The following is a 72,089-nucleotide window of genomic DNA, read 5'->3' as shown; positions in this document are numbered from 1 at the left end:
GTAGCAAGGTGTCTCTCCTTCCCAAGCAGCTGCATTTTCCTTTTATAACCAGTGTACAACCTCTCAATATCGTGAATGAGCATTCATCATATCACATAATTGGTTATATACTTAATATACATACAATCATATAAACAGAACTGACATCTAATAATATAAAAATAATTTGTGTAGGGAGCTCGTATGAAGACCATCTTGTGGATTGCACATATAGTAACACGGGTAACAATTAATTTATTATGGTTTTGTAGCTTTCTCATTTTTCTTGTATCTAATTATTGCACTCGTGGTGTCAAATTGTTTAAATGGTAAAATTAATTTAATTATAAATTGCGCTCTTGGGAAATACATATTATAGTTAGAAGCAACTAACCAGCAGCTTAAAGGGACTGTCAACCACAAATGACGAAAAAAGAAAAGTTCTAAAATACCGTATGTTTTACCATTATTAGTTTAAATTGATTAAAATATTACGACTGTTATATTACATTACTTGAAAAAAGTTCATATTTTCAGTTTCTTATGTAATAAAATTTCGCGATGTGAAATCGAATGTACATCGCGAAAATAGGTAACATAACGATATACACACTATAAATAACGCAAGTAGATTGATCATTTTATATATCAAATATATACAATTCACTAAGCATGCACAATTTGCATTCCTGGGTTTACCACGTGGCGATGACGATCAATCTACTTGCGTTATTTATAGTTAACTGGTAGTTACGTGGTAGACATACCCATTAAAATGTATTACTAAATATACTGCATATATAAAAAAACTTAACAACTTTGTTCAAGTAATGTTATATACCAGTCGTGATATTTTAATCAATATAAACTAAAAATTGTAAAATGATACGGTATTTTACAACTTTTATATTCTTTGTCGTCATGGTTGACAGTCCCTTTAAGATTCATTTATTAACCAATATCAAGTGAATGTGTGTTAAGCTTGAACCAATGTCAAGTGAATGTGTGTTACGTTTGGTAGTGATTTGTTGGTTGTTTCTGATACACATCGATATTGAACATTTGTTACTTAAAAGCAGTGTCATAGAGGGTACCTGTTACGAATTGATTTACAGGCATCAAATGATCAACATGGCGTGTTAAATATATATCTCTAGCTCAAAAGTATATTTCATGCTTTAAGGATTATAGGTCAGAGTTATGTATTTGTAATAATATAAGCAGGAAATAAATGAAAGAAGAACCTAGGGGATCTTTACAATTTGTGCTTGGTACCAAGATTTTCTAAGACATTCATTGGTCCATTTATCAAGAATTACATTATAATTGTGTTTGGCAAATGTGCCACGTCCAGTTAAAAGCCAATTGTAGTGGTTCATATGTATAGCAGGTAACTAAATTCATTTAACTTCTACAGGTATAGGGTGGTCTCAATGACCAATGCAAAGATACAGTTGCACTCCTTGATAGCAGCCTTCCAGATTATCAGAGATGTGATTGTTGCAAAAGCAAAGTGATTGGGCAACATACTTGAAGTTGCTATAGTGATTGTGCAAAACACTTATGATTGCAGTAGTAATTGTGCTACAGACTCGTGTTTGATAATAACAACAATTGCATGCCGTACGGTCTGTACTTACAACAATTTATTATGAAGGCCTTTTAAAATTGTCAGGACAAAATAAACTGAAATGCTATTCGTCGACACATTATTTTGATTGTGCGGTGGAACGAGATAAGTTTAACTGATTAACTGTTTAATATTGAAACACAAAATCCACAAATATTGACTGTAAAACTGTATAAATTGTAATTGTGTGTGTTCTTGTTACCACCAGCTGGTGCAGTCATAAGTTTGAACAAAATGTGTATATACGTATTGAACATATTATTATGCATTGTAGGCTTTTCCTTTCTATATTGTGATTTTAGAATATGTTAATTTATTCTTCAGCTATCATTGATTTTTGTCTGTCATATATTGCTTTTGATAATACCTTGATTTTGTTATTCTATACACACTTTTTATTTACATAGAAGACATTTGATTTTGATCATCAATAGTAGACAAAAAAACACAAAAACGATCTATATAATCCAGAATCTTTGCTGAACAACAATAAACTTACTGACTGTTGACATTTGGTCAGAAGATTCGTCTCAATGATATCTAAGATGAGTTTGAAAATGTTAACATTTGGTAGAAAAACATGGCCGCCACGGGGCGGGGCATTTTTTTTCTAATATGGCTATAAATTGCTATATTAAAGCCTTATTAATACTCTAGAGGCTACATTTATTTCAGACCTTCAAACTTTTTCAGAAGATTTGTCCTAATGATTTCTTTGACGAATTCAAAAATGATTCCGGTTGGTTGAAAAACATGGCCGTCACGGGGCGGGTTATATTTCCTTATATGGCTATACTAAAATATTGTGAAAACTCTAGAGGCCACTTTTTTTGTACGATCTTCATGGAACTTGGTCAGAAGATTTGTCCCAATCATATCGTGAACGAGTTTGAAAATGGTTCCGGCTGGTTGAAAAATATGGTAACCAGAGGGCGGGGCATTTTCCGTATATGGCTATTTATGGCTGTATTAAACGTTGTTAACACTCTAGAGGTCACATTGATTGTCCCATCTTCATGATAATTGTTCAAAATATTTTTCCCAATGATATCTTGGGCGAGATCGAAAATGGTCTGGGTTGTTTGAAAAACTTTGCCGCCAGGGGCTGGACATTTTTCCTCATATGGCTATAGTAAAACCTTGTTTACAACCTAGAGGCCAAATTTATGTTCTGACCATTATGGAACTTGGTCAGAGCATACGTCCAAATGGCATATTGGATGAGTTTGAAAAACGGTTTGACTTCTTTATATCGGTTGGTTAAAAAACATGGCCACTAGGGGGCAAGGCATTTTTTTCTTATATGGCTATAATAAAACCTCGTTAAGACTCTAGAGGCCACATTTATTGTCCCATCTTCATGAATCCTTTTTTTTTTTTAATGTAACTAAAAAAAGCAAACATTATACAAAATGTACATGTACATACATTGCAAACATTTTTTCCTTCAAGAAGTTAACAATACAGTTATGGGTGCATATGCACGTACAATAGAATGTTGTTTTTTTTAAATATTTTTTCTTCAAAATATACCCACTCCGCATGGAAAAATAGTGATAATTGGTGTTTAACCATAGGTTATTATTTATGTATTTTTACAATATGAAGAGTAAACAAAATAAAGTAAAAAGTAAGAAAGAAATATAAAAAAAGGAGAAGCTGGAAGCTCAAAACTGACCGTCAAGTAATCTCTGATAAATTGTATTACATTGTTCAAGATTATCGTTTTTTAGGGCTATTTCTTGTTCTATATCATAGCGTAATTTTAGGAATGTAAGGAAATTGTTGAAATCATATGGTTGGTGTATTGTTTTCAATTTAAATATATAATATTTCATTAAATAAATGATGAAATTAATTGTTTGCATGTTTTTATTATATTCCATCTGTCCAAAACAAATTAATTCGTAGTTAAAATATAATAAAATGCCTTTATCATACATGTTGTCCGCTAATCTGTTCCATAAATGTTGTGCTAACCGGCATTTCCAAAACAAGTGTTCAATATCTTCATCGTATTCAGTGCACAGATCACATAAGTTAGAGTTCGTTAGTCTGCACCGAAAGAGGTATGTATTTGTAGCTGTTAAACGCATAATATATTTATATTGGAAGCATCTTAAATTTGTGTCCGTACAAGTTTTGAACACTAGCGTGTATATCTTTGCCCAATTTAACTCTTTATTTTGAATAATATTTTGCCATCTATTTTCCGCATTCGAATTTGTATTTTTTATTTCAGATAGCTGAAGATTGTATAAAAATTTATTTGGTAGGTACGAAGTTTTGATTATATCTAGTAATGATTTTTTCCTTTATCCTGTTAGAAAACGCTCGTCTACAAGTTCCAATATGTCTTTTTGGTATGTTATTTATAAGACTATTGTATTTAAGAAAGTCATTGTCTGATGCATCATCCTGTTCTAAAGATATGTCCCAATGATATCTTGGACGAGTTCGAAAATGGTTTCGGTTGGTTGAAAAACTTTGCCGCCGGGGCACTAAGCATTTTTCCTTACATGGCTTAAGCAAAACATTGGTAACAACCTAGAGACCTAATTGATGGTATAATCTATGAAACTTGGTCAGAACATATACCCCAAATACATCTTGGTTGAGTTTGAAAATGCTTCTTGTCTGTTGAAAAACATGGCCATCAGAGGGTGGGGCATTTTTCCTTTAAGGTCTATATATGGCTTTAGTAAAACCCTATTAACACTCTAGATGTCAAATTTATTGTTCCATCTCCATCGAACTTGGTCAGAGGATTTGTTCAAATGATATCTTGGACGAATTCGAAAATGGTTAGTGTTTGTTGAAAAACTTTGCCGCCAGCGGGATTGGCATTTTCCTTATATGGCTATAGTTAAGCCTTGTTAACATCCTAGAGGCCAAATGTTTGGTCTGATCTTTGGTCACAATATACGTCCCAATGACATCTTGGATGAGTTGGAAAGTAGTTCTGGTCTGCTTAAAAACATTGCCACTAGGGGGTGGGACATTTTTCCTTAAATGGGTATAGTAAAACCTTGTTAACACTTTAGATGTCACATTTAGTGTCCCATCTTCAGGAAACTTAGTCAGAAGATTTATCCAAATTATACCTTTGAGGAATTAGACAATGGTTTTGGATGTTTGAAAAAAATAAAGCCACATGGAGGTGGGGCATTTGTCCTTATATTGCTTTTGTAAAAACTTGTTTGGACTATAATGAGTTGTTTTGAACACAGCCGATATAACATAAGAGACAAATGTTATGATCGAGTTCCATGTTGATCGTGAAATATATGTGATATACAAGGTGTTCACCAAGTAGAAGTGGACGATTGACAATAGACAATCCAAGATGCTCAAAAGCTACCGACTGAAGCATGGATGCGTTAGTTAATACTAATCTTAGGATTCCATATTATGATACCAATGTAAGATACTCTCACATCGGAGTTGCTAGCGGAGCAATTAAAATCGATTGTTCTCTTTTAATTAACAATTATGGTACAACAAAACTCCATTCGTACACGGAAAAGGCACCATTAAAATGGCCTGTTGAGGTTTCATATGAGCCGTGTTCTGTGAAAAAGATGTTAAATGCATGTGCGTTAAGTGTCGTTCACGGGGCGATACTTACCCCTTTTATGGTATCTTGTGTTTACTGAAAGTCTCTTCTTAGCAAAAATCAAGTTTTGCGAAAAGTGTCGTCCCTGATTAGCCTTTGCGGACTGCAAAGGCTAATATGGGACGACATTTTACGCACAAACATTAAACCCCTTTTTCACAGAGAACGGCTCATATATGTGTTTTTTTTTAAACACACATACGATTCAGAAAAAACAACAGACTATTATATCATTTAAGACTGTACTTTCTAAATTTTCGAAAATATCTCATTTGCATTATCCGAAACAAACACATGTTTATATAAGCGATGTTTCTTGGCATATCAGATGAATACTAATACAAAGTCGAACATGCTTTTGAAAGGTGGCCTTTTATTAATAACACCAAAACTCTTAAGTATAAACATTCATGTTTTAATACAAGTACAATAACGTCGTATGCACTAATTTGAATATACACACATATGTAACAGAAGGAAAACAATATACTCAAAATGTAGTTTCACGGACTTCAAAATGCCCCTTCATTTAACACACTTCATGGCTAAACATTCAATATTCTCTATAGCATTTCAAAATTTACCTGACCTTCATGTTTATGTGTACGAGCCGCGCTCTGGGAAAACTGGGCTTAATTCATGTGCGTAAGTTTCGTCCCAGATTAACCTGTGCAGCCGGCACATGCTAATCAAGGACGACTCTTTCCGCTTCAAATGAATTTTCTGTTTAAGGACGTCTCTTCTTAACGAAAATACAGTCTCAGTGGCAATTTAAGTATAAAAGTACGGTTAAAATAACAACATAACATTGACTTACTTACTGTAAGGTGTCATTTATCACTTGAAACATGAGCGCGAACAGAGCCAAATCTGACAATTTGACAAAAGTAAAGCGTGCAAATTATACAAACAGTTTTACCAGGTTAAATATAATGAAGCCGTGTTAATGTTGGCGAGTTGTACAAGACGGCAAGTACATGTCTGGAGCAAAAGAGATCTTTTTTTACTTTTACTTTTAATGCACTTCTGTTTAGCAAATATATGAAATGGCTAAGCTAATTATATGTATAGAACGAATACAAATGAGCCGTGCTCTATAAAAAAGGGTTAAATGTGTGTGCGTAAAATGTCGTTTCAGATTAGCCTGTGTAGACCGCACAGGCTAATCAGGGATGACATTTTCCGCTCTTATGATATTTTTCGCTTCAAGAAAGTTTCTTCTTAGCAAAAATCCAGTTAAGGCGGAAAGTGTCGTCCGCACAGGCTTATCAGGTACGACACTTTACGCACATACATTAAACCCATTTATGCCTAGTGGACTCTTCCATCCTTCTAAATTGGATCAATTTATTATCAAAATTAGGGAGGTCTAGTATATTTATTTCTATATTTAGAATATTTCTTACAGAAATTTCTTTAAGCAAACAACGCAGACCCTGATGAGACACCGATTCATGCGGCGTCTCATCATGGTCTACGCTGTTTGCCAAGGCCTTTTTTCTAGACGCTAGGCATAAATGGGTTAAACCCATTTTTCACAGAGCACGGCCCAAATATATTTTATAGAATCGTTCATATTTCAAATAACATCTATCAAATAAGCTTTATGAAATCGTGGTCGTTATTTAGATAGAACAAAATTCACACACTTTTTACAAAGATCAATGTGTTTCAAAATGTCGTTACACGGATGTTAAAATTGAAATTAATAATAGTCAATACATATATACTTCACTTTGATTGAGACGGAGTTAACAGCGCTTAAAAACTGAAAAATATACTTGTAACTTAAATATTATTCTGAATGCATTAACTATTAAATAGAACATACACAATTAACTTGAATTAAGCAATCTTTTCTTTTGTTATTATAGTACGACAAAACTAGTCATTTGTGAACATACAATTTTGCATGGACGATATGCTCTATGAACATTAAATAATGAACAGACCAGTATCAAAAAACGCACAGGAAAATACTGCTATTTTATTCAAACAAAAAAATATAACACTCATGAGACTGCCCTTTGAGCTTCGATGAATTTGTTTGTGCAATACTTTTTTGTAACATACAAATCATTGTTTCCAATTAAAAACAAGCGATGTGTTTGTGAAACACTATGTCCCCATATATTTGACTTTTGACCTTAAATGATGAACTTGACCTTGATCTTCCACCACTCAAAATATGCAGCTTCATGAGATACACATGCATGCCAAATATGAGGTTGCTATCTTCTATATTGCAAAAGTTATGGCAAAATGTTAAAGTTGGGGCAAACAAAGCAACATACAAACAAACTAACAGACAGGGCAAAAACAATATGTTCCCCACTTTAGTGGTGGGGACATAAAAACACAAATAATCCCGTAAGACAAATAAACATTTGTAAACGGTAAAAGTTAAAATGAGATTACCCCAGACTAATATACCGATAATTACAATGGACGCATCTTGACCACTCGTATTAACAGTCCAACATATAAGATAGATATATTAAGGACGCCTCCGTTACGTAAATGACAGAGTTTTCAGTGAACACCAGGCTTCTGAATAAACTTCATTTCCTCTTCGTGCTCTCCACTCGCGCTGTCACTGTCCGATTTCTTCTGTCCGAACAACTCTTCCCGGATATGCTTCTGGAAACTGAATAAACACCTGCTGTCAATGTGTTTCGGTGGCTCCGTGAGCCGACTGGCGATCATACCCACAATCATCGAGATAATGAATCCTGTCATGGAGAACCAACAGTATGAGACGCTGTATATCTCCTGCAAGACCGTCTTTTCTGGAACAACGGTTGTAGTTAACGCCGTTGCCGTCGTCGTGTTGACAAGATAGTATACAGCGTTTGTAGAGTTTGAGTACATTTGAGCGGCGACGGATGAAGTTACGTTGATGTTGCGGTAAATATCACAGTTGTGCGTCGGTCCCGCCGGCTTGGTCGGATCTGGCGGCAGCCCGCTGAAAAGTTTACCCATGTTCAGCCACATGACCACCACCATACCGGAAGCGGCACCGATGAGGAGCCCCTTTGTTGTCGCGCGCCGGTACATGGGCGCCAGGATGAAGATCATACACATTGGTCCGTCCATGCAGGCGAATATACTTTGTGAGATGGCCTGAATTGAGCCCGGAAGAATTGAAATCAGGAAGGAGATCCCCATTGCCACAGCTCCGAATACAAGCGTCACAATCTTCGACAGCTTCGTCGCGTACGCTGGCTCGATGTTTGGGTTTCGAACCTTGATAACGTCTTCGTATGTTATAGCGGAAAGGCTGCTTAAACAAGAAGAGAGTGTGCTGAATGCGGCGCTTGAGAGAGCGGCTATGAACAAGCCAGGGAGCCCCGGATGGTTGTTAAAGAGTTCCATAATTGTGAACGGAACGATTGCATTTACGTTATCAATGATGCCACCGGCGTAGATGTCACATCCCTTAGCCAAGTAGTACGCAAATATTACGCCGCCCTCCAATACCGCCATGATGACGATCATGTTGTACAGGGGGTTGCAGATGAGGTAAAGGTTTCGCGCCGCTTTTACAGTAGGGACTGAAAATACCCGCTGCATGGCGGCTTGGCTATAACTGTAGTACAACCAAAAAATAATGCTTCCGATGGAGAGGTTCCAGAATGTGTAGCGGATCCGGGGATCTAACCGGAACTCGTTGACGTCAAAACGGTTCGTTCTCACGACAGCGCCCGGGCCGCCGGCGTCTATGGTTCCCTTCGCAACGATGGCGATGAATCCCGTAGTCATGATGCAGAACTGAAACACGTCCGTCCATATGACGGCTTTAATCCCGCCGATAGACGTATAGATGGTCGTTATGACCACGTATCCGATGATCGTAGCGTAGTAGGGGATACCCATGACGACCTCGAGGGCAACACTTGTGCCGTAAGTGACGGTACCCATGTAGAACAGGTAATACACAACGCCGATAACCATACACACGTAGCGCAAAACGTTGTCACCGAAACGCAGATTCAGGTATTGGTAGATACTGGTCAGCTTTAGAGGATGAAAGACCGGAACAACAAAATAAGCGGAGAAAACGTACGCTATGCTGCCGCTTAGCGCCATAAACAAATATATCATGCCGTACACGTAGCCTTCGGCTGGAAACGCGAGAACCATAATAGACGACTGAAACGTGACGACGAACGAGATCGTAACCGGGATCGTTTTCGTACGACGACCGGCCAGAAAATAGTCGTCTGGCGTGTCGTGTTTGTTTCGTTTTTCCCAGAAACCGAAGAAAACTCCGATTAGGAAGGAAGCAACGACAGTGCTTATGAACACCACATAATCCGGTATTGAGAACGTGAACGCCATAGTTGTGCTTTACTTGCGTGCTCACAATTTGCCGCCTTGACTGAGACTAGCGCTCTCTTCGCTGATGCGCATAGTACACTGTATGTGCTTGTAATGCAATTCGAGGGTCGTTCCAAACGCAAGGTAATAGCTGTTCGTGAAGTAAAAATAGGCGGTAAATTTGTTTATTTCTATTGATATGACTACAAATTATGATTGGTAAACACGTATTATTTATTTTTATGATAAGGGATGAAAGTGCTACCCCTGTATGTATTTGTTTATGCTGGCGCGAGTGCGTGTGCGGGTGTGCGTGCGTGCTTGCGTGCGCGCTTGCGTGTGTGTTTACATGCGTATTTATGTGCGACCGCGTGTGTGTGTTCCTGCGTGGATTCGTGCGTGTGTTTGTGTGTGGATGTCATAGCGGCTTATAACTTGTCCATTGTTTTCACTCTAGATGCTGCAATATTGACCAAACGTAAAAAAGTGGTCTTAACAATTTACATGCAATTGTGTACACATGATTTCTCAGCTTTGTTCTAAGCTCGGTCATATGGTGTCAAAAACTAGGTCTGTATGTCAATGTAAAATGTATGAATACTATTTTTGAAGTCAGATTGTTTGCGAATCAGCATACAAACTTGCAAAGTTTATTATTTTGTACTTTTAATATGCAAGCCAAATTTTAAAATGGTTCCAGTGCATTTAAAACACTATAGATTTTATTGTGATGATTTATTGCAAAAATTGTTAACAAGAAAGTAACAACATTTTAACCAATCATCATGCAACTTGCTTAGAACGAAATTTAGGCACACGTGAATATCGTATTTACACCACATGTCGCATGTTACAACCATGTCGATTGCTAAAAGTCAAGGTCACAGTGGTTTTGTATATCCCTTATGCAGACGAAACCTGATGGCTCACATTCGCGGGAACCAACAAGAATAGTTAGAGCCAAATGGTCTCTATAACTATGTGTTGTATTACATTAGTCAGCAACAGGGAGCCGTTTCATCAACGATTTACGACTAGTTGTAAATTACGATTTACATAAATTACGATGTTTCAATGAAATCGCGTTTCATCAAGCAAATCTACATTAATCTCGATACATAATTTACGATCGTATAAAAATACGTAATTGTTGATGAAACGGCCCCCAGATTTGCATCTTCAGTGGAATGTTATTCAAACTGCCTCAACCCTATCCTGTTTTCTGCCTTTAAATGAATAAGAACCAATATTTACTTTTATTTTATTTTATTTATGTCATAAATAAGTATTTAAAAGCAGTTACACATACATCAAACAAATATCATTGTTATTAAATTTTTTATTAAATTATTAAAATTGTATATCAGGTTGCAGGGTCATAGGGGTTCACAGGAGTTTACAAACGGCATGGCCAGACTGTAAGCACACCGTTTAAATTATTTTTTTGCAAATATCTCAAGTTATTGAAATGCATTTACAAACATTGTTTGAGTGTAAAAGACAGTTATTCTTGCTGTTTGTGTCGATATCTTAAGATTTAAAAGCCCAAAATCAACGAATAGTTCATACACTTTTTCCAAAAATGAAGTTAACACATAAAACAATTTTTTTATGGGTTAACTTTATTTTACGATATTTTTTGCGAAATATTCGTTAATTTGAGAATGTATTTTACTTTAAGAATAAATCCTTGTATAAGTCTGTTATCGTTGCAACAATTTCACCATAACCGTTTACGTTTACATGAATGCTGTACATATTGAATGTTTTTGCAAAGAACACAGGCTTATTAAATAAAGTAATTCGGAAGTATTCAGAATTCATAAGCAGCATCATAAACTGTCTTTTATTCATCAGTTCAAATTCTTAAGAAAAATCGTTTTAAAAAGTTATATGAAGAGAAAAAAAAACACTAACCAGTATGTTAACATCCATTAACTTGTAATTGTGAACCCCACTAAGTCACGTGATCCTGAACCCTGATCTCGTTTATGCTCGTTTTTACGAAGCACATTTACGGGTACATATAAGAAACAGCAATACGATACAAAACATAAATAGGAATAATATACACATCACAGAAATAGTACACAATACTTGTTATTTATTCGTTAGTTGTTGCTTTTTAAGAATGGCATGATGTCATTTTGTGTAGTATTGATTAATTGGTTAATTGGTACGAGTTTTTCGATTGCATCCATTGGCTATATAAATGTTGTGAGTGTGCGCACTCTTGCAGAACTTTCCGGCTTACATGTATCACTCACACGGACGTCTTCTGTGTTGGTTTTAATGCGGTGGTGTCTTCTTTATGCGACGAAGCGGCAATATCTTACCCTTTTGTTTCGACTCTTTTAACGTTTGAGTCGATTACATATGTTACTCAAATAATCTAACGATTGGATGAATTGAATCGATCATAAGTTTGCAACATTATGTTATCCAACCAAAGAATGTACCTCAAGCAGTAAATCGTTCATTTCTTATTATAGTACTAAAATTATCATTGGCGAAGAGCGATTATTTTATTTTATTACTCTTCAATCTGTCTAAGGACATATACTGTACCCACTGTCCCTGTATTTGTGTATGTAATTGTACATTTGTGTGTACGTCCGTGCGTTCATGTTCGTGTGCGTGTGCATGTGTGTTTTTACGTGCATTCTTAATAAACTTTGCCCAGCAAATAACTTTGTCGTGCACAATTATTTCTAAAAAATAGCACAAAGTATAACCATATCAAGACCACGTAACGTGTGCTACAGCAATGTTGCTCGCTACAAGATCAAGTTCACAGAGGGCACTTGAAGGTTCTGCATTTGTCTTATATGGATAAAGTGAAGGAACATGTTTGTGTCCGGTTTATGGGTTGGAATCATAAATGCCTCAGTTTTATTTCACTAGTGCTCACAACATATTAATAGTTTAACGAGATGCGTTGTAAATTCTGACTGCTTTCACTTTATTATTTTCTAGATTTTTAACTGTAAACAGTTATAAATTTAGACATAGATTGCTTATCCACTTTGACTATATTTGCTTAAAACGTATTAAGGTCGCCGTGGCGTTGCGGATATGGTGTCCGCCTAGCGATCGGTAGGTCCCGGGTTCGATTCCCACTGTAGGAGCTTTCTTTAGATCTCCCCCATAGAAACCAAGAAAACGGACTCGAGAGCGTTTCAGATAAGCCTTAGGCTTGTTATGCAATCTAGCTTGAGTAAATAGGTTTAAAAACAAACAAAAAACAAAAAAACAACAACGTACAACTAAATTAAAAAAAAAAGTGTAGTGTCGGCCAAACTTCTAGCAGCTACAACCATACAGTTTACACTGTGCTGTATTTGTATGCATACGTTTTATTTCTTATAGCCAGCAACTATCAAATCTTGCATAAAAATTATGTTGTTGTGCGTTTTACTAAACCTTGTCATATAACTTATTATTGTATATTTTTGCCTATCTGCCATCATTGGCTTTGGGACGCTGCACACATTTTTTGAAAACGTTTACCGCCATACATTTTAATTCATAATCTGCTGATCTCGTTTTACTACACACATTTTAATACAAATACATGCGGTAATATATTATTTTAATACGACTTTTGTCGGCGGAATATCTTCTATATATGGCTTTATTGATATCACAGCTGTTAAATGCCCGACTTGAAACGATTCCAATCAGTCGTTTCATGTGTTTGTAGAATTGTTATCTGCTTTTGAAGTACTGAATGAAAGTTGTGTTTGTCGCATTCGGGCTTCACTTTATAATAAAGCTATAATTAAAAGATACTCCCTGATTTGGATCACCTTCACAATTTTCTGTTCAATTATTCAGCATTATATCATATAAGATAATGTCATAATTCTACCATTCGCAGTTGAAGCAATTCTCTTGAATAAATAACAACATTAAACCAATCGAAAACGAGGTAACCACAAAAGTCAAATATATTTTGCCTTGGCTATAACTCAAAAGAAAGGTATTAAAGGCATAATATTTGCACAAAACAAATAAGGAATACGAAACAATCACAATAACCGTTCCAAAAGAAGACATGTTGATTCGGACAAATGTCGTAACTGCTGGTGTCAGTGTTATTTTAAATATTTCGCTTAAAACAGTATTTGAAAAAAATCTGATTGAAAGGTCAATTATCACCATTTAACCTGATGGTTTATGGTCCGCTTCGGCGTTTGCCTTAAAGGGACCGTCAACCACGAATGACGAAAAAATAAAAGTTCTAAAAAACCGTATTTTTTTACAATTACATGTATAACTTTATATTGATTAAAAAATCACGACTGGTATATTACATTGCTTGATAAAATTTGTAAAGTTTTCATATTTTCAGTATATTCGGTAATAACATTTTACTGGGTATGTCTACCAGTTAAATATAAATAACGCAAGGAGATTGATCATCATCGTTAAGTGGTAAACCCAGGAATGCAAATTGTGCATGCGTAGTGAATTATATATATTTTATATATAAAATGATAGATCTACTTTCGTTATTTATAGTGTGTATATCGTTATGTCACCTATTTTTGCGATGTATTTTCGATTGCACATCGTGTTATTAACTTATTATGTGTTAAAGGAAAAGTCTATAAAAGCTCAGGGGAATAATTAAATAATACAAACTATCGTTTAAATAGTGTTTTCGCTTTTTGACGCAATTTTAAATGAAACTATGACAATATTTCATTTTACATTTGTATCACGTGATTCAATGTATATAAGAGCGTTTAATGTTGGTCATATAACATGATTCTTTTTTGCACATGATATGTATATTTGTCTTAAAGTAGTTTTGCCTAAACTGTATCAGCATAAATAAGTTAAAACATAACTCGAGTTTAGTGTTTAAATAAGGAGAAACCGTAAGCAAGATATGGTGGAAGCGGCTGTGCTTACATTTGTAACAATCCTTTTGTAAAGTTTTTTTTAAACGGCCTGGCCCGAGAACTCTTCACACGAATTAGCGTTGACTAAAAATTACAAATGAATTTACTCGATAACGTTCTTTTATTGAAAGTAATACGCCACTAGTTAGATTTTTATTATTTAAAATTAAATACAGAAATACCACAAAGGCAGGAAAAGCCGTGTTTTACATCGACCGTTGAACAAATATTTGTAAAGAGGGCGAACTCCTCCCGCAACCACGCTACCAGCGGCCCCAATAATGAGGAGCTTTCAGCGCGTCTGATTTTAAGGTAGAAAGAGGGCATATAAAATAATGTCTTTCAAATATGACGTTTACAATAAAAAATGAAAATACAACGGTTTTTTTATTTATATTATTTTACAAGAAACCTTTTCCAATAAGTAACAATTATTGTCAGAAATTTCCTAGCCTGTTCGAAGTGTGAAGGATGGCAAACGGTTTCAAATTTAGGCTTATTCTATCTTAAGCTTATCCAAAGCAAAACAATCCTTCTTAATATAACAAAGCTTTAAATAAATCATAAAATCAACAAAAGTGACGAAATTTGTAGATGGGTGACGTAATTTTTACAAAAAGTCATGCGATTGGTTAAAGAATATTCAATAAATAAGATCAAAATGGTTTAAAATACACTTGTAATATGAACATAAGGTAAAGCTTTAATACCTGATTAACATAGAAAAGCGCATGTTACAAACTCTAAAACGTATAAACATACCTATGTTCAAATGTGTGTGCACGTCGCGTTTAATAAATCAATGCGTTAATACATTACAACAGATGTGTATGTTTTATTGGCATTTAGCGATTTGTAGCCTGCTCAGTTATCAATAGGGCCTTGTTCTGTGAAAAATAGATTTAATGCGTGTGTTAAGTGTCGGTCCTGATTAGCCGGTGCAGTTCGTACAGGCTAATCAGGGACGACACTTTCCGCATAGACTTGATAATATTTTAAAAGAGACTTCCTTAAAACATGAAAATCAAAAAAAGGAAAATGTCGTTCCTGATTAGCCTCTGCGGACGGCACAGGCTTATCTTGGATGCCGCTTCAGGCACATACATTAAGACCAGTTTTGCACAAAACTCGACGCAATAGTTCTGCTGCGAACATAAAGGTGAAACATTACCACTACCATTAATCACTGTCAGTTCATAACGAACATACCAACCTGTTGTAAATATGTAACCATAATTAGGTCAAAACATTTGTCAAATTCATCTCAGACATGCGAAAATAATTAATTAAACGTAACTACGCCAGTTTCTTGTCGTGTTCTGTCTTGTATTATCTTGTTTCCATAACATATTTATGTCAACAGTTTAGCAACTATTATATTGCAAAAACGCCAAAATTCTTTTAGAGCCCAATTTATAATGTAAGTGTTCTGACGTTTGAAATATGATGATGTATTTATTCAACTAAGTGTTTGTTGTGTCTGGTGCACTAACAGTATTTTTAAAGTTCATGTTCATATGTTCAATAATGTGATGATATGAGTCGTGTTCTGAGAAAACTGGGCATAATGCATGTGCGTAAAGTGTCGTCCCAGATTAGTCTGTGTAGTTCGCACAGGCTAATCAGGGATGACACTTTCCGTCTTAACTGAATTTTCGTGTAGAAGAGAGACTTCCTTTAAACGAAAAATACCATAAAAGCGGAAAGTGTCGTCCCTGCAGTCCGCACAGGCAAATCTGGGACGACACTTTACGCACATGCATTATGCCCAGATTTCTCAGAACGCGCCTCATATGTTCATATTCTCTGTAGTTTGTTTAAGCCTAATTTATTGGGCACTGTTGTATCGAACGAATTTACAATACCGAATCCGTTCAAGCGTGATACATCGGCTATCTCCGGAATCCTCCGGAGATTTAAGCAATAAATCGTCTGCTGATCCAGAGTTCGAATCCGTTCTGGTAAAACTGGGCTTTACGCATGTGCGTAGAGTATCGTCAACGGTTGGACAACACTAATTCCAATTTCCATAGGGTCCCCTTATAAAACTGAAAAGTCCGGAATTATTTAAAGATAAATTTGTATTGTTCCAAAAAATGCATTAAAAATATACCGTTCGCAAGTTTAAGAAAAGTAAAATTCGCCTAAATGATAGCATCCTCGGAAAACAGGGTTTTGGCAGTGAGATTTCCACAAATGCACCGTACTTCAATAAACGTATCCCAAACGTTCATAATACCCCAATAAATTGTCCGAAATGTTGCAGACACACATAAGATATAGGAAATAAACTCAAAAAGCATGAGTTACATCTCTGAATTGCTTATAAACAAGAAGAGAAATGGAACTCTTAAAAATAGGCACTACTTTGGACCAAAGAAGAAAACAAACTGTTAGAAACAACTCAAAGTTCTGAGATAATGTAAAAAAAAAACTCCTCTTCATCATTATTTATCTATTTGTTAAATAAATGCATAATTTCTGACAACTTTAAATACCCACAAATACGCATTTGAGTATGACACGTCATAAGCCATTCGGCTTGCGTTTTCTGTACTTGGACTTACGTAGGCAAGGCGTCCTACATTGGCTTGTAATTCATAGACAAAGATATAAGTAGCACATTTAGACTTTATATCATTCAAAGACAGAAGTGATTTTTTTATTTTGTTGAATGTTTTTAAACACGAACGATTGTGCACAAAGACGCAAAAGTCGGCGTTCAATACTTTTATAGAACATTTTTCATCAAAATTACGTTTCCTTAAAAAATCGTAGAAAATGCATACATTATATTATAAATACATGTATTATTTTTCCAGCTACAAGTACTGGAATCAAGAAAATAAAAATTGGGCCCTGAAGACCCGGTATCTTGGTTTTGTTGAAGGTTGGATTACACTTATTCCAATTCACGTTATGTCCCATGATAAAACTGCCACGTGAAAAGCATTTGTCATGCATTTCATATAAATCAAATTGTGCAAGTCGGATATCATTTTACAGATAAATCTTTCGTCTTCCGATAATGGCAGTCAAATATATACATTTTCCAAACTTCTAAAAATTTAAAGTAAAATTCGCCCTAATTCTAGCACCCTCGGAAAACAGAGTTTCGGCAGTGAGATTTCACCAAGCACACCGTACTTTTATAAAAGCATTCCAACCTCCTTCATTTAACATAGTTCCCAAGGAAATGCGCCGAAATGTTGCAGACACACATAGGATACAGGAATTAGCCACAACACGTATGAATGCGATCGCTCAACTGCTTTTAAACCAGAAGATTAAGGGGACTCTTTAAAAATAGGCATTTCTTTCGAATCGACCACGTAGGGATACAAACTGACTTTGTGTAAAGCAACCTCAAACAATAATTTTCCAGTCCGTACAGGCTTATATAGGACGACACTTTTCGCCCAGACTTGATTTTGTTTATAAGTCTTAAAACGGAACATTCCAACGAAGCGGAAAGCGTCGTCCGTGATGAGCTTGTGTGGACTGCACAGGCCAATCTGGGTAAACACTTTGAGCCGCGTTCTGAGAAAACTGGGCATGATGCATGTGCGTAAAGTGTCATCCCAGATTAGCCTGTGCAGTCCGCACAGGCTAATCAGGGACGACAATTTCCGCCTAAACTTGATTTTCGGCAAGGAGGGACTTACTTGAAACTAAAAATACCATAAAAGCGGAAAGTGTCGTCCCTGATTAGCCTAAGCGAACTGCACAGGCTAATCTGGGACGACACTTTACGCACATGCATTATGCCCAATTTTTTCAGAACAAGACAACTTTACACCTATGCATTAAACCCCGTTTTACTAAGAGCGAGGCTCTTTAAAAAAAATATTAAAAAATGTTTGTGAACGCAGTGTGTTCTGACTGAACCCGTGACCTCAAGGTCGCCAGTAAATCACTATTTCCATAACGCCATAGCATCCTATTAAATATTGGTCTGGCTTTATACAAAGTGAAGTCCTATTTAAGACCAGTTGCACGTTTTGGGACTTCAAAATGTGCATGTATGATATGCTGTATGGACTGCTGATTATTGTCTTCCATACGCATATTTTTTCTTGTCTCCATGTAAGATTTTATATTGAAAAATAAACACAGCTAACTGCACCTCCTTACACTCATAAAATCTGTATACAACTTAAATAATTTATAACTAGAAATCTTAATGTCAAATAAATTTATTCACACTTTAAACACATCTGGACGAATAATAAATACATACTATATAAAATTAAAATAAAACATTAATACAAAATCAAATATTTACAGCAATAATATAATAGTTTCCACTACAAACACAAATAATCAACTTTGTAACTTATCTCCTTTCTGCGCATTCTGCAATAATTTTATTTTCATTAACAATCTACGTCGGAAACATGTTGGTAGAAATGTGAACGAATCCCCAAGCGTGACAAACGTTTTCGTAGTGGCATTCGAGCCCCCTCTGGGAAGACTTGTCTTAGTGCACGTGTGTAAAGTGTCAAGGAAGTCTCTTATAAAAGAGAATCCATCGCAGACAGAAAGTGCTAATCTTTCACATTCATAACCAAATTTTACCGAACGAGGCTCTTTAGTTCAAGACGCTCTTCGGTGTTCGTCTACACTGTTTGTTGGCATCAGACCCGGACAGTTTCAGCAAGGCACACATAAAAAAAGAGGTATGCTGCAAAACTTGTTTCACTTCTGCGAGAATTTTGTGCACTCAAAATAACAATGTTTCTTCGTTCTCGTCAACGTGCTAGGCCTCGGATAAATTGCTGAGTTTAATTTACTACAAAAAATTACAAGACTTTCCTACTAGTCAGAACCTTCAACTTGACATTCAATCCCTTTTCAGTCCAAACATTACAAACAATCTAAACCCCCTGACAATTGTATCTTAAAGCTTTAATAGATTACGCTTCATTCGGCTCAGACATATGCGTTTTTGTTCGCGTGACCGCCCCTTCTGCTTTGCATATTCCGCACATATACGGACACTCCTCGGGGACGTTCGTGTATTTTCGGCAAAAACCGGGGTTCCAGAACCGACAATGTCCCGGATCACCCTCGTTCGGACATTGTGCTGGGAAAAGAGAAGACAATAAATGAATTGCACGTTACCGTGATGAACAACGCATCAACGAATAAATCAAATCAAAAATTATTCACAGGTAAATTTATGTCAATAATAAATGGGCAACATTTTGTGAAAAAGGGGTTTAATGCATGTGCGTTAAGTGTCGTCCCATATTAGACTGTGCAATCCGCACAGGCTAATCAAGTACGACACTTTCCGCCTTTATGATATTTTTTGTTCAAATAAAGTCTCTTCTTAGCAAAAATCTAGTTTAGGCAAAAACTGTCGTCCCTGATTAGCCTGTGCGGACTACACAGGCTATTCTTGGGCGACACTACGCACATGCATTAAACCCTCTTTTCACATAGCACGGCCCAAATAAGAACTGAATTTTCAAACATATTTAAATAAAAATCATTGGCTTACTATCTCAGACAAAGAGAATGTTCTTTTGATTTTACGGGACGAAGATGCATCTGCCGATTATAATGGTTATGGTGGTACTGGAGTTGATGATGATAACGCTGATTTTAATTATAATTAATAATATATAGGATGGTGAAGTTTACAGTGGTTATGATGATTATGATGACAATGATTGTTAATGGTGGTGGTTGTGATGATACCGCTGCTGCTGATGATAATGACTATCATGGTTACGATTCTGATAATGTTGGTGGTGTTGATGATATGATGATTATGATAATGATGATGATGATGATGATGATGATGATGATGATGATGTGCTGATAATGATGACGATGTCTACGACGACGATGACGACGATGATGATGATGATGATGATGATGATGATGATGATGATGATGATGATGATGATAATGATGATGGTGATGATGATGATGATGAGGAGGAGGAGGAGGAGGAGGAGGAGATGGAGGAGTAGGAGGAGGATGGAGATGAGGATGATGATGGTGGTGGTTCTCAGAGAATTCACTTACCGAATTCACAATTGTCGCCAGTAAAAGGTTTCTTGCACATGCAGGAACAGGAAGTGGTGTCCAGGCTTCCTCCGTTCAGACAGCGCTTCCCGCTGCACGGCGCTGCAAGCAGACGAACAAGAGATCACGTGATTGGAATTAAGTGAGCCCAGGTTGAAAAATTAACGATCGTTCCACAAAACATTTGGACAACAACAATAACAGTCGCAGGATTTTTGAGCACATTAAAATATCAAAGGGGAGCTACTCACGATCGCATAGTCCGCACATGACGGGGCAGTAGTCTTTCTTGATGTTGAAGTATCTCGTGCAGTCGTCACACCCGACCGCCCCGCCCTCGCTGGCGCACATCTTCATATCGTTGCCTTTGTCACCATATGCTCGGCACGTGGCTATGGTGGGCAAAAGAAAAAAATGTTTATTTATAATAAGATGAAAGATAATCAATATAGCAAATAAGTATATTTATGATAACATGAAGGCTAAGTAAAATAAAACAAAATGAGTATTTATGATAACACGAAGGAAAACTACTTTTATTAACGACCTGTTTATAGTTTATCGTGCAAAAAAAACTATTAAACGAAACCTGTTTTTGATTTTTTACTCTGATTCCAAACAGCAATCCACTCCATTTCTTACTAACGCCGGAAAATATGGTTCTTTCTTAATCGCCATTAAGATTGAATTTTCTTAGAAAGCTGTATCGATAGTGTCAGATTTTATTCAGCTCTATTAGAGTATTACAATGGGGATGTTCTACTTTAAAAATCTTTATTTTAGTGTTACCTGACGATCAGTCATAACCTCCCCCCCCCCCCCCCCCCCGGAGCTCGATTATTTATTTTAAGAAATCTAAGACAATTCAAGTAACGATGCAAGAACAAATCTCTCTGACAGTCAAAATTAATACATTCTACTATTTTCCCGTCAGTATATATCGCATGTGTATTGCTTAAAAAGCATATTGACCATCATTGCACACATAAAGTCGTAATTTAAAGTACTTTGATAGGACGGGACCAGGAACAAACAGATTCTATCATTAAACCACCAATCTAAAACTAAATGTGTCGCAATTGTTTATGAGACTTAGCCCGGGCCCCAACCCTGTCAAATCTAACCCCATACCTCCCATCCGACCCACGTCCCCTCTATCTCCTCAAATCTAAAAAAAACAACATTCATCAACTGCTCTTGCTCTCGCAGTTCTCTGCCCCTTAATGAAACCCCATCTGACCATCATTCCCATCAGCTCATGTGACGTCACATTGTCATCCCTCTGACCCTCACCACCATCAATCAAACACCCTAGTCTGACCACCACATCAACTGCAACCACTTCCGTCTAACCATCAACCCATAAACCTCTCTGATCACCTGTCGATCAGCCTTACGACCTCTCTGATAATCACCCATCCCGAGTCATCTTGAATCACCACCCCGTCCAAGTCTCCTCTGATCCCTGCCCCAACCCCCCCCCCCCCGCCAACGCCAACCCCTCTGACCCCTCTGATCCTTACCTACGTCATCTCTGGCGCCCTCGTAACGACAGCCATGACTTGACGTGAACACTGTGACGTTCACCGCCGTCGTCACAGAAGGAAAGCCGCCTTTACTGCCACCGTTTCCGAAACCTTAAATAAACAGGGCGAAGTGTTCGTGTATGGAAGAAATATCAGTGCTTAATTTGTCTACGTCATTCTGTTTTGTCGTTTTGATTTTGATTGTGTTGCTGAGATTGTTTTCATACAGATATATATTTCAAAGTTTACATGTACCTAATCAAACAGTATTTTACTCAATCAATTAAAGTTTGTATCAGTCATTTTTAATTACTTTATGTAGCATTCATTTAAAGACGCCTTAAATAATGCAAAATACCGTTTTTCTGTGTTTATAAATCACATTACATATAACAGAAATGTTAGTGATGACGTGATAATTGCACCTTGAAGTTCTTTACTTACCTGTTGAACACATCGTACTTAATCAAACACATGCACGTTTTAATGCGATTTCAAATAAAAAGTCATATTTCAGCAATTGTGAACACAATAATCATTTTTGTTATAATTAAGTCGTACCATAATGTAATAATTGTCATGTATTAAATAAATGTTTGAACTACTTTTCTTCAACAAAAGAAACACACGCAACAGAGTTCCCAGAGCAATGCCGCTCTGGACAACCGGATCTCAACTCATGTGCGTTAGGTGTCATCCCAGATTATCCTGTGCAGTCTGCACAGGCTTTCACATTTACTTTATTTTCTCTAATAAAAGACTTCTATTAAACGAAAAAAAAAAACGACAATAAAAGCGACAAATCCAACTTTTTAGAGCGCCTATCATTTATCACACATTCTAATGGTTATTTCTCGATAATGCCCTTACGTTACTCATTTAACCCATGTCAAATTAACGTAAGTTCTACTTTATTAAAGCTATAAGCCCTTCACGTACCGGGACACAGGCCGCACATGTGAGGACACTCTTCCGGAACATTGTAGAAGAGGTTACAGTAGCTCGCGGGCCAGTCCCTGCCACACACCCAGGCGTCTCTGGCGGGACAGTCCACTGATGTAATGAATGTTCCGTGGTTAAAGTGATGAAAATGGTATAATTATAAAAATGATACAAGTGATAATGTTGATTGTGCATTTATATGTATTGTGATGATCATGCAACGATAAATTGTCGAAACGTAATCATTTAGTTGATAGTTTTACTCAGTTGCACTTATTGGAAGTGTATAAGAGTATTACATATATAAAAAGAAAACAAAGTATACGCATTATTATAATACAGAACGTCTTTAAGAACTCGATACATTTTACACGTATACAATAACCCGTATTGGGCACAGAATGCAATAGAGTCACGACTTATTCGTTGTATATTGGGGTAATATTCACCACGAAAAAAATGCATCTTAATGCCAAGTGGCTGCCATCGAACGAGCGGGTATATTAACATGAATAAGACAAGTCAGAGTTGCGTATCGTAAATCTTACATATTGCAATGACACGTTTAAACGATAGACAGTGAATGTGTATGTGCAAGTTGCAAGTAAAGACTAATAATCGATGTAATTTCACACATAATTAATTAGTGCGCGATAACCTTTTTGTCCATAGTTGAGCCTAGAGTGACCGCTCCTTGCTCAGATATTTTAAACAAAATAAATGGAATTCAGACGAGATCAAGAATCACGACACTTAAAAGCAAACACAAATAAGCAAAACGAACATCTTTGTGCAATGTAGCCTGTATAAACAAAGCATATATTAGTGCAGTGTAGCCTCGTGTAACCCTACCTCTCTCACACTGTTCCCCTGTGTAAGGCTTCGGACATTCACATTTACACGCCCCTGGGTTAAGACGGCCCTTGTTCAGACAAATCAAACCATTGCAGTCTGAAACAAAAGGAATATATACGAGCCTTGTTCTAGTAAAAAGGGGCATGCATGTGCGTAAAGTGTCGTCCTACTTTTGCCAGTGTATTACACACAGGCTATTCTTTAATTTACGACTCTTCCGCAAAAAACTAGAGTTTTGTTATAAATAGACTTCCTTTCAATGAAAAATATCATATAATGTGAAAGTGTTGCCCGCATTATCCTGTGCGGACTGCACATGCTTATCTGGGTCAGGGACGACACTTAACGCATATGCATGAAGCCCCACTTTGCCAGGGCGAGGCTCATATGCATGTGTCAGGTCATATTTGTCATAATTTATTTTGCTAAATGATTACTTTAACTTAATAAATTTTGAAACGTGCATCATTATTTTTTTTCATCAATTGATTATAAACATAATATAAACTAAAAAATGATCAAAAGCACACGCCTGTTTGATGGATGCATGAATGGCGGCAAAGAGTCGAGCCCGTTGTTAAAGATGTTTGTCCTGTCAAGCAGATCGTGATAATCTTTAATCTATGTTATACTTTTCGCAAGGGTATGGGCTTTTGAAGGCTATCTCCAGAACTACGAACTTAAAACTAATGCCAACAATTAAAAAACAAGTCAATTAAATAAAAATCTAAAATACTTTAAACCTGATATCATGGACCGCAAACTTTGTAAAGACTTCTAAGTTTAAAATATAAGTTATGTTTGCTATTGTTAATTGTTTTCGACGATAACGCAACTTTAGCTACATCATTATATCTATACATGCTCAAAACGTTCCGGGGCGAAATTAAGTTTGACCTATAACTGCGTCCTTGACATTTGACCTTCATACGAATATATTGCGCGCGACACGCCATCTCTACATTCTGAAAATGATTGGTAAGTTATTTTTAATTTGCGCTATTGATGATTAAGTAACAATATTTATAATTTAAATACACTACCATTTGATGTATAGGCACAAGTTTTGCGCGCAACACGCCAGTTTAGTTTCGATCTGATAAAACTGGGCCTAATGCATGTGCGTAAAGGGTCGTCCCAGATTAGCATGTGCAGTCCACACATGCTAATCAGGGGCGACACTTCCTGCGTTTTGAAATTTTGGTAGCCTCTTGAAATAAAAAATCCAGTTAAGGCGGAAATTCTCTTTCCCGATTATCACATGCTAATCTGGGACGACACTTAACGCACATGCAGTTAATCCAGTTTTCCAAGAACGAGGCTCATTTGTGGAAATATATTTTAAAGTTAGCCGTTTAATTATCAACTTACATTAAGGAAAAACTGTTTCGTGTATACAGTTTACGTTTGAACTTTGAGTGTAATCTTGACCTTAAAACTGTGACATAGCAATTACGCGCGATACAAACGTCTCCATGAGGAAATATATTCTCAAATTTTCCAAAGAATTATGAAGTTACAGTACGCATAAGATTTGTCAGCGATTATGTCATTTTTCGCAAAGTGATCATCTGTGGTTAGTTTGTTTTTTTAATCCCAAACAAGATCATGTTACAGTTTGGACAAGATCTGAAGGCGCATTTACGGAGAGTCCCATATCCGCCAATATGACGGCAAAACTGAGATGTCGCACGAGGAATCGACATACGTTTTACTTAAATGTTGAATAGGCAAACGCGTTTTACAAACCAATGTGCGGATAAAAATATTTGTTAACATTCAGAAAAATGCTTGGCTCACACAATTTGAAAGTAGAGCGTATAAAAACTACAAATTTTAATGTAATTTAATTGAGTCGCGATCTGGTAAAACAGGACATAATGCACGTGCCACAAGTGCCGACACTGAAATCCGCTTTTATGATTTTTTTTCGTTTTAAGAAATTTTCGTCTTAAAGAAATTCAAGATTTTGAGGAATGTAGGTAGACTACACAGGTTTTTTTTATCTGGGACGTCGACACTTTTCCCACACGCTTTAAGTGCACTTTTCCCAGAACAAGATTCAAATGATAAATAGAAGTGCAATTAGCGGACGTTTACCGCATAATCCGTTGTTACAGTTGTGAGGACAGACTTCACATCGGGAGCCAGCTGTGTACGGATAGGCGAGATTTGATTGGCTGAAATAGATAAAGGAATGATCTAATTTGCTGATAGATTTAAAGGACACATTCTCAAAAATAGTTCAATGACGGATCGATTATGCTTCAATGATCTGATTTCATGAAAGGTGTCACATAATAGATCCTTTAGACTGAAAGATTGAAAGAGCAAAACTTATCGCATTACAAAATAAAATGCAGATACTTTTGGCTTAAGTGAGACCACGTGCAAAAAACTGACAGTTCGAATCGCTGCAAAGAAATTGAAATGGATGCATGGTAATTTATCATAGAGAACGTTTTATAGCAAACGCGTTCACTGTTAGGGAAGAGATTTTCTCACAGCTCAATGTTGGAAAAAACGCGAAAATGGTACTTGTATTTACGAACAAACAAACTGAGAGTGACGCAACATATTCGTTTACGAACCGCCATTCAAATTATAAACTTTATTAAGTTTAAAAGTAAATTATTATTATATAAATAAAAGAAAATACGCTACGTCTTTAAATAACGGAACGGTTTAAATGTTAATCAATACTTAACGTCTTATTGAAGGCACAGTTCTTTGTTCGGTGTCACACTGCACTGCGCACGAAGGAATATTTGAATCATAAAGGGAATATTAGTTTTACATTCATATGCGCTCTACAACGGATATTCGATATGTCTCATTACTCGTTCTCGCGAAACACTATATCGAAGTTTTGTTTGGTTTAAAAACACTTCCTGAATTTATTTTTTGAATTTCTGATCAATAAGTTTCACCGAATTATGAATACAAGGATTGCTCATTACATTATTGTGTTGATTCGTATAATTTAAAAACGCAGACATTATTTCATATCGTTGTAAGGCTTTTGTTCAGTGGATACAAAATCTTAAATATTACAGAAGTTAAAACAAATAAAGTTCACTCAAGCGTGGGAGAATAAATTTCCACGTATGGACGACAGAGAAGTGACCTTAACACTTGAAAAACCTCGTGTAAACTGTAAGGCAACGAATTATTCACGAAATAACGATAAGACTATAATGGATGTACACCAACACATATAACACCACGAATGAACCATTGTGTATGGAACTAAACATATATAAAAAGTGTCTACAGTAATTGCGAATTTTATATGAGCAACCAAGAAGTCAATTCAAAAAGATGTATACTATCCAAATTCTACAAAATATTCAAGTTGGCAGAAGTTAAAATATTGAAGCTATTGTGTTAAAAGTGTCTCTAGAAAGAAGTGGATTTATTATCTAATTTTCAAAAATGGGTGTAAACGTCAGTAGAAATTCTGTATTATCGTGCGAACTCTTGATCGTCAAAGACACAACACCGGAAGCCGACCTCCAGTGCGAGATTGTACAGGAATTCGTGAGAGAGGTATACGTCAGTTACAGCATCCGGGTTGTCCGAACAATCGATTTCAACCCCACATTGGCTTTTTTCTGTAGAAAAATACTGTTCTTCTTGAACGCGGAAACGGACGCAATTTCTCATCAAGTTCCCGTATGGCTGACTTCACTTCCGCATTTCGATCACAAGCGCCGCGGTGGGTATTTAATTCTCGAACTAGACGAAGAATGCAACGATTCCGATGCCGGATTCTTCGAGACGGTCTATCGTAATGGCATCGCATTCAACCGTGTCGTCATCACGAACCACCATCTCGTCTTTCAGTGGTGGCCGCTCGTACTCCGCTTCCTTACGCCACGACCAAAGATGGCGTCAGCCCCCGGCGCGTTTACGTCAATTTTGTTCAGCGAAGCGTTCATCGACGATAAAGCCGTTCATTCCGGAGACGAGGCGGATAGCCTCGTGAAGTCGAGCGTTCACGAACAGTTCTTCGCAAAGCTCCGGAACAACCGTCACGTGCACGTATACTGGAGCGGCGCGTGCCACCCGAGCAACCCGGAAGCTCGAATGGTTATGATTTACACGTCATTAGAATTGGATATCACCGTATTGCGGAAGTTCATACGTGAGCAGCCACGAGACGCGTTCCTTATTCTGGATTTTGATATTGAAGACGAACACGTTGATCGACTGCCTATAAAGGTCTACAAACTAAGCGAGCACGTGAAGGGAATTTTTAACATCATGTTAAAAGCTCAGATGATATGTCCTAGGCACCCGTTACGGACCCCTTTGATGCCAGTCGGACCATTAAAGGTCAGCAAAGATAGGACGGCCCAACACGCCGATGGCCTAAGGATATTCGTTTGGCTGATTTGGACTCAGTATCCGAAAGACAAAATAAATAGCGTTCTTCGGGATTGTCGTCTGGTGGTCGAACGAATCGGAACGGAAGCAGACGACGCGTGGAAAGTCGTTGCTAAACAACAGCCCTGCACATGTCGGAAGTTTGAGGATCACGTGATCTTCAGCGGTGGCTACAAATACCGGATATGCGCGGAGAATGCGTGGGGTGTAGCCTCTGAGTATTTGGTATCCGATTGGTTGACAGTGTAAAAACGTTCTTTATGGTCGGATTGTAGTTGACTTAAATGAAATGATGTTTCGCATGTCATAACTTTTCAGTCGCAGTTGACCAAGAAATGCGTTTGTAATTAGATTTTGTTTTAATGACTTAGTGAAACAATTTCGAAAACATTGTTTTAAAGAATTCTTAATGGGTTAAAGTTTAGGGGGTAGGGGCAAACAATACAGTTCCCAACCTCTACCGGTCGGTGTTCAGTGAAAGAGAACATGTTTTTATACACACTCAATAGTTTATAAACTCGTTGTATATCTGGGTTAGAGTATCTTATAAATATTTAATTACGTACACGATACAGCTTTACAGTTACGTTAACTGTTAATTCGTACGTAAGAGCGTGTTATTTTGTGTATGTTATACTTTTTTCCGAGGCATCGGATGTCTCTTTCAGAGTGTCCTTGCCCACAGCAGAACTCAAAATCGGCTTCGTAGAAAACATAACCTAATCAGGGACGACACTTTCCACTTGTATGGCAGTTTTCATTTAAAGGAAGACTCCTCTAAACGGAAATCCACTCTAGGCGATTAGTGTTGCCCCAGACTAGCCAGCGCTCACTGTGCATTCAGTAAGCCCAGTTTTTCATAGAACGCGGCTACATTTTGAGGAAGTGCAGTATACAGGAAATTACATATTCCAGCGAGTCTTATACTGTCTGGTGTGAATCACAATGTCTGCTACTTCTCGGTGTAACGTCTTATGCGAAAGGCGATTAGATAGTTAAGTAAAGTCGCCGTGGCATTGTGGATATTGGGTCCACCTTGCAATCGGGAGGTCACGAGTTCGAATCCCGATAGGGAGCGTTTTCTAGATCCCCCCCCCCCCACCACACACACACAAAGAACTGGTTCAAGTCGCAGGAAACGGACTCGACAGCGTTTCAAATAAGCCTTAGGATTTCGATGAAAACGATATCAATTAAAGAAGTTTAAACTATTCCTAAGTCAAGTTAAGCGTTCCTATATTTTAAAGGGGCCTGTTCACGTTTTGGTTAATTGACAAAATTAAAAAAAGGTTGTTTTAGATTCGCAAATTTTCATTAAAGTTATGATATTTTTGAGGAAAAAGTAATACTGACCATTTACCATGATCTAAAATATCCTTTATATGCATCTTTTGGTGATATGAAAGTCTGAAAATTATAAAGCGTTGCAACGCGAAACGATTGAATAATTTGGGAAGTTCTGTTGTTGTCGCTATATTTTGGGAAACTACGAGGATTGCTGATATAAGTAAAAAATATATTCGCTCATAGTATGAGCACGGATGGTCGAGTGGTCTAAGCGGGAGACTTTTTACTCCAGGACTCCAGGGGTCAGTGGTTTGAGTCCAGTTGAGGGTTATTTTTTTTCATATTGTTATTGTATTATTGTGTTTTTTTATTGGAGATTTTTAGGTCAAATGTTTAAAATTTTAGCCGTGTTGCGGAGAAAGTGGACTCAATGTGTGTGCGTAAAGTGTGGACTCAATGTGTGTGCGTAAAGTGTGGACTCAATGTGTGTGCGTAAAGTGTAGTCCAAGATAAGCCTAAGCAAGGGATGCACATTTCGCTTTACTGGAATTGTTCGTTGAAAAAAGTCTCTTCTAAATAAAAATCCAAACTAATGCTAGGTTTACATCTGGCCACGATTACCACGATGTCCCCGATTCCAGAGCATCGTGGCGAACGTAACAGAGCGTGGAGTCGAATCGGGGTGATCGTGGGGGAGCGGAACGGAACGTGGTTGAATCGGGGACATCGTGGGCATCGGGACAGATTTTAAATCAAACTTAAATTTCACCACGATTGCCCCGATTCATTTTCTTATCGGTTAAATCGCAGGAGATCGCAACAAAGCGGCTTTGTCGTGGGAGATCTTAACAGGACGTAACGGAACGTGGTGGAGCGTGGAAGCCAATCGTGCTGATCGCAACAAAGCGTAACAGAACGTGATGCAAATCGTGGGCTCGATCGTAGCAACAAAACGTGCTGATTTCGAAAGGAAGCGTAACAGAACGTGGAGTATACCATTTAATCGTAGAGCTCCCCGATTTTTTAGCCTCTGGCTAATCGGGGAGATCGTGGCCAGATGTAAACTTAGCATAAGCGAAAACTGTCGTCCCTGATTAACCTTGGTAGACGGCACAGGCTAATCTGGGACGACACTTTACGAACATGCATTAATCCCCGATATCCAAAAGCGCGGCTCATTTTTATCCGAAACTAAGATTTCTGTACAACTTACCCTGACGCATAGTTGCACACAAAGAACCGGATATACTTGGTGTTCGGACACTCCGCGTAACCGCAACCCACCAGAAACGTCCCGTTCTGAACGATCTGAAACAGGAAACGCATGCAACGTTTATAATATAGGACGTAAGTGTCACCTCAGATTAGCCTGCGCTGTCCGTCAAGGCTAATCCGGGACGAGACTTTCCGCCTAAACTGGATTTTCGTGATAAATGTGGCAAGTACTTTCTCGGCATGTGTATGCAAAAGCCACAAAGGCACACCGGTCCCAGTGGGTAATGCGGCATATTCCTATGAACATTACTGCATCGGTCTAATACAAATGGCCAATATGCATCGTGTAATATTTTCCGAAATATCGCAGTACCAGGGTGCAGGATCTCGTGATTTTCTGTGGTTCAATATTGACCTTAAATGAATGTAAACACATCGGTAAGTGGTGCTTTTTAATAACTTTTAAAAACAATTTTTCTTTAGAATTTCAACTAAAGCACACAACACAGTTTTTATGCTGATTATTGCAATGTGAAATACATCAGAATTTAGCAAGCCTGTGTTCTTGGCCACAAATTCGATGTGTACTGCATTCATCAACTCGGTTATGCAGCACGCAACGTGAAAATTTGGAACCGATTTCAGACGTGTTCAATGATTTAATTTTAAATCTTAAGATATCGGTACAAATTGCAAAAAAAACTTGTATGCTCTAAAAATGTTTGCCAATGTATTTAAATAACTTGAGATATTTGCAAAAATAAAGTTCTTAACGGCGTGTATACATTCTGACCAGCCCGTGTGTTAACCCCTGAAAACCCCGTTGATCCTGCACCCTGTACAAAGGGACAAAAGTATATGTATAATGAAGAACCGAACGTCAGGTGTTTTTTTTTTTTACTTTTACATGTGTAAATCATAAATAAACATTTCAAATAACTCCGTAAACTGGATTGTTTACCCCGTAGAGGCGAAAAAATCGTCGTCGTAAAATAGCATCCCTTAACTACCCGATTCAAATTACATTTTCATACATTTTAAACTCCAGCATTGAGCAGAGCTCACATATGCATCGTTGATGCTTGTCTACTAGTCCAAGATTGGGGATTAATTTTTTATGCTCGTGTATGTAATGTAGTATATTCTAAACCAATACATATGTTTTTACTAAACCGGATTGTCGTGAAACAATTAAGGTCGTCATGTTGGTAGTTTATGAAGCATGAAGCAAAATCAACCACTGCTGCCACATACCTGTGTAAAATGCGCGATCTGGCGCCAGCCCTCGGGTCCCAGGTAGGAGTCTGGCTCGAAGCCGTAGCGGTACATGGAGATCTCATCGTACCACATCCGGATCGCCTCCTGCCAACTCTCAAAGCCCACCGCAACGTTCTGCCCCACCGTGAGGCCGAGCTCTAGAAAACACATGGAAATTACTCTGTTTGGCAGGGGAGAGATTATATATCGACCAATAACGTTTGTCTGTCGTTCTTTCCCTGGGTCCGTCTGTCCGTAACTCTGTATGTCTGTCTTCCGTCTGTCTGTGTGTCTGTCTTACTGTCTGTCTGTCTTACTGTCTGTGTTAGTGTCTTTCTGTCCCCCTGTCTGTCTTAGTGTCTTAGTGTCTTAGTGTCTGTCTGTCTGTCTGTCTGTCTGTCTGTCTGTCTGTCTGTCCGTCGTCTGTCGTCTGTCTGCCTGCCTGCCTGCCTGCCTGCCTGCCTGTCTGTCTGTCTGTCTGTCTGTCTGTCTGTCTGTCTGTCTGTCTGTCTGTGTCTGTCTGTCTGTCTGTCTGTCTGTCTGTCTGTCTGTCTGTCTTACTGACTGTCTGTCAATGAGGTCTTTTAAAAGTTTGGTTTTAATGTATTTTTCGTTAAACTACCAGGCGCCAGTTGAAGGAAGCATGGTTTAAAAGATTAAAGTATTAAGTCGCATAAATGTGCTCACCGAAAGTTTAAAATAGTTGACAGCACCGTTAGCGAGGAATAGTGTTAAAAGACAACGAAACCCATAGTACCTCTAAATATAACGATCATATGTTCTCTCTTGACTAGTATTTAGTTCAATAAGGTTACTAAGTGAAGCATCTGAGTATGCTGCGGACCATAAACTTATGGATATTCAAAACTCTTAAATGTATTCCATAATCACGCAGCGTATGTATTTTAATGTCCCACAAGGAGGAAGCGTGCTTGGTTCACTAGCTGGGCTATAATCGATCTCAATCTATCTCATTATATCGCTGACGAGGTCGTAATGGAGTGCCAGCCGAAATGCAATACACGGAAGTAAACATAAGATTAATGTAAAGCATGCTCGTCACGGACAAAGGAAGGGTATACTCCTTTAAAGCGACAGTATCATAGTTATTAGTCAGAAAAAAAACGGCATTTTTTTTTTGGTGAAAGTTGCCTTCACACGTTTTGGATTAAAATAGCTAATGTTCATTATGGTTGTATCAAGCAAAATACAACTTATGATAAAACTACATATTATTTTTATATCGATTAATTTAATCAATAGTAACATACCGTTACACTTTAAAGTAAGAAAATGCGAGACATGTCTCATTCGTACCCGGTATTTTTCGTTCATCGTCATGCGCCAGGACGCATTGTTTGGCCCATTTCTGTGCAACTGCCGCCAGTCGGTCATCCCATTGCTAGAAAACAACGTAAAAGCAAAGGTCTATACTGGTTGATAAATTATTGTAGCTCGGAAAAAAATTGTGCGACTTTTTTTTTAATTTGGAGTTAATATTTCCACATTTTCCAAGTGGTGTGGAAATAATACGATACAAATACAAAAGTACTGGCAGTTGATAAAATATGAAAAACGTTTCAATAACTCAAATTAACAATTAAGCCTCACTCTGAGGAAACAGGGCTTAATGCATAAGCATAAAGTGTCGTGCGCACCGGCTTATCAGAGACTGCTCTTTCCGCTTGTATCTTTTCTTAACGAAAATCCATTCAAGGCGGAAAGCGTCGTCCCTGATGAACATGTGTTTACTGCACAGGCTAATCTTAGACGACATTTTGCTCAAATGCATTAAGCCCCGTTTTCCCAGAGCGAGGCTCCATGGTGTATCTCCAAATATGGACGCAATTTTTAATACTGTTCTACATACAGTAAACTAGGACCCATTAGCGCATAACTGAACTTTTACATGCGATAAATTGTAAGTTAATTTGGTTAATCTGTTAAACATGCTAATTTATTAAAAATTCCACGTAACAGCACGTAGTTGATGTGACCAGCAGGTGTATTAGATACTAATTAAAACACATTCAACTTGTTTATGTTTAAACCTGTTAACTAGAAGTTATGTAACATGTAAGGTACATCATCAATCACGCGAGCTAAACATGTCAATATACTTATTCAAACACGTGTACCGTTCAGAATGGAGGACACGTGATTTTCTGTTAATAGATACTAGTAAATTTACGCTAGAAATGTGAAAAGGTAACGGATACCCAACATTTTAATGGCATATACAAGACGAAGCACAAATAAGTTTTTTTTTCCAATGATGGCGATACCCCGCCTCGCCATATATTGTTTAAATTATGTAGAGAGTTATAATATTTATGCTGTACAAATTGAATATGAAAAATGGGTCTAAAGTCTGAACATTAAATTTTAAAGGGGCATATTGAACATGCTTTATGTGGCAATTAACAATTCATGTTTTTTGTACGATGAAAGGTGTACTACGTCGCACAATTTTATGCCCACGCGCATACCTGCATACATACATATAGATCTATATATAGAGAGGCGTTAGTCCAGTCAACAGCTTTACTTCGTTGTGTTGATGCTAATAATTTAACAGGTATTAACGATTACCATAGTCATTTAAAAACCATTTCACCCGAATGATATTAAATCAGTTCTAACACCATTAAGTATATTATTCAATGGATGTGAATGTATAAAGCGAACCAGAAGCAAACATAAATATATAATAATTAAAGTAGCGGTTGAAATCTTGAAATCAAGTTAGGATCAACACAAACCACACAGAATGGCTACTACCTATTCAACATGACGAGTATCTCCTTCAAGTCAACCTTACATAAACAGGTATTAAAATATTTAATTAAACATAACGTGAAAATGTTATCAATATAACCATGCCGCCTAGTAAACGTTAACGTAACAAACGTTACGGATATCATCCGATTAATGCTACGTAAAAGATATGATACACGTAACAGATAGCACCAAGTTAAAGTAATTTTAAATACAGACACGTGAAATTTACCGTTGAGTTAGGATTAAAAAAAAAACATTTTAAAACGCAACTTTTACCAAACCATTTGATAGTTAGCTTATTGTGTTTCTCTTCATAACACTAGCGATGTAAACCAATTAGTTATTTATGTGTTAATTGTATTATTTGCTTGTGTAACATAATGTTTGTTTAGTATTTCATTTGTGTGATCCTCTTTTTTTATATTGTTGTTGAGTATGTGGCTAAAGGCATGTATATCCTAATTCTGCCCACAAACCGAAACTGAAACTGAAACTAAACCAGTCAACGTCATAGGCGTGAAAGAGACAACATTAACTTAAACTCACGAGTTTCATGAGATCGGCGGCAGGCGGTTGCACGTTGGCTCGTAGGTCATTGTGGAACTGTGTGATGAACAGCCGGTCCTGTATATTGACCCCTGACTTGGTCACGTCCCTGTTGTCCTTAAGGCACAGGGTGTGGCCCGGAAGACGTCGATATTCTGCCGTGCACGTTAGCTGCAACGTTAAGGCATGTGGTCGCAGCGTTACAAAGGATGAATGTTCTACTTATGAGCCTCGCTCGGGAAAACGGGGCGTAATGCATATAGGTCAAGTCCACACAGACGAATAAGGGGCCAATCTTTCTACTTTTTATTGTATTTCAATATTAATCGTTTATAATAAGTATCTTCGTCGCAAAACTCTCATTATGACGGAATGTGTCGTCCAAGATTAGCCTGGGCTGACTACACGTGCTAATGTGTCTTGTTCTGAGAAAATTGGGCTTAATGCATGTGCGTAAAGTGTCGTCCCAGATTAGCCTGTGCAGTCCGCACAGGCTAATCAGGGACGACACTTTCCGCTTTAATGGTATTTTTCGTTTAAAGGAAGTCCCTTTTTACCGAAAATCTAGTTTAAGCGGAAAGTGTCGTCCCTGATTAGCCTGTGCGGACTGCACAGGCTAATCTGGGACGACACTTTACGCACATGCATTATGCCCAGTTTTCTCAGAACGCGGCTCCTTTAAGCACATGCATTCCCTTCCCCCCATTTTCTTAGAGCGAGGCTCATGCATTTGTATGTTTGCCATTGACTACCGATAGCATATTCTTACAGTTTAACCAACCTACATTAACCCTTTGCATGCTGGGAAATTTGTCGTCTGCTAAAATGTCGTCTGCTTAATTTCTAAAATTAGCATTTTCTTCGATTTTTTTCAAAGAATACAATCAGAATAGCAAACAGTTTGGATCCTGATGAGACGCCACGTTCTGTAGCGTCTCATCTGGATCCAAACTGTTTGCAAAGACCTTCAATATCCGGTTCCTGCACTGAAAGAGTTAAGGCGAATTCCAAGATTCTTATTCTAAATGTTTTAAATTGTTAATGTTCGGATCAGGCCTTTTAGCTGATAGTTATCTTTACGAGAAAGCAAATTAACACATTTTTAATGTTATCCAAACTGTGCAAATTATAACGTCAAAACTATACCTTAGAGACGAATGCTTAATTAAAGGAACACGTTGAACTTAATTTATTGGGGCATCGTAATTCAAATAGTTGCTAAAACTATAAGTCATTATCAGCTGAAGACTTTATAATCACCTGCACTTTCATAGTTATTATCGTTTTCTAAGCTGTCAGCGAAATAAAGTGGTTTTGACACAAGGCGGTATATATTAATTTAATTTATTGACCCTTATTAGAAGTTGCGGTACAGTGGTGCAGTTAAAATACATCATTTGTCACTTATATGGTTAATTGATGTTCGGTGTTTCGCGGTCACTGACACATTCATTTTCTCTAAACAGTACGCAAAGGCTAACCAGGGAGGAAACGTTCAACTCTATGCTATTTTTTCGTTAAACGAATGTCTATTCTTAGCGAAAATCCAGGTCAGGCGGCAATCGTCTCCCCTTGCGGACTGCACAGGCTAATATGGGACGTCACTAAACGCACATGCATTAAGCTCCGTTTTCCCAAAGCGTGACCAAGCTTATATATCGCTTATGTGCAATTTATTCCGAGAATATGCTCATAGCATTTAGCGACATTGCATGCCAAAATATCATATTGACGCAACTTAAATTTGTGGTATGAGAAAGAGCCTCGAAGTTCATAAATCAATCAGAAATTAACTCGTCTAAGCAAAAAATAGTTTAATCATTTCTAAATATTTATTAAATGCGCCAAAACGTTCAATCATATACTAAATATATGCACAATTGATGCAGAAAAAAGCGTGCGTACTGAAGTGTATGCAGTAATTTTTGGAGCTCCATTATTCTGCAAAAAAATGTCAAACGGCAATTCTTCATGTCCCACAAACAAACATTATAACAATAAAAAGAAAATTATGTTAAAACACTGACCATCCAGCCTTTATAAAAATAACAATATACAATATCAAAAGGTAATAAGATTTTACTCACGGTATCTGCTGGAGTCGCCGATTGACGTGGAATGCTGGGCGTTTTTGGAGGGGCGGAAGTGGTTGGCGTCAGGCTCACTCTCGGCCCGGAACCGACGTTAATTCCCGGCAACGAACTTTGAGCTGCGTCACCAGTATTAGAAGATGTCCTAGGTCGACCAGAATCGACACCGACGCTGTTCCGATCGGTGTTAGACGTGAATCCACTACCGAAGATATTTCCGAAACGCATATTTGGAGCGCCGGCGTCTGCGTTTGTCCGAATAGCGTTGTTTGAGCGCCTCGCTATTTCAATATTTAAAGCCGTTGAGTCGGGCAGCTGAGATGTTATCCCTGCCTGATTATTACGGACATCGTTTTGAGTTCGCTGCCCTATAGACGACTTAATGTCGGCTGCTTGTTCAACTGGAAGGGAAAAGCTTTGAACTTGAGCGCCACCAATCATCGGCTGAAGCAGCCCGCCGAGATTTAACATAGTTCCGGCGTTAACGTCTGGCGTCTGACCTAGAAACACGCTGAATTGGTTAGAGGGGAGAGCAGGTGACGGCCGACCGTCACCTTGAAGATTTCCAAAATTTTGCGACAATTGCGGGGAGGTGAATCCTAAAGACGTAAACAGATTTCCAAGTGCTAAATTTGCGTCATTCGGCTGAGCCGCGCCGCTCTTCGGCTGTTGGAAAATCATTGGTGTAGAACTTCCGTTTCTTACTATGATAGTCAAGCCGTCGAATTTCCCCGGTAAAATTTGTTGCGATCCGGAAGGACTACTCAACAACCGTATCTGCGATGGATTATTGTCATTACCATTTAAAATCTGATTTTGCAGATTCTGTGTCGGTTGCAGCAATAAATTCACCGGACTCATAACGTTATTATTTACGCTGTCGAACCCAGGGCCGGAATTCATGCTATTCATAAGTCGTTGGGTGATTCTGTTCACGTTTTCGGACATCCGGCTCAGGAGGGAGCCCGACCCACTGGCCCCGGCCCCTTGCAGTAGACTCACCTGGTTCTGGACATTCTGCAATAACTGATCTTGCATTGGACGGTTTGGCCGCTGCATCCCTAAGACACGACGTGGATATACATGTATAGGTATAGTGATACAGATTTAATCGCAGGCTTGGACTCATTCGCATTTACTTTTATTTTGTGATATGTCGCGCATTAATTGAGTCGCGTTCTGAGAAACTGGGCATAATGTATGTGCGTAAAGTGTCGTCCCAAATTAGCCTGTACAGACAAATCAGGGGCGACACTTTCCTGCTATACGGTATATCTAGTTTCAAGGAAGTCCCTCATTACCGATAATTAAGTTTAGGCAGAAAGTTTCTCCCCTAAATAGCCTGTGCGATCTGCACAGGCTAATATGGGACGACACTTTACGCACATGCATTTAGCCCAGTTTTCTCAGAACAAGGCTCAATTAATAAATCGCATTGAATTATATTTTTTTAGCCTAGCTCAATTAAATGACGTGGCTTAATGCATCTGCGTAAAGTTTCCTCCCAGATATGTCTGAGCAATCGACATAAACTTATCAGGGACACCACTTTCCACTTTAAAGGCATTTTTCGTTTAAAAGAAGTTTCGTTTAAACGAAATTAAAGTCTATTCAAAACGTGTAGTTTCTGTTTAACCTGTGCGGACTGCACGGACCCATATTTTGCGACTCTTTGAATCAAGCCCGTTTTGTCTACAGCGATGCTAAAATAAACCGTATTGTATAATGTTCTATTAATTTCACTATTGCTGGCATAAAGCAATCACGGGCTGTATAGACGTTCGTTTGTATGACGTCATTTGATTGTGATTGTTTTGTGTATGTGTGTTGTTTTTTACATTAAAAAATATTTTCGTATCCTTCTGGCACCGCCTGTAGGTTGTTTAACTTCGTTTCTCGGAAGACTTGAAAACAAACGATAAGAAAGTGCAATATTTTGCTATAAGTTACAGTATAAATCCGATTTTCTGTCACTTAACCTGAGCAAATGACATCATCGGTGGCAATTAAAAATTAGCGTCGCTCTGGGAAAGCGGTGTTTAATTCGTGATCGTAAAGTGTCGCACAGATCGGCCTGTGCAGTCCGCAAATGTTAATCAGGGGTGACATTTCCGACTTAACTTGACTTTTTATAAGAATATACGTTCTTTTATACCTAATGATAAAATATGACATTTCTGCAGTGAAATAACAGCAGTGAAAATAAACAAATTGTTATTTGTTTCACCGGTGAAAATAACACATTTTCGGAACTGCTTTTTCTAGTTTTAGATAATTATATCAAGATTTGTATGCTCACGAGTTAATTAAAATCGGTATTTCTACCGAATAGAACAAATGTTCTTTTCATTTCACGCTTTTTTTTCGCCGTTTATTCACATTGTAAAAAAGTTTAACTGTAGAATTTCGCTGGAATAGTAACGTCATTTCGTCGAAAAATCGACGTCATTTTGGGTATTGAAATGTACTGAGGCACGCCTCGATTAACTTTTCAGCGAAAGGCTAACAGCTGTTTATTATTTTCTTGAAAAAATATTCCATGACAGCGGGAAGTATCGTTACTGATTAGACCGTTATTATGATAAAGTAAACGTATCACAAACCCGATTCCTTTTCTTCTTGTTAAAACCAACAATTCCTTCGTCTTGATTGATATGCTTTTGTTGACTTGTTAATTGAAGGTTTACGAACAGTAGAAAGACCAATTATAACAGGTGAATGCCGGCTCTTACATCATGTAATTAACACACAAATATCTTGAATGCGTTGAAAAACACTCTTAAATATAAGCACCATTGTTTTGCCAGAATGCGCAGCTTTTACCTAAAAAGGGCCTGCACTTTTCGGAGTCGTAATACCTGCAATAAATGTATAGCGACCGCATCGGACAACATCCGGACTTGTTGCCACGTACCGGTCACTTGCTCCCTAATAGGATATCATTTGCTCCCCAATAGGATATCATTAAACACTATTAATTGACTCTTGAATATCATCGACAAACGATTCGGAAGCTTACAAACTTGTCCACGGGAAATTGTATCGATGTACCTTTACTGTTCAGATGAAGTAAGGAGATACTCAAAAGCAGATGTCGTATCGAACCAAAGATCTACCAATAAATGAAGTGTACTATGATAATAAACTGTTAATAATTACACCACTGTGGATCGACGTGAATTAACTATTAAAAGGCCACTTGTATTATACTTGAAATAAACTTGGAGGAAATGTTTTAAATCGTTTAATCGATCGCAGAACAAATGCGCACTCAAATCAGTATAATTGAAATACGATTTGGTAACATTCACAAAATGTGTATTGTTCTGAGAAAATTGGGCTTAATGCATGGGCGTAAAGTGTCGTCCAAGATTAGCCTGTGCAGTCCACACAGGCTAATCAGGGACGACACTTTCTGTTTTTATGGTATTTTTAGATTCAAGGAATTCCCTCCTTACCGAAAATCAAGTTTAGGCGGAAAGTGTCGTCCCTGATTAGCCTGTGTGGACTGCACAGGCTAATCTGGGACGGCACTTTACGCACATGCATTAATCCCAGTTTTCTCAGAACGCGACTCAAATTGTTTCAAGACAGGTGGTAGCTGGCTATCCGGTAGAGTAAATCGAGTTGGAACATTACTTTCGTGGCAATCGAAATTAAACAGTCCTTTCCATAGATTTTGAAGTTTTTGCATTGAAGTTTAAAGAATAAATAATCTAAATAAACACGAAATAAACATAGTTCGTGAACATATTTCGTGAGAATGGTACATGGATGGGTTTAATACACAGTGGTCACACAATGTTATGCATATAGGTTTACAAATATAGGTATAATTACATATTTCTGACCTTATTTTTTTGTAAAAATGTATTTCTATTTAACACTACATATATATGACATTTTCTCTTATTTTAAAGCATGTTAAACAATACATGGCTAGCTTTCTTAATACAGTTTTGTTTGAGCTATTAAGTAGTTTAATAAACTTGAACATATTTGGCCGGATTCTATAATATTTCGGAATTAATGCATTCCTAACATCATTATAATAAGGACATTTAAGAACAAAGTGAAATTCATCCTCGATGTCATTAAGGTTACATAATATACATTTGCGTTGATCTCTGTCAATATTCTGGTGTCTGCCCGTTTCTATGGATAATTTGTGAGAGGACAAACGTAATTTTGCAATAATGTTCCTATGGTTTTTGTTGTCAACAATATCAAGATACGATGATCTTTCAAAAACCGGTTTGAGTTCCTTATATAGGATCATTGAGCTACACGACGTCACACTGACATCCCAGTTGGTAATATACTGGTCTCGTAATCTGTTTTTGAATAACGGGAGTATTGTAGTATATCAGGCAAGGCTTAGAATAATATAACGGCGAGGCTTGCCGAGCCGTTATTTTATTCGGCCGAGCCTGATATATTACAAAACGATGGGAGAGGGACCTGTTTTTCTGTTTATCATACCACATGTTTCTAAAAATCTGCAAAACTATCCATTTTTTATATTTAAAATGTACGGATTCCCGCTGATTTTGCTGATCCGGCTTTTACACGTTGACATAAATGTAGCAACGGCGTTCGAAAAGACGACACGAATAGTCGCTTATTTTAAACATCGCATAGAGAAAAAAAGTTGTTTGCACTACGAATGAGAAGAGTACACCCGCTTTAATATAAACGTCTTGAATTGGAGAACAGGAATGGACTGCAGCGATAAATTTAATCGAAGAACACACTTCACCGAATAGTTTGGAGACGCCATTTTTGAGATGTGTATTGAAATTGACATTTTGATGATGTTGTCAATATTGACATGAGCGTGTTAATTCGTTTGTTAAAACGTTGAGGATTAGCATACAGTTATCATTTGCCTTGACTTTCTGTGCAACACTTGCGAGTGCAATGACTATATCGATATTTAAGACTTATTGTCCCATTGATGACGTCATTTAACTTTGTAGTGCGGGCTGTGGTTATTTTTACAAAAATAAACGTTTTTGTGATTTACGACTTTAAACTAGAATAAAATATATGCGTTCTTGGTATTAAATTGTTTGTTTTGTTGAACCTGATTAATGTTGATAGAAATTGTTGACTTTATTGCAAATCCCACGTAACACCAAACATTGACTGATATAAGAACTTCCTGTTGACCATGATATAAAAAAATATATCAGGCAACGTTATATCAGGCAGATATCAATGCGGTGGTATGATAAAATATAGGGGTTATGCAAGTAGCGCGTGAATTAATAATCAAATAATCAAAATGCTTTTGATTTGATTTGAAATTATCAGAAATTATATTGAGTGGCAATAAGTTGAAGTTATGCTACAATGCTGGAATAAACTGTCAAGATTGTGATGTAATTGTGCAGTGTAAAGTGCGAGTTATGATATTGAAAGTGATGGATTGCAAGTGTTTGTGATTGTGAGTGTTGGACCTTTTGACGTACGAATCTCTTCTGCTGGTGTATTGCAAGTGTTTGTTCAATAGAAAAAACGTTCTGTCTTAGCCTTAGCGTTTTCATGGTAATGTCAAATTCCTTCAAACCCCAGATCGCACCAGAAACAGCAAGCGAGCGCTCAGTTCGCCCGATAACGAACTCATAAACGACCTCAATCGCCCAAATTACTTCCCGGCTATCATGGAATCTCCAACAACACTATCACCCTGTGAGTCGACATTATCTCTCTCCGAAGAAGCAATCCAGAAAATATCTGACACCCTGGAAGCTAAATTTCGTACACACATTGAATCAATCGTAGAAAACGTGGTTTCGAGTGTAATGTCTATGTTCAACTCCAAACTGGAAGACTCTAGAGCAAGCTAATAATCTGCTTAGTACCGAAAACTCGGATTTGAAGGCCAATATTAGTCTACTGGAATCGAAACTCGATGACCAAGAACAGTACTCCAGGCGAAATCTAGTTCGTGTTTCTGGTATAAAGGAAAATCAATCCGAAAACACGGATGATCTGATTCTCAAACTGTCTGATGCGATCGGTTCCGGCCTGTCCCTGACAGAAATTGACCGATCTCACAGAGTCGGCAAACCTAATCCAAGCAAACCCCGGGAAATTATAGTCAAGTTTACCTTATACAGAGCCAGACAAAAACTGTACCTAAGCCGATAAAAACTGAAAGACGTTGGCTATAAGAGCACGTTCATCAATGAGGACCTTACTGCCAAGAGAAGCTCCCTGCTATTCAACGCAAGGGCCCTAGTGAAATCGGGTCGCCTACTTGGTGCATGGTCATCTGACGGTACCATTTTAATCAAGGACTCGAAGTCGAAAATCCACAGAGTCAGCAACAATGTTTACGTAGAGTCATTCAGATCCGACGACTCGAATCGCTGAATCTATAATAAATTCCAATCAACCAAACACTTAAGGTATCGTCGATCGAATATTATATTATAAGGATATACAAAGTACCTTTTTTAACAGTCATCAAGATATGTTGTTGTTGTTGTTTTATAAATACACAATCTTATTTTTTCTATCACAACACGCTTGTAACATGATTATTGTCTTTACTACCTAAGTTTTTCCAAATGTTGTTCCGTTATAAAAACATGAGTTCCAATTGTTGTCAAGTTATACCAATAATCAATAAGTCGATGTTAAATCAGTATATTAAGATATAAAACTTAATCGGTGCTTGTACCTGTTTTAAATCTTGTATATACTTAACCCACACATTTCTACGTAAAGGTTATTCTTTCTTTCGAATAGACTGAGGCAGTGCTATCTTGTCTATAAAATGCATGTGATATGATCATATGTGCTATTGTGTCGGTAGTTGCTTTGTTGTGTGTGTATTTAGATGTGTTTTACTATTTTCGTGTATGAAATGTACTTTTGCCCCCCCCCCCCCCCCCTCCACTTGCATCCTCAATCGTTAAGTCCATTAAACATTTAACATTCTTCTTTACGTAATATGCTTATTACACCACTTTTAATGGCTATTTGTTTAATTATAAATATTTATATACCAAATATCTAAATCTAATAAATGCATAGAACACGCAAATTAGATTAAGCATATACTTTCACACTCACTAGTAAACACGTGATTTGTAATAACCATTTTTTGCCTTGAGAAAGCCATGACAGCGATAAACAGTTTTTAATAAAATGCAGCTTTAATCAATCAATTTTATTGAGTATGAATAGCAATTTTCGGATTTAATGGTAAACCGAACCTTTGCTACAAGGCATTGTATAACGATAATCACGAAATTTATGTGTTTTACGAAGTAGTTCACAGATCAAGCCCTTGATTGCTCACTTACGTCATTATGCACGAGATTCTTAGTCATCTGTATTTACAACGCAAACACCGTGGCTGCCATGAACAGATCTTTCTAAAATGTATCTACTATTACTTTTATTGATTACGAATAGTGATTTTTTCAGATCTTTTTGAAACTATTATATCACGTTACATCACGTAATGACACAGGTCACTGGGTTTTTGTAATAGTATTGCTATTCTTTTAAAGCAATCATAATCCTCTTTATCCCTGTGTATCCCGAAAATAAAGTGTCGTGAGCTTATTTAACAGATAATAGCCGTGTTTAATTGGGATAAGATAAGCTATGACTGAACTCACCAATTATAAACATATTTAAGATCTTCTGACTCCAATTTATTGTAGCTTATTACTGTAGCTATTGATATTGTGAATGCTGTTACATGTTATGCTGTTGTTTATGTTAACATTTCTCGTGTACATATATTCTGACCACTATTTACTACAGCTATTGATGTTATGCTTGTTGTTAATCGTTTTGCTGTCTTTATGTTAAACGACACTTATCATGGTACACTATTGACTTTATTCTTTATATATACGCTTTAAAATACTCTCTTCCATTGTTTCTTTTTAAATATCTTGTCACTTGTAGTTTTGTCAACTAGAATTAAAAAGCTATAGATCGTTGTTTATGCTAGCTTTCAACTAACAATATGCTTAAATACTTTTACTAAACCTATATTATCCAACTGTCTCACCCCCTTTATGTTTCATTTTCTTATCCTTTTTGATTTTTGTGCATATTTAGTCCTGTCCAGCATATGTAAAGAAGTTGCACGAAATGTAATTTATTTTGGTAAAACCTCAGGGCCATTCAGTCATTTATGTTTGTGTGTTAAACTTTTACCTAATGGGTAACGATATTGCTGCTTATCGAATGACTGTGGGGTTATTTAATTCAAGTAAATATTGTCGTCGTAAAAAATATTTTACATGTGGAGTGCAACAAGCGAATTCGTACTACTTTTTCTCACCCTTTTCGGGCTATCGCGCGCTTTTTCAGGCTGCATTACTCGACCGCTTGTCTTTGAAATGATTCTGATATTAATTGACGCTTTACGTTTTCTTTTATTTTTATCAGGGGATATTGAGTTATATCCAGGACCCGATTACAAGGAACTCAGTTTCTTGCATTTGAACATGCGGTCAATACGTAACAAACTCGATTATGTAGCAAGTAATCTGTGTAATTTTGACATTTTATGCTTCACGGAAACTCATCTAACTGATGTTGTTCCCGATAATGTTTTAACAATTGAAGGTTTTAATACAGGTTTTCACCGTAAAGATTATACACCTGACTCCAGCGGCTTATTAATTTATGTAAATGAGTCTTTATTGTCGCGGCGTGTTATTGAGTTAGAATGTCCAAGTGTGCATTCATTATGGATTTAACTTAATACTGGCTACTTTTCCGCTTTACTTTGCTGCTTTTATCGTCCCCCGAACTCAAATGTATCTTTTTGGAATGACCTCGAAACTATTATTGACAAAGCCTTTGATATGAACCAAAATGTTATTATGCTTGGTGATATAAATGAAGACCAACTCAAAAACTATACCCGTCTTAAACAGTCATTGGCAATATTTAATTTAAGAAACGTCATAACTGAAGCAACTAGAGTCACTGCCAATACTTCTACATTAATTGACCCAATAAATGTCTCCGATAATTTAATTGTATTGAACAGTGAGGTTATATCAATTGGTAATTCCGTAAGTGATCACCATACCAAGGCTGCGCACATTAAAGTTCCGACAGTCATAAGTAAACCGATGCAGATACATGTTTGGTTGTACAAACGAGCTGATTTTCAACGTCTTAACAATTTAATAAACATAGAAAATTGGAATTTTATAACAATGATGAGTGTAGATGATGCTACCACTTTATTCACGGACAAACTTTTAGAACTAATGAAATTATGTATTCCATTTAAATTAGTTACAGTCCGTCCCAATGATAAACCTTGGTACGACTCTATGATACGTACATTTTCACGTAAACGCGACTGACTTAAAGCTACCGCTATAAAACAACCTTCTGAAAACAACTGGGCTGAATTCAAACACGCTCGTAACAGAGTCAACAATATGATTAAGCATGCAAAGTAAAAATTTACTCCAATATTGAAAATACATTAATTGATTTAAAATCAAGCAATTCCAGGCAATACTGGAAGATGTTAAAACATCTCATACACTCGCATTCACATTCTGATGTGATACCCACCCCTAAAATCGGTCGACTTACATGGAAACGTAACTATATATATTTCTGAAAAAGAGAAAGCAACGTGCTTAAACAATTATTTTGTTTCCATTTCAACTTTAAATTCATCTTCGGGAGTTCTTCTCGCCCCTACTCAGTTTCCATTTGCCAGTTTGCAAAATGTGTCGATTACTGAAACTGAAATAATCGATATAATCAAAATTTTAATAACCAACAAAACTGTTGGTGAAGATTTAATCAGTCATCTTGTTCTTAAGCGTACTTGCGAGTCTAGTTCAAAACCGTTATGCCTTTTGTTTAATAGCTCACTACAAGAATGCACATTTCCTTCATTATGGAAAAATGCAATTGTGATGCCCTTATTCAAAAAGGGTGACTCGAACATACCTTCAAACTATCGCCCAATCTCTCTATTAAGCTGTTTAGGAAAACTTATGGAGCGTGCTGTATATAAACACTTGTATAACCATTTTATTGCACACAATTTAATTTATTGCAAACAATCAGGATTTCTTAGAGGGCACTCAACAGTCTACCAACTCATTGATATATTTGATCAAATAGCTCGATCTATTGACGACAAGAAACTTAATTGTATGATATTCTGCGATATATCCAAGGCGTTCGACCGTGTTTGGCATCGAGGTCTTTTATTCAAACTTAAACAAAATGGCATAAGTGGAAATATACTACAATGGATAGAGAGTTACTTGTCTAACCGTACCCAAAGAGTACTTGTCGGCTCAGCAAAGTCGCAGTCATTAGAAGTAAATGCCGGTGTACCCCAGGGCTCAGTATTAGGACCGTTGTTTTTCTTGATTTACGTTATTGATATTGTAGAAAACCATTTAAGTATTACCCGACTGTTTGCTGATGATACTTTATTATCATGTACCACATCTGTATTAGCTGATCTCGAGGGTATTTTAAATCATGATCTATGCCTAATTAACGTATGGGCAAAGCGTTGGCTTGTTGATTTTAATCCCCAAAAAACCGAAGCTATTCTATTCACAACACAAAAGAATATTCCTTTTCCCAAGTTAATGTTTGGTAATGTACCCGTAACATTTGTTGATGAACACAAACATCTCGGTCTTACGCTTAGCAGCGATGGTAAATGGAACACCACATAAATAATATACTGACATCCGCGTCGAAAATCCTCGGCGTTATGCGTAAAGTTAATACAAACTATCAAGAAAATGTCTAAATCAAATATATTTTACACATTTGCGGCTATTATTAGAATACGCGTGTGTTGTATGGGACGGTTGTACATTGTACGACAAGGAATTACTTGAAAAAAATCCAAACTGAAGCCGCGCGTATTGTCTCAGGCCTAACCAGATCCGTCTCACTTAGAAACCTTTACACTGAAGTTAAATGGCCAAGTCTAGAAAAACGACGAACTTATCTAAAACTAATTAATATATACAAAATGCATAACGGCCAGTGTCCCAATTACCTTACTAACCTTCTCCCACCAACAGTTCATGAACAATCCTTTCGTAATCTTAGAAACGCGGAAGACTATACTATTTTATCAAGAAGAACTTTTCTTTATTCGCGCTCGTTTTTACCATCTGCAATTAGTCTATGAATTTCGTTACCTATTGATATACGAAACATTGACACCATTTCGATGTTTAAAACTTCATTGAAACAATTATTTAATTTATGCGAAGATAATCCTCAATACTTTTACACTGGGGATAGACACTCATCAATTTTACATGCCCGTTTAAGAAATAACTGCAGCAACCTTAACCCAGACTTATTCAATAATCATTTAAAAACACTCCCCTATGTGCGTGCGGAAATGATGTTGAAAATGTTGAGCATTACTTCTTTCGTTGCCATACATACCATTTGCAGCGAATAGCTCTATTATTGCGCTAAGATCGTTTCATCCCCTAAAATGTGAGATGCTCCTTTATGGTAAGCCTTCTCTAAATTATGAAAACAACACCATCATTTTTAACGAAGTTAAAAAATATATTACTACGACAAAGCGATTCATTACTTAGCTAACTCTTTTTTTTTATATTTTGCTGGACAGGGCTTATTACTTATTACTATATTACTATCTTTGGTACTATCATTATTAATATCCTTCATTGTATAAGATATCTGTATATTTTCTATAAAATCATTATTATTATTTCGTTTTATTATCATTATTACTATTAGTATTACTATTCTTGGTAACTACTGTTATTATTAGTAGTACTGTTGTCATCATATAATAAATATAATTATTAGGATTTATGGTCTCAATTATATAATGTGTAAATGACATGATTAATATTTTATGTAAGTCTGTCACCATTACAACATGTTAAAACTATTGCAAGGGAAAAACCCCCGATAATGTTGAAGAACTTCAGGTCTAACCCTTTTTCCATTATGTATGTATGGACCAATGTATATATTTGTACAATGTCATTACTTGGAAATAAAATATGTTTAAAGTATTACTTAAAACAAAAAACACAACTCCGTGTGTTTCAAAGTATTCCCAATAATATACTGTTCTATAACGTCCGTTGTAAATTTGGCATTACTGGTCATGTACGTAATTCCGGCCACTTTTGGGACTATTTAAGAAAAATCTTTAGTGTTAGGCAACTGGTTGAAACTAAACTTCACATATATAATCCTGGGTTCAAAACTAACCTAGCATGAAAATTTAAATAGAATTAGATCGGTGAATGTTACTTAATTAACAGAAAATGATGACATGTAAACTATCCATTTTCGTAGGTTAAATGTACCTAAAAAATCGGCCACTTTTCAGTTTGATCTGCAGATAAAATTACAAAGCATTATCTTTTGACAAATGTCCTCAAATTCAGAGTATTAATCAATGTTTATGCTATTAAAATTTTTGACTTGAAATTTAAAATAAATGCGAAATTATTATACCAGTTACTCCCCCTACCTATTTTAATAAATATAAGCAATGGGAAACTGCTAATTCATTAAAAAAAATTGTTTTTAATGTGTTTAATAATTCTTTACAAACATAGCTAAAAAAGTAAACACATTTTGTTTGAAAAGTTGACTTCAGTGTTGATTATTAGTAAACGCTTATATATAATATTAAAACATGTAATCTAGTAATATTCTTATAAAGGGAGGTAATTCATATATTAAAAAATATATTTAGGTTCTGATTTTTATGTTTTGAATATAATTTTTTGTACAATTAATTGGTAAAACTTTAATTTAAGTTTATTAGATAAAATAAAAATAATTTTATCAAATATATTTGTTTCTTATATGAATATAATTGTTGAAACAAATGATGACATCACTTTCCCCACGAGCCAAATATTTCCTGCTATATTTGTGACATTTTAACACAAAAGTTTACAGTGATGTGGTTCTTACATTTGCAAAATATTGAGAGTAGGGATGGTTTTCATGTTGATTTTTCTAAATAAAAACAAAATATGTGCGTTAAGATCATGAAAATGATTTTACATAGGTGGCCGATTTTTTACGTACAGGCCGGAATTACGTACATGACCAGTATAGTTATAAATCTCAATTAACAAAGACGCATTGTATTTCTACATATTTATTACTTCGAAACGAAACTACCGAAAACGAATTGTTCATGGATAATAGATTAAATGATGAATTATTCTTAGGTCAGAATATATATTAAATTGAATAGAGTGCTTCATTTTGACCCTCCGAATCCATCCGTCCCTGTAAATGTGTTTGTTTTTGCATACCTGTGTCTTGTCTAGGTGCTTATGTTGTTATACAAGTAAGGTCGAATCGCGATGATACGACCGGTCGCCAGATCGCCACTATTATTCATATGAGTCGCGTTCTGATAAAACTGATATGAGTCGCGTTCTGATAAAACTGATATGAGTCGCGTTCTGATAAAACTGGGCATAATGCATGAGCGTAAAGTGTCATCCCAGATTAGCCTGTGCAGTCTAAACGACTAAACTTGATTTTCGGTAAGGAGGGACTTCCTTGAAACTAAAAATACCATAAAAGCGGAAAGTGTCGTCCCTGATTAGCCTGTGCGGACTGCACAGGCTAATCTGGAACGACACTTTACGCACATGCATTAAGCCCAGTTTACTCAGAACGCGACTCATATGATCCTCGCTCCTTGAAAACCGGAACTAATGCATGCGCGCAAAATGTCGTCCTGGTGTTTATCTAAGATAATCAGGGACAACATTTCCGCTTTTATTGCATTTTTCGTTGGTAGACAGTTACTTGTTAGCAAAAATAATATATATATATATATATATATATATATATATATATATATGGTACTATATCTTGTGAATGTTGTGATTACCGCACCTAATGGTTATACAACTATTAGAAGCATTTACTGACGGACCGATCGAAAGTCTTCATAGTGATTTTAATTATATCGATATATTAAGGCACTCAACGAGTGATGCCTTATACAGTTTACGTCCATGTTTTTTAAGACAAGACGTTGTATTGTTTTGTGGATTGTTAAATTACATTGAACATGCAATATATCTAGTAAAGAAGCGATAAAAATCCCGTAACTGTCACCCGATGTATAGCCTTTGAAGTCAATGCGTCGTTACGCGTGTTCTTGTTCGGCACATCGAGACATCGTGAGACAACAAGAGTCACCACTGTTTTATGTGTTTTATGACCACTAATATGCTGTCAATTAGAACATTCATATACAAGACGCAAGCTTTTTGTTATGTTTTCTTGAGTGCAAACGAGTTATAATTCAAAATTATCAAAGCATCAATCCATGCTGAGACAATATATCTTACTCACAACACAATTCTGAGATGCATCAATTCAATAAGATGTTCATCTAAGAACCGATTTAGACTAAAACAGTGTTTGCAAATAAACTGGGAAATATAATCACGGCCTTTATCACGGGCGCCACCTCATTTTTGCGATGCATTTATAAATTTTACATTTTATAAATTTTTAGGATAATTCTACAGGGTGAGTAAATTTATATGTTTGCTTCAACATATATTTTTTAAATACCCGTGCCATGTAATGCGATTCAGTGAAGATTAATTCATCCACACATGTACAAAACATATAATCACAACCAATTTGGAAACGTTGGGATCTTATGTCTAGACTTAAATCAGAGACGACACTCTTCGCGTTTATGATATTTTTCATAGCCAGACATTAAAAAATGCGGAGTGATATGTTCTATGTAAAGACAAGTTTCTATGTGACCTTGCGTACTACGGACTCGAACATCCACTGATCACATAAAGAACCGGGAACCAAACCCTGCCAGACGACATCGTGCGCTTTTGATACAGAGCACAATCACTCCAGAGACAAATACATTGTGAAATAAGATATGCTCAAACTTGGGAAAACTGATTAAATGAAGATGTGTACACGTTTTTTTTTAGAAAAAAAACACCAGCAACAAATGTTGCATCGGTATTCAATAAAAATCTACGAAAAAAAATCTTATATTCAGAGAATCAGCAAAATACGAAGGAATTCATGTTAAAGATCGCTTAAGTCGTCATCTTCCGTTGACCCGCAATTAAGAAATGGTTGTTTATCGCTGTTTGCCATAATGAAATAAAGGAAACTGGATACGACGTTAATTCACACACAATGACCGAAGGAAACTGGATACGACGTTAATTCACACACAATGACCAAAGGAAACTGGATACGACGTTAATTCACACACAATGACCAAAGGAAACTGGATACGACGTTAATTCACACACAATGACCGATTTCGTTGCACGATTGGCCATCCCTCAGCACTGCGCGAATCGAAACTCAGTTAATTACTGACAACTACGATGTCCTTAAACCATAACAATTCATCAGAATTATCGCAAAACTTTGTCAAAATCTTGTAACTCCCTCATGAACTGACTTGTCTTTAATTCTTATCGGTTGGCTAATATTGATTGCTTAAATTGCCGCATGAAAGCATGTGTTCCTTCTCAAACTCTGCTTTCTGAACACGAACTTACATACCAAATAACTATTTCAGCACAGCCTTGTGATAGTTAAGGTTAACTACGGCAAATGATCACAGATATGTTGTTCACTAGACACGAATGCACTTATGGAAGAATAAAACTTCATGACCTATTATGTACCATAGCGTGACTCCACTGTGGCTCCTAACTGATATGGAAACGTACCGCTAGCAAAGCAATCCGCCAAATATCAGGTTATTCAACGGACGAATAAAAAAATAAAGCTTTTAGTGGGAGTATTGCAAATACTCCCGCAAAAGTCTTTGATTTTGTATTTTACTCATCAGCTAAAAAAACATGATTGAAATACTCTTTATCTTAAAAAATTATCTGGAGCTCTGTTAAGGCATCCTTGGCCTCCTGTCAAAGACTGAAGTCATTCAGAAACCCCATTACTACGTGGTGCCGCTAGCGCGATACCCTTCCAGATTCTTACCCATATTATATCGCCCATTGCTGCTATCAGCGGCAAACAACTGCTAAATGATGAAGGAACCGAACGTAACTGTTCTTTCTTGTTTTGGAGTGATAACAACAAACAGGCGTGTAATGCATCTCACGCAAGTATCTAAATAGACATGTTAAAGTCATAATGTACTCGCATTAATTGTTCCATAGTTTCGTTACAACTAGAGTTGTTTCACTTAGTACAAACATAGAACGTTAACAATCTAACTTAGTGAGCCTTAAATTTTCCTTTTGTTGAGATTTACTATTCTGACATTATATAATTTCGCACTTGGTATTTAAAATGTTATACCATTCACGGCAATTATTTACAGTTAAATAAATACTAAAAAGATTTCGCACAATATCTCGTAAAATAAATTTAACCCATTGCAAATAAGTGCTCCGTATAGCAATAGCCAAACTTTCAACGCTATATGTGGCATGGTAACAATTTACATAGATTTAACGGGATACGAAATGCTCGTTTTTATTATTTTTTGTGCCAAAATGTATTCCATGTTAATTTCCTGTACCGATTATGTGTATACGTCACACGAACATTAACTTGGCACATGAAAATGTTTTGTATATATCGTCCCCCCAAAAAACAAAAAAGAACATTTTGTATCTTGTTAAATCTATTTTTCGAAATATTGTACGAACTATGCGTTGGTTTAAAGGTATTTATGGGCTTTTAATTTCAAGAACCTGTTAAAGTATAAAACATATTTGACAAATTAAAAAAAATAAATATTCGTGTAAATAATGGATGATTTTAATGTATTGTTGCATTAATATGTATGATATATTTTCAATATTCCTATGTTGTAGATGTTAACTAACTGAAGAGTGATAATACAGAGTCAATATTTACGTACACTGTATATAAAAGCTTCACGTTTGCTCGGTGATTGACCATAAAAAATGATGATCATCAATGTCAAGACGTTAGGAAGGACGCGTTAGACACGTTAAACATCGCATCTGGAAATGTCCATAAATACACAAATGTAAAACGTTGTTCTTGCAGTGTGGCTTTGTCTTGTATTTGCATACCATGTTAGCAGTTGTTTACCAGATATTTAGACAATGCAATCGTCATCCCCCAATACATGAATCATAGTCTAAATACATATTTACAGTTGATTTAATTAAAACTGGAATCGAAAATTTTCGGATGCTATGTTGCCTGAACATAACCACTGGCAATGTTAACTTAGTGGTATTCACGGTGCCTATACCACGTCACTTTTTCGGATCTGTGTTGGGAGAATAAAGCGCGACCCAGTTAACAGTTTAAAGGATCTCTTTTTAAATATATCACCATTTCTAAATGGAAGAAGTGGAGAGCCCGCTCATTCGTAAGAGTTTTCTATAGGTATCGTGAACTTTTTAAACAAATAATTATTTCTTTCAGTAAAGTGCAACCGCGCGTTTGAACGATTAGAAAAATGTCGGATCAGTGTGGGGACTTCATATAACAAACGCGCGGTTGCACTTTACTGCAAATAAACTTATGTGTTTAAAAAGATCATGATACCTATAGGAAACTCTTACGAATGAGCGGATATAAAAAACATCATTAAAAATGTTAACTGGGTCGCGCTTTATTCTGCCAACACAGATTTTAAAAAGTCACGTGGTATGGGCACCGTGGGTATTGCAAGCCGATGTTTTTTTGGTAATAACAATGTTACTTCAACGATGATACACCTCTAGATCCTTCATTGGAGCATGCAATATATGCAAAGCAAGTGTTGTGGTTAGATACATGTATGCGCACACTGGACGTCAGTCGTTAACTCATTTATTCCTAGTGGACTCTCTCATCCTTCTAAATTTGATCATTTTATTTCCAAAATTAGGGAAGTCTAGTATATTTATTTCTATATTTAGAATATTTCTTACAGAAATTCCTTTAAGCAAACAGCGCAGACCCTGATGAGAGGCCGCATCATGCGGCGTCTAGACGCTAGGCATACATGGGTTAATGTATGTATACTTATTTAATCATATATAATTTCGTTCTTTCGACACGACATTAAACGTTACATTTGAACGGTTTACCAGCAACTATCTTTGGTACAACTGTCAGTTTATATTGCTACATCAGTTATTGTATCCCCATCTCAAAACAATACAAAATAAATAGCGTACGTCATTCACATTAAATTAAATTACGGAACGATAACCTTTCACAATAAATGTCTCGATGAAAAAAGACACATACGATACAATGCTTAGTTACCAACAAAGAAATGTTTAAAAAAACAACTAAAAACCATCTTGTCCGAATAGCCAAATCGTGCTAGAACACGAGTTTAACAGCGCAATAATATTTTACAGCCATTGTAACATGTATCAAACTATTTTTGTCTTTTTGGACAGCGGAAGCCGGTGAATTTCTGACGTTTATTACATCATGTTAAAAGCCTTGTACCTAAACAAGGCACGTATATGTGATCTAAAGCCATGGACCGGTCATATTTGGCAATGCATGTGAGAAACAGTCCACGTTTAATAGTTCTTTACTCTCCCCGAATAAAGTAATTACAACAGCTTTAACACGATTACGAATATGAATACGAATATTCTGCTTCGCTGCATCATTTTGTATTTGTTAAGCAAACGTCTTTCAACTTTAAAACGGTGAATAAATGTATTTTTTCTACTGTTTTGTGTTGGTATGGTGTTTGTTTTTTAGGTAAATAAGTACCGTAACAGTTTTGCGCTAAAAATCACTAGTTACTCGTTTTGGTGTTCACATGCGCTGTACATCTATTGATTCGCTATTTGAGGTGTGTATTTGACGAAGATAAGGTTTGGAGAAAAAATAAGTGCCGGCCTCCCGCCGATTACTATGTTCGTTTTGTTAAAATATGTTATCAGTTCAGTTATCAAGTTATGTAAGATGAGACCATAACAGGATTTGACACAACTGCTGGAGAAAGATATCGATATGTTAACGGACGCCCGAGGATGTTCAACAGAACGGTGCCAATGAAGGTGATCAGCATTTAACATTAAAGACTTTAGAGCGGCAGAAGATTTTTTGGCATTATTGTGTTTAAACCCTTTCAAATAAACAATGTCAAACAAGAATATGACAGCAACTACCTTATCAACTTACAAAACATTAACATATTATACGTTTCAGAAGATTCAAAATTTCACTTAAAGCGCCACTTACATCTGGAAATCATGTCCGACTGTTGCCCCGCCGTCATGCTTATCAGAAGATATGCCACCAAACCGGCCAAACAGGTAAACGCGACAACCGTCATCGTCAGGGCCGGTCTTTCAGTGACTGTTGTAGGGCGTCCACTTGCGGTAAAACGGTCCGATTTTTCAGACCTTAAAACTGTGACCAGTTGATTTTGATAGGAGTAGCTGAATAATCTGAAAATATTTTAGTAAACAAAAAACACAAATGAACAATGATCTGTAAAAAAGGGGTTTAACCCTTGGCATGCTGGGAAATTTGTCGTCTGCTAAAGTGTTGTCTGCTAAATTTCTAAAATTAGCATTTTCTTCGATTTGTTTCAAAGAATACTATCAGAATAGCAAACAGTTTGGCGTCTCATCTGGATCCAAACTGTTTGCACAGGCCTTCAAACGTCGGTTCCCTCACAGAAAGGGTTAATAGATGTGCGTAAAGTGTCGTCCCAGATTAGCTTGTGCAGTCCGCTTTTATGATATTTTCATGTTCTAACAAAGTCTCTACTTAGCAAAAATCCAGTTCAGGCGGAAAGTGTCGCCCCTGATCAGCTTGTAAGGACTGCACAGGCTAATGTGGGACGACACTTTTCGCTCATGCATTAAACCCCCTTTTTACAAAGCACTGCTAAAATATTATGCAATGTTAATTATTATGAACACCTTGCTCTTAAGGCTCATACTCATTGGGCTCATTTACTATGCATGTTTGTCTTACGCAAACTCAATACTATTTTATTCGTTAAGATTGTTAACATTGTTTTATAATGAGGACAACGCGTGCAAAGCCATCTATGTTCTCAATTTATATGCATGATAGTCGTAAGAATACGTTTATTCTATTAAAATTACGTAAACGCTCGCAGGGTTTGCATAAAACAATTGGTTATAAATGTTGACATTAATGTTCCAAAAACAATTCGTAGCGGTTTGAGTCATTTTTTATACAAAAATGAGATCGCAATATATCTTGTGAGTTACGATCAAGACAACAAAAACTGTCATGTTTTACATTGTTGAACGTATTTATGAATTATAAATCATCGCAACGCGAGTTTTTTGTAGCTTTTTAAGCTAAGCGTTATAATTTAAAGTGTGAGCTGTGGTATTTTTATATGAAGAAGCTGTGCAGCAACAAGACAAGCATGTGTGTTGCGGCATACATCTGTGTTCGTCCAGCTGAATATTAAATTTGGGGAGCATAATTGATACACAAAACGATAAAAGATTTATATAAAAAAGAAACACTTAATTTAAACATTATACATATTATTTGTTTGTTTTTATAAATAAACGTGACATCAATAGAAGAATTTTTTGAATTTAACTAGTACCATGACTTTATTTTTAGACCGTTGTCCAACACAATGTATATTAAAACTTACTTTAGTTACTTGCATTAACTGAAGACATTTAAACTTATATACATTTGTAGTCACTTTTGCTTCTTGTCTTTTTTCAATTGCACTCGTATGTTTTTCGGTAAAGGTAAGTTTTAACAGCGTAAATCAACCCATAGAGATAGAAATACCATTTCATTTCATAAAATATTAAAACTGGGAAACGCTTTTTTATAACTTTATATCACCTTACCTTGAGAGCTAATAATTATCTTATAAGAATAATACTTACTTAAATAAATTCAGAATCCAGCCAAGAATGAATTTGACGTTGTATTCTTTATAAAAACAATACAGAACTATAATTGTATATCCAATAGTCTATGCAATAATTGTATCACAATTCTCATATTCAACTTTCCTCATTTTCTGCACCAGTGTTTCACAATATTTGTTAGTCCGTTTCTAACACAAAACAGTCTCTATATACGTGTAAATCGTCAGGGGGCATGTCACAATTTTACGATCAACCAATCATAACAACTGTCACAGAAAGGCTTACAACAGGCGCGTGAGCAATTGATTGATGGCCTAGTGATCTTCCCACAATGGCCGCTAAATTGACTTACTAATAAATCATTGAAAAATAATAGAAACACCGCGTATTATAATAGCATTGAATAAACGATCGTAAATCATGGAACACTTTTTACTACGGATGGCAACTAGAACAACGCAAAATAATACAGTAGGGTTTAAAGCAAAATCTGCGAATGTAAACACAGTTAAAAGTTGTTAAAACAAAGAGCTTTAGAGGGATTCTAAAAATCTTCTTGGCAATTATTATTATGAACTTAACATCAGTCACACCTCTGCGGCGTTCTGACATCGTCCGCAAAGTATTCAGATCGTCCATGTGCGCCCTGTGCAGTGGCACGCAACGTTATGGCAACATTCCTATGCCTCAGTTCCATTCACAGACCGCCAGGTCACGGCGATCATTTTAACATGTTGAACTCGGCATTTGCACGGAGCGCTAGAAAGAGCGCTGTTAGATGACCGTTAACACGCCATGGGGACTTCTAGAGCGCTGTAAACGCGCCGTGGTCGCACCATGACGACTATGTTAGAACGCTTTAGGTGTGGGTGCCTTTAGCACGGCGTATGTGCAACTAGTAAACGGCGTGAGCGCGCCGTGAACTTTCTGTGGGCTGCGAGAACACTCACTCGTAATGAACAACAAACACTGTCACGTGACCCCTAAAGTCAACGTCAGTTAGCGTTTTATGACGGAAAATAACCGCGCCAGGTAGTTTTTTTGCCAATATCTTTGCTGATCGTCCTCTGGCTTTCATACGGCCTGGTGCAGGTAATGAGGCTTGCACCACGCGTGCGATTGGTATACCAGTGTTGTGTTGGTTGCTCCGGTATTCGAGAACACTTCGACACTAATTTCAATTCAAGAAGCAAACGTCAGTAGTACAATTACAAAGCGCATGTGTTCACAAAAATAAATGATCACAGAACTGTCTATTTGTTACCGGAAGAACATATATTAGCTCGCCTGAGCACAGTGTGCTCATGAAGAGCTTTTGTGATCGCCTTTTGTCCGTCGTTCGTCATGCGTCGTCAACATGAGACTTGTTAACACTCTAGGCAACATGCATTGTCCGATCTGCATGAAATTTTGTCAGAACATTTGTGCCAATCAAATCTTGGACGAGTTCGAAATTGGCTCCGGTTGGTTGCAAAACATGGCCGCCAGGGGGCGTGGCATTATTTTCCTCATATAGCTACAGAAAAATCTTGTAAACTATCTAGAGGCCAAATTTATTGTCCGATCGTCATGAAATTTTGTCTGAAGATAAGCATGGCCACCAGGGGGTGGGGCCTTTTTCCTCATATGGCTATAGTAAGACATTGTTAATACTCTAGAGGCAACATTTATTGTCCGATCATCGAGAAACTTGGTCAGAATATTTGTCCCCATGGGATCTGGATGACTTTGAAAATGGTTATGGTTGCTTGAAAAACAGGAGGCAGCGCTTTTTTCCTTATATGACTATATATGGCTCCTTATATGACTATAAATGGCTATAGTAAAACCTTGTTAACACCTAGTGGTCACATTTATTGTCGGATATTCATGAAACATGGTCAGAAGATTTATCTAATGATGTCTTGGATGAGTTCGAAAATGGTTCCGGTTGGTTGAAACATTGTCACCAGGGGGCGGGGCATTTTTCCTAATATGGCTGTAGTAAAACCTTGTTTACACATTATTCGCCACATTGACTGTCTGGTCATCGTGGAACTTCTTCATAAGATTTGTCCGAATCATATCTTAGACACTTTCAAAAATGGTTACGGCTGGATGTTAAACATGGGCACTAGGGGGCGGGGCAGTTTTCCTTATATGGCTATACATGACTATAGTAAAACCTTGTTAACACTCAAGAGGCAACATTTATTGTATTGTCTTCATGACACTTGGTCAGAAGGTTTATACCAATAAAATCTTTGACATGTTTGAACATGGATCCGGTTTGTTCAAAAACATGGCTACCAGGGGACGGGGCATTTTTCCTTATATGGCTATGGTAATAACTTTTTAAACCTCTAAAAGTCACATTTAAAGTCCAATCTTCATGAAACTTGGTCAGAATATTTGTTCTAATGATACCTTAGATGTGTTCGAAAAGGGTTCCGTTTTTTTGAAAAACGTGGCCGGCAGGGAGCGGGTATTTCACCATTGTATGGCTATAGTAAAACCTTGTTAGAACTCTGGAAGTTACATTTATTGTTCACTCTTCATGAAACTTGACATTTTGGGCTGCACAAAACAAGTCAGTTCCTTTAAATCTCAGGTGAGCGACTTTGGGCCTGTTAGGCCCTCGTGTTACATATTTATAACAAACGGAACTATGTTCCGGATAATACATATACGTTTAAAGAGTACAACAAATATGGCAAACGTCAGTGGTACGTATATACATGGAAAACGTCAGTAGCAAAAAAAAACACAATCGGCAGTTGAATATACGCAGGCATCCCTTCTGGCTTTAAGGCACTGCAATTACTATGTGTATTAGTACTATTACGATGTATACAGACAATTCATTTAACAAGTCTCAAAACGATATGTATTAGCTTCATAGTATGTATTACCACGCACACATAGGAACTGCAACTGTGCTGCATACATTAATTCGTACGGAGAGTAAAAATGTTCATTCGACATTGTACGTTAATGAAAAAGTATGGTAAATGAGCGCGTGTGTGTGTTGTAAATGTTCTTTTTTTCCAAAGTGGTCGTCAGCTGTTATAAATAATAAATATATGCCATTAAAGGGACCTTTTCACAGATTTTGGCATGTTTTGAAGTTTGTCATTAAATGCTTGATATTGATAAATGTAAACATTGGATATTAAAAGCTCCAGTAAAAAATCAAGAATAAAATTTAAAAAAGGAAAAAAAAAGTAGCCCGCAGCAGGGCTCGAACCAATGACCCCCGGAGTCCTGGAGTAAAAACCAATTAGACCGCTCGGCCATCCGGCAAACTATGTACGTGTGACATATTTTATACTTTATATAAGCAATCTTCGTAGTTTTACAAAATTAAACGACGACAACAGAACTCTCCAAATTATTCAATCGTTTCGCGTTGCAACGCTTTATAATTTTCAGGTTTTTAAATCGTCAAAAGATGCATATAATGGCTATATCAGACCATAGTAAATGTTCAGTATTTCTGTTTCCTCACAAATATCATAACTAAAACGAAAATTTGCGAATCTGAAACAACTTTTTCCAAATTTGTCAAATTACCAAAACGTGAAAAGATCCCTTTAAATGGTTATTTGACATTTTACTTGACGCTTTGTCTAAGTTAAAATTGTATTAATTTTGAAAGGCAAAATGTAACAAGAAATAATTATCCCGTACAACTGTATTTATAAAAAACTGTCCAAGGTCTATTTCTTCGAATCATTTGTTTACATTATAAACGAGCACCACAGTGTTTATTCGGGATATTTGATCTGTTTTCAGATAGGTCATGTGTGTCGTTTTTTGCGGAGACGTCCTCATAACCAAGAGGGGTTACTGCAAGGGTACAGAGCACGGTTCATTTGAAATATAAGCCTGACGTCATGAGTTGAGCTGTTTGTGATTTGGGGGTTCAAATGGAGATTTAAATGCAGACGGAAATGCGTATCGTTTGGCATATCGTTTGGCGAATGAAAATATTAATGTTCCTTTCAAGTTAGTACGTACATATATGTATTCGTGTCTTTATTTGAGAACTTATGTTTAAGGTGCAAAAGTCATTGGGACACGAGACAACATGTTTGTCCATTCTGTTGTGCAGAATATGCAACCAGAACTGATTTGACAAAACACCAAAGAACAGAGGAATCCGCCGTAAAATACAAGTTTGATGTGCGTTGCTGGATTGAAAGAAAGGTTGGACTTACAGGCGCACATGCAAATTCATAATCATGTGATGAAAAAAGTCAAACAGGTGACAAATGTGGGAACTGTTATCCCAGTTTTATTTTTAAATTAACCCGTTGATGGAAGTAACAGTAATTGTTTGGTGATAATTATACAATTACAAAATTACGAATAAGTGTGTGAACCCAATATCTCAATGCTGATTCTGTACAGGTTGCCGCCCGATGTCTGCACAGGCTTTGCCCGATACCTAGATAATAACTGAACATGGCTCAATGCCTTTCCTGCCACTAGATGCCAACACGATTTTATTCAAAATCGGACGATGTTTTTACCGTATAAAACCTTCACACGATTTACCCTTTCCCACTCAAAAGCAAATTAAAAATGCCTATGTAAGTAACTCGCAGTCTGTTCACGTTTTATGCTGTTTGCCGCTCATCAGTATCTAAGTGTTGGAAATGAAGCATTTACATTTGAATTTAGTAAGAAAGGTCTTTATAATTTAAGTTAACTTTCTTTTGGACTACACATGCGTCAAAATAAGTTCCCAAGTGGTCAAATATGTACCACTACTTCATCTGTTGAGTTGTTCTAATGGCGTGTTGCACCTTTCTGAGATGTGATCAGGTGATACGGTAAGGTGTGAAACTTGATTGTTTAGACCATTGGTTGTCGGGATATTGAATTGGATGGATGTGTAGTTCACCTGATAAGGTAAATATGAAGTTGTGTTACGCATGCTGTATCGGTGTGTAATTTGCAATTTAGACGGTGCTTGTGAGAAAGATGCGTATTTAGAATGTCTTTTATTTAATTGAAAAAAATACATAATGAAGATTTCAGACTACTAGTATTTGAAATACAATAGTTTTAGGTGACTAATTTACCACTCGAAGTATACAAAACAATGCGATATTAATGAAACGAAGCATGACCTAAATAAAAATTTAAATGTTTTTTTTTGTATTCCCGACGAAAACGATAGTTATTAAAAAATGCACATCTGCACCTAAATGTGTATGTGTTCTTTAACGGATCGTTTTTTAACTTTCAACACTGTCATTTATCGTAAATGGAAGGTTTTCGCGCTGCAACTAATTTGGAAAAAATGTAGCAAATTGTAAGTTGGAACACTTTTGAACTGTAATAAATAGATTTGGACAAAAAGAATATTGGGGAATCTTGTCTGTATCCAATATACGTCATGGGTGGTATCTCTAACATATTTTTGTTCAACAGCTGTCCGTGCATTGGGATAAGGGCAGGAACTCCAAATGGGCTCCGATACACCACGGCCGACCGCTGAAGGTCACATATACCAGCCTGCAGTGTGGATCGTCATCCCTGCCATTGCTGTGAATACAAAGATAAGTGATATCATTTTTAAAGGTCAAAGATGACGTTAGACAGGTACGCTTATAGGTAATTGTGATGTGCGATTGTTGTTGACTTCCTTTGGTAAGCATTACTGCTGTTGCTTTGCAGACAGACATCACTGTCCATTCGACTTGATTTTATAGAGCTAGGACGTTGTAACATCGTTGACACTCAAGCTCGGACATTGCTCCTCAGTTTACAGCGAGGGACACACCTTTTTGCCCGCAAGCGTAAACACACTGACTTGGGTCGATGGTGCGAAAGCGAGTCCGAGTCAGCGTAAACAGTGTTAAAACGCCTTAACTCAATAATCAAGTCTAATCGATAGCGTATTCGTTCTGTTTTCCAACAACAATACTGTATACCAAAGGCAGTATGTAAGGTCTTGGATCATCTTATCTCTTGTCTGTATCCAATATACGTCTCGGTGGTATCTCTAACATATACAACTATTTACGTAATATGTTTGTTCAACAGCTGTCCGGGCATTGGGATACTGGCAGGAACTCTACATGGGCTCCGATACACCATGGCAAAGCGCTGAAGGTCACCTACACCAGACTGAAGTATGGACCGTCATGTCTGCCATTACTGTTAATACAAAGATAGGTGATATCATGTTTTAAGGTCAAAGATGACGTTATACAGGTATGCTTTAAGAGATAATTGTGATGTGCGATTGTTGTTGACTTCCTTTGGTAAGCATTACTGCTGTTGCTTTGCAGACAGACATCACTGTCCATTCGACTTGATTTTATAGAGCTAAGACGTTTTAACATCATTGACACTCAAGCTCGGGCAAGGCTCCTCAGTTTACAGCGAGGGACACACTTTTTTGCCCGCAAGCGTAAACACACTGACTTGGGTCGATGGTGCGAAAGCGAGTCCGAGTCAGCGTAAACAGTGTTAAAACGCTTTAGCTCTGAAAATCAAGTCTAATCGATAGCGTTTTCGTTCTGATTTCCAACAGCAAAACTGTTTACCAAAGGCAATAATTAAGGTCTTGCAGCATTTTATTTCTTTTTTTCATTCCAGCAGTATAACGTTAACGCTGATCTTTTGTTGCAAATGAACGTATCCTTTTTGTTCTATATAATATGCTAATACGTGTTTATTTTATTTATCTGTTTTCTTCTTTTACTCATGTATGGTTTTGTTTAGCTGTACACTTTACGTAATCTTGTCATCGCCAGAAACATGTTAATAATGTTAACACGTAAAGACCATACATAATGTTGGGGAACTTTAAATCCTACCCTTTTTTATGTGAGTGGATTCGATATAAAGCTGTGATATGCATATATTTCATTTAAACATCTATTAATGGGCATATTGACATCAAATGCAGTATCATGTTTCCAAATGACCTTTTAGTTGGCATTTATTTAAAGTAATTGATAAAATGATATTTCCCGTTTTATATTTAAGAGAAAATATATTTACCTTCATAATAGTTGAACTTCGTTCACCTGACACTTTGTAGGAATGGGAAATATATTGTTGGAATTGTTCATGTATTAAGTAGAGAGAATACGGTAATGGTTTTGCGCGTAAAATGCACGCGTTTCTAGTTTTTGCATTTATATGAGGAATAAATACATTGATCTGCTTTTCAATGTGTGTATTCGGTGGGGGGTAATATATAGAGAAGGAGACAAAAGCGCTAATTGTTGATTTTCAATAAAGTAGCGTTTAGTTTATTTTTAGGTCAGTTACCAGTTCGTGTCAGATGGGACCCTAACACGATCCGGTTCCACTGCTGGAGAAGTATGGGGCAACGTTTACGGATGCCATAAAGATTTGCTCAATTAAGCCGTTCCGTGGAGGCTGAACATCGTTGTATATTAAAGAAATTGTAGCGACTAATATTTTTATACTAATGTGCAAGAAACCCCGTTTAATACAAACATACATTTTTATTTTTCCATGTATAATTACTATTTATAAGAAAATACATTTTGTTTAATTAACATGGAAAATACTGATTTGCAAGATGATGATGATGGCGATGGTGGTTGTGAAAATGGTGATGGTGCTGTTGATTGTTGTAATTGTGGTAGTGGTGGTGATGGTTGTTATGGTGGTATTGGTGATGGTGAGGATGGCAGTTATGATGGCGAGGAATGTAATGGTGGTGGTGATGATGGTGTTGATGGTGTTTGTGATGGTGTTGGAGATGGTTGTGGTAATAGTTTTGATAGTGGTAATGGTTATGGTAGTGGTGATTGTGATGGTGGTGATGGTGATGGTTACGGTGGTGGGGATGGTAGTGATGGTAAAAAGTGATCGTGGTCGTGATAATGGTGGTAATGGTTATGATGGTGGTGAAGGAGGCGATGATGATGGTGGTGGAAGTGGTGAGGGGTCATAGTTGTGGTGTGATGGTGGTTATGTTGGTGTTGATGGTGGTGCTTGTGATGGTGAGAGTGATGGTGAAATGGTAATGTTGGTGATGGTGGAGGTTATTTGTCATGTTGTTGCTGATTGTTGGATGGCTCTGGTGGTGGTAGTGATGGTGGTGGTGATGGAATTGATGGTGGTGATGGTGATGTTGATGGGGATAAAGGCGGTGATGAAAGGTTTTAGGGTGATGGTGGTTGTGATGGTGGTGATGGTGGTTGTGGTGTGGGCGATGACGACGATGGTGGTAATGGAAATGATGGTTGTTATGGTGGTGTTGGTTTTTATTGTGGTGGTGATGGTGGTGTTGGCGGTGATGGGGATGGATATGGCTGTGATGGTGGTGTTGGTGGTGATGGTTGTTGAGATGGTGATGCAAGTGATGGTAGTGTTGGTGATTGTGGTTGTGGAGGTAATGGTGATGGTGATGGAGCTTGTTGTGATAATGATGGTGTTGAAGGTGGTGGTGATGGGGATACGCTGGTGAAGGTCATTGAAGTGGTATTGGTGATGGTGGTGGTGGTAATGAAGGTGGTGGTGGCGATGGTTACAGAAGTTTGGTTGGTGGTGATGGTGGTGACAATTGTGATGGCGACCATTACTTTTGTTTGACGTCGGTCAATAAAGTCAGCGTTTACAGCAGGTTATTTAAGAAATAATTTAAGTTTTACCATTTACGTAATATTAAACGGTAATTAATACAGTACATAAAAGACAATGCCGGGCATCATCCTCACACCTTTTAACTGTAGTTAATTATGAACAGTTAAAATCAAATGGTGAGTAATTGAATCCTTATGGTTGTGAAAACAACAACCTTTAAAGAATCTACGCGGTAGCAATTTAATCTTAATACATGTATAATTCGATTTTTTATTGCCAAGTGTTAATATTTTCTGATTAAAGTCCCTTCGTACGCATCTAAAAAACGTGTTTCTATAAGAGTGCGACATTGTTACTATCGTCTGTCCTGTTCCACGCATGAAAAGCGTGCGTTTTGCAAAACCAGGTGCTATAACTTAATATAGACTTGCAATGCAGTGAATGTAGTATTTTATGATGCAAAATGTAAATCGGAATACATGAACACGATGAAAAAGTATTGACCCATTTAAACTTTAGAAAAAATATTTTAATTTACGACATAAACTTTGCAGTAGATGATACGTTCGTTGACATATTTTTGACGGGTGGGAGAGTAGAGGAGTCAAACGTTAATGCCAGAACATGATAATGAAAAAAACAATTAATTTTTAGGCGAAAAATATTAAATATTTTTTAATGTGGTTTGATTGAAAATTTAATACAATTCTCGTTGATACCAAATACATTTATTATTGTACATTTATTATTAGCATTATGTTGCGGTTCATTTTTTGTTAGACTCACTGAATTTTCTTTAGCGCCAACTTAGATATACGTTGATTTTTTTTATCTTTGTAATCATAAATGGAGTTTGTGTGAATCCTGTATACAATTGTTAATAAATGCCAGTTTTCTCCTTGATGTTTTGTATTCAAAACCTAACCATTGTAGATAATTAAAGGTAAAGTTCATGGGTGTTTGCAGTTTTCGTAGGCGGTCGATTGGTTCACGTTAAAAAGTCGAACTTAATGTCCTGTGGCTGTAAATAGTATTAAATGCGTTCAAAGAGCGAACAACAGACTTGCCTTCAGCGTTTTGATTGAAGAATGCATTGAGGCGACACTTCCTTAAATGGAACTTATAAATCGAACTCTTATGCCCGTTAGATATGAATGTGATCATCATAAATTGTCTAAAGATAAGAAAAAATGTACTTTCGAAAATATTTTCATCCATACTCAATCAAGTGATGTATTTGCATATTTTCATCCGAAAAAAAAGTATGAATATAATTGTTGGAAAGATCAGTCTTACTAACAAACCGTGCTTCATTAACTTGAAAATTGAATTTAAGCTAGGATAAACTGTTTTTGTGGTTTTTTTTTAAAACTTTTACGAAGAAAATATGCAATCGTCATTTTTTCTTGGCCAAATATGCGTTGTGGGGATAACTTAAATAGTCACTCGAGTCCCAAACTGGTCATACAAATTATATACATATATTTGCGCGTTAAATCATATATTTGATTAACGAGTCTAGATGGCCACGATTTACGACTTCCTTTACAAAAGCGAAACAAAAGATTTGATTTCCCAAATTGGTACGTACTCAGTTGATAAAAAACAATAACATTAAACACTGTGTGCAATTATCGGAAAAAAGCGGTAAATATTATAATTGCCATGTGAATGACTAAATATGTGTCTTTCGTTATTTAAATAAAAGTTGAGTTTCTGAAAATACGTTTAAATAGCAAACGTAACAATTTCATCTTTAAAACGTTTACACGACTCATTATGCCCATTTATATATCTTAACATGTCATGTTTATCAATACAATCAGACACATAAAATTAACGTGAACAATGGCAGTTTGATCGCCTAAGGTACCGCTGTACATCCATTGTCATCAACCTAAAATGTACTGTACATTATATTTTCTCGCTAAACTTTCTTATGCAAAAAGCAATTTCACTAGTTTGACTCAGCAGGACTGATAACTGTCTTGTTGATAATTTCATTTGGACGTGACCTTTCATACTATGTCTTCCGATCGTTACGTTTGGATTTGAGTCATGTGTTCGATACCCGCTTGGGGTTTTATTTTTCTGATAATGTGCTATTTTGTTTCAAACAAAATTCTTATATTTAAATATTGCAGTTGATTAATTTAATGCATGTTTTAGAAAAGTGAATTTATGTCAAAATTATAATTTAAATCGCAGTAAAGGAATCCTTATCCTGTTACTAAGGTTTGAAAATTAAAAAAAATGTCCTATAGGTCACATCGCACGTGTAGCGTTTTCTCAATTCTTAACATAACAGTATCACATTTCATCCTTAAAATATATCTAAGCACTATTAATAGATGCACATTTTTAAGTCGTTACGCCTACATTTTAATAATTAACAACGTATTTTATAAGTAAGCGTGTTGTATATGTACTAAACATAATTAGGAAGCTGCTTAGAGCTTTGACGATATTGGTACCTATTATTTACGAGGTTACAAAGCAGTCATGCAAGTAAATACGCTAACCAAGAGTCAGTGGGTTCTGATGAGACACATCGGGATGTACCATACTCCTCTTTTCAATGGACGATTTTATATTAAAATAAACAAACCATTGCCAACACTGAATTCCAGCAATTGACATTAAGAAACATGAGAACAGATATGTAGACATACGAGCTATTAAGTATTTACATTCTAAGCTCATTGGAAAGTGATAGTTTAAGACTAGTTGCATATTTCATAAAAGTAAATAACCATAATTTCTGTAAGTTAGTATGTATACAAATCAGTTTTTCTTATTGATATACTATTTTTATTATTATTCAATAATGCAACAAATTGTTTTTCTGTTTATTTTTGTTCATGATAATATTTTATGTTTGTGTGATTGTTCATAATGTATAGCCCAGAACCCATGCATGTATTGTGTGAAATACACAATCGAACGCGCTACCTATTCTGATCTGAGACCTTGTTTGATTGGACAGCTATGATCTGCGCACGTCATTTACTTGCATATGAATATAATGCACTGGCCGTCTATGTGTGTGTTCCAAAAAATGTTATCCTCATTTGATTATGCACTAGGAAATAGATTTATATTGAAAAGTCGTATGCTTTGTGTTAGCAAATACGTTGTTCTACATGCAGTTGCAATATTTGACTAAGTTTAAAATGTAGTCTGTTTTTTCTTTAGCCTCGCTTTGAAATTTCCAAGCAGAACGAATTGTTGTTGTTTTGTCTTCAAAATATTGCAAACCTAAATTGATCTCGAAGACCATGTGGTATGGCCTCATTGTTTTCTAACCTGATAAAACTAAAAATTGCGAGCTTACAAAGCAGGTACATTTCGTTAAAATACGAAGAAAATGCAGGTTGGTTATGCAATCTTTTTACCTACGTTCGTGTCTTATTTTTCTCTACGAATGTCGTCATTTATGATACCTAAAGATGTCATTAATTTAAACATTATTCAGTTCACTAACTTGATTAATGAATTCTTAATTGTTATGTCGTCACGTGTCAAAACTGTCAATTCTGCAGTTTAATCAATACTTTCATATTCTAATTAAATATAAATCAGTCATTAAATACAATGAACAATTGACAATACCATGGGCATTGACACTGAGTATATATTAACATACGTGCACTGTACCAAGCAACCTCATACTGTCTTGCATCGGCTAGGATATGATCTGCACTGTACCAAAACAACCCCATATAAACTTGCATTGGCTATGATATTATCAGAAGGCTTTTAAGCGCAACTATAACTTTCTAAGTTGTATAACACACAATACAGTCAACACTATCAATTAACGAGCTTCACAACTAAGTAGTTAAGCCGTCAACACCAACCGTTTGCTTTAGCTATAACGTTACACCAACGTGCATCGTCAATAAAGTGTTCACCACACCATAAACGACCCATGGTCGCAACATGAGAGGTGTACATTGATATATCCCGTACCAGTACCAACCTACCGAACAAACACGTCTAAGTTGGCGATGTATGAATGGGATGATTGGTTCATGAATGAGAAATATGGAAATGAATCATCAACATGGTAAACAACCAAGATATGAAGTACACAGTACTAACATGTTTTATTCTTCTTTGAATGTTTATCGCCAAAACAAATATGTTTGTACTCCTTATTATCCGTGAAAAGCACACCTTTCACATTGTAACCATACCGATCCCGTTCAGTATTATTTTTTTCTCATTCGCTTGTGACCATCATTCCCTGGAAATGTCAAGTAGATCCGGTTATTTTCCTTCGTAGCGCAGTTGCTAACTAGACAACATATAGATACAAAACCGCTGTACAGCATTGCAGAGGTATTACTTTTAAATTGGTCAATATGCTTGATTTGTGAAGAGTGAAGAACAATGATTCTAAAAGGATGTCAATAATTTTTTATTTCATCGGCACATGCACATTTCAATTGCTTGTACACGTCGCGTCACTTTGTTCAATATTAAATGTTATGCCTTATGCATTATGCCTAACTACAGGATACACATGAAACCAATATTGTTGTAACAAGGAATTATTTATGGCGATAACAGGGTGCAGAATCAACGGGGATGTCATGGGTTTACACACGGGCTGGGCAGGATGTAATCACAACGTTCAGAACTTCATTTTTGCAAATATCTCAATTTATTGAAATACATTTGCAAAAATCTTAAGTGCATAAAAAACAGCTGTTCTTGCAGTGTGTACCGATGGCTTAAGGTATCCTTGAATACGTCTGAAATCGTGGACAAAATTTCACGTTCCGTGAAACATAACAGTGTAGTACAAATCGACATAAGCAGCATAAAAGCCTGTCTTTTATGCTCTAGTTGCAATTCTCAAGAATAATTGCTTAAAGTCACTATAACGCTCAAAATCAACGAAAATTTCGTTAAGTATTTCGTAAAATAAAGTTAACACCTTAACAATCAGTGTTCCTTATAGCAATAGCCAAAATTTCAACGCTAGATGTGGTATGATTACATAGATTTTTGTAGATACAAAATGCTCGTTTTTATTTATTTGTGGCCACAATTAATTCCCGCGAATATATCTATTCATACGACACACGAACACCATTTTAGTGTTCATGTGTCGTATGAATAGATATGCAAAACAACAATAAAAACGAGCATTTTGTATTTACAAACATCTATTTTATCAGACCACATCTGACGATGAAATTTCGGCAATTGCCATAAGGAACACTGATTTTTAATTGGTTCAGTTTATTTTACGAACAAT

At 36.7% G+C, this 72,089-nt stretch overlaps 3 protein-coding genes across 3 annotated transcripts; 1 reads left to right on the top strand and 2 right to left on the bottom strand.

Annotated features, from left to right (window-relative positions):
- Nucleotides 1–7,757: 7,757 nt before the first annotated feature.
- Nucleotides 7,758–9,566, bottom strand: LOC127831437 (sodium-coupled monocarboxylate transporter 1-like). Its single transcript, XM_052356419.1, has one exon. The coding sequence runs from the start codon at nucleotides 9,564–9,566 to the stop codon at nucleotides 7,758–7,760; it is 1,809 nt and encodes a 602-aa protein (XP_052212379.1).
- A 9,075-nt stretch (nucleotides 9,567–18,641) lies between these two features.
- Nucleotides 18,642–56,806, bottom strand: LOC127831436 (uncharacterized). The gene is made up of 13 exons (XM_052356418.1): nucleotides 56,616–56,806; nucleotides 37,380–38,443; nucleotides 35,293–35,463; nucleotides 33,283–33,367; nucleotides 31,963–32,123; nucleotides 30,707–30,801; nucleotides 25,918–25,997; nucleotides 23,815–23,913; nucleotides 22,960–23,073; nucleotides 22,018–22,131; nucleotides 20,746–20,886; nucleotides 20,495–20,596; nucleotides 18,642–19,541 (listed from the first exon to the last, which is right to left on the bottom strand). The coding sequence occupies exons 1-13, from the start codon at nucleotides 56,707–56,709 to the stop codon at nucleotides 19,372–19,374; spliced, it is 2,490 nt and encodes an 829-aa protein (XP_052212378.1). The 5' UTR covers nucleotides 56,710–56,806; the 3' UTR covers nucleotides 18,642–19,371.
- Nucleotides 56,807–63,706: 6,900 nt separating this feature from the next.
- On the top strand, nucleotides 63,707–67,632 carry LOC127882470 (uncharacterized). Its single transcript, XM_052431122.1, has 2 exons — nucleotides 63,707–64,383; nucleotides 65,525–67,632. The coding sequence occupies exon 2, from the start codon at nucleotides 66,255–66,257 to the stop codon at nucleotides 66,702–66,704; it is 450 nt and encodes a 149-aa protein (XP_052287082.1). The 5' UTR covers nucleotides 63,707–64,383; nucleotides 65,525–66,254; the 3' UTR covers nucleotides 66,705–67,632.
- Nucleotides 67,633–72,089: the final 4,457 nt, after the last annotated feature.

This window comes from Dreissena polymorpha, chromosome 5 (assembly GCF_020536995.1).
Source record: "Dreissena polymorpha isolate Duluth1 chromosome 5, UMN_Dpol_1.0, whole genome shotgun sequence".
In the NCBI taxonomy this organism is placed as follows: domain Eukaryota; kingdom Metazoa; phylum Mollusca; class Bivalvia; order Myida; family Dreissenidae; genus Dreissena; species Dreissena polymorpha.
Note: the sequence above shows the minus strand (reverse complement) of the source record. Positions and strands in the feature narration are given on the sequence as shown.

What these genes read in the sequence shown, in the direction of transcription:
- LOC127831437 (XM_052356419.1), bottom strand. Translation starts at nt 9,566, where the DNA reads ATGGCGTTCACGTTCTCAATACCGGATTATGTGGTGTTCATAAGCACT.
- LOC127831436 (XM_052356418.1), bottom strand. Translation starts at nt 56,709, where the DNA reads ATGACGGTTGTCGCGTTTACCTGTTTGGCCGGTTTGGTGGCATATCTT. An exon ending in GTGTGCAACTATGCGTCAGG is followed by an intron (nt 25,998 to 30,706) that starts GTAAGTTGTACA and finishes TATCTATTTCAG; the next exon opens with CCAATCAAATCTCGCCTATC. An exon ending in CATGTGCGGCCTGTGTCCCG is followed by an intron (nt 22,132 to 22,959) that starts GTACGTGAAGGG and finishes TGTTTATTTAAG; the next exon opens with GTTTCGGAAACGGTGGCAGT.
- LOC127882470 (XM_052431122.1), top strand. Translation starts at nt 66,255, where the DNA reads ATGGTAATGTTGGTGATGGTGGAGGTTATTTGTCATGTTGTTGCTGAT.